The 71,659-nt window shown below is 44.0% G+C and overlaps 2 protein-coding genes across 4 annotated transcripts in view; both read right to left on the reverse strand.

Moving 5' to 3' along the window:
* Positions 1–20,167: 20,167 nt before the first annotated feature.
* Positions 20,168–56,863, reverse strand: LOC132572265 (zinc finger protein RFP-like). Of its 2 annotated transcripts, XM_060239146.1 has the most exons (9): positions 40,617–40,777; positions 38,007–38,062; positions 36,882–37,311; positions 35,838–35,933; positions 33,510–33,740; positions 25,176–25,198; positions 24,784–24,896; positions 23,795–23,833; positions 20,168–21,265 (listed from the first exon to the last, which is right to left on the reverse strand). In XM_060239146.1, exons 3-9 carry the CDS (start codon positions 37,293–37,295, stop codon positions 20,694–20,696), a joined length of 1,488 nt encoding a protein of 495 aa, XP_060095129.1. In that variant the 5' UTR covers positions 37,296–37,311; positions 38,007–38,062; positions 40,617–40,777; the 3' UTR covers positions 20,168–20,693. The 2 variants fall into 2 exon arrangements, with proteins under 2 accessions (XP_060095129.1, XP_060095130.1); XM_060239147.1 differs by lacking the exons at positions 35,838–35,933; positions 36,882–37,311; positions 38,007–38,062; positions 40,617–40,777 and adding exons at positions 55,461–55,556; positions 56,438–56,863.
* Positions 56,864–64,700: 7,837 nt separating this feature from the next.
* The window catches only part of LOC132572264 (zinc finger protein RFP-like), a 14,897-nt gene continuing 7,938 nt past the window's right edge, over positions 64,701–71,659 (reverse strand). Inside the window, exons 4-8 of one of the 2 annotated variants that reach the window (XM_060239144.1) lie at positions 71,077–71,307; positions 70,892–70,914; positions 67,926–68,041; positions 67,210–67,236; positions 64,701–66,157 (exon numbers count right to left, since the gene is read on the reverse strand). In XM_060239144.1, coding sequence (XP_060095127.1) covers positions 65,631–66,157; positions 67,210–67,236; positions 67,926–68,041; positions 70,892–70,914; positions 71,077–71,307 — 924 coding nt within the window. In that variant the 3' untranslated portion in view covers positions 64,701–65,630. Of the gene's footprint in view, positions 66,176–67,209; positions 67,237–67,925; positions 68,042–70,891; positions 70,915–71,076; positions 71,308–71,659 lie in introns of both variants that reach the window. The other variant, XM_060239145.1, reaches the window with a different exon arrangement.

Below are 71,659 nucleotides of genomic sequence, written 5' to 3' on the forward strand. Positions count from 1 at the left end.
AAAAAAGATTTAGGAAAAGTAGAGTGACTAAAGGATTTATGTGTTGCCCATCCTTATTTTCCCTTTGTGCAATTATTGTTAGTAGAAAACAGAAGTGGGGACCCACAACATAATGTTGCACATGGGGGTCTTATTTGGTTGCCAGGGGATGGCTTCAGAAAACAAAAGGCATCCCTCCTTCATAAGCAACTACATTTCCCCTCCTTTTCACCCCTTATTGAGCCTCAGACTGCATGCCAGCTAGGGCTGTCCTGGCAGGAGCCATCCCCAGTCCTGAGTATTGCTGAAAAGTGGAAGCATGCTCTACCCCTTTCCAGATCCTCTTTGAGCTTCCTCAGCAGGAATGCACTGCTCTTCAATGTTGGAAGAAAAAGAAGGATGCAAGAAGACTCATGGGGAGGGGAAATTTCATTGCCCACTTTGTCTTTCTTCTGCTCATGGGACCCAGCAGCCCTGGCAGGAAAGGATCTATGCAGTACTGCTAGGGTGACCAAATCCGACTCAAGAAATATGTGGGGACTTTGGGGGTGGAGCCAAGAGCAAGATGTAGCAAGCACAATTGAACTCCGAAGGGAGTTCTGGCCATCACGTTTAAAGGGACCACGCTCCTTTTAAATGCCTTCCCTCCATTTGGAATAATGGATATTCTTTTGGGGCCCATAGAAATGGACCCGCTGGTCCAATCTTTTTTACACTTGGAGGGGGGGGTGTATTTTGAAGAGAGTCACCAGATGCTATGCTGAAAATTTGGTGCCTCTACCTCAAAAAACAGCCCCCCAGAGCCCCAGATACCCACAGATCAATATTCCATCATACCCTATGGGAATTGGTCTTCATAGGCAATAATCGAGTGCCCAGCAGACATTTCCTCCCCCCACCCTGCTTTCTGACGACCCTGAAGTGGGAGGAGGGCCTCCAAACCGGGGAATCCCCTGCCCCCACCTGCGGATTGGAAGCCCTACACTGCAGGCAGGCTCCAGCAGCCCCCCCCCCAACCTCTTTCCAGTATTCCCATTGCCACCACAATGTCCTCCCCTCATGGTGATTCCTTGACACCACATCCTTCTTCTCCCATCTGTTTCTGCACCTCTCCTCGTACTGCTGTTACAGCTTCCTCCCTTTCAAAGCTCCTTACCTTTCTTGTGCCTGCCTACACACACACTGCTTCTCCTGGCGAACAAAATTTGAGTCCAGAGTGGCACCTTTAAGACCAACAGAGTTTTATCTAAAGTATGAGCTTTCATGTGCAAACACATTTCCTGAGGTTTCATGTGTGTGCACATGAAACCTCAGGAAATGTGTTTGCACACGGAAGCTCATACCTTGGATAAACCTCTGTTAGTCTTAAAGGTGCTGTGAGACTCAAACCTTTATTCTACTGCTTCAAACCCACACAGCTGCCCACCTGGATCCGCTTCTCCAGGGTTTTGGCTTCCCCATCCCTGCCCCACTGAATCATGATGCAGGCACTGGTCTTCCATGATCAGTCACCTTCCTGACAGAGGTGGCCCTCCCATAGGGTTGCCAATCCCCAGGTGGGGAAAGGGGATCCCCCGGTCTGGAGGCCCTCCCCCTGCTTCAGGATCATCAGAAAGCAGGGCAGGGGTGGGAAATGTCTGCTGGGGACTCCATAATACCCTATGGGGACCTGTTCCCATAGAGAATAATGAACTGATCTGGGTCTCTGGAGAGGCTGTTTTTTGAGCTAGAGGCACCAAATTTTCAGTATAGCATCTGGTGCCTCTCCTCAAAACACCTCCCAAGTTTCAAAAAGATTCGACCAGAGGGTCCAATTCTATGAGCCCCCAAAGAAGGTGCCCCTAGCCTTCATTATTTCCAATGGAGGGAAGGCATGTAAAAGGTGTACAGTCTCTTTAAATGTGATGGCCAGAACTCCCTTTGGAGTTCAATTATGCTTGCTACAACCTTGCTCCACCCCCAATGACCCCAGATATTTCTTGAATTGGACTTGGCAACCCTGCACTCCCAGCTGCCTCTCTACACTGCTTGCTGACTCTTGCCTTCCTTGTGGCAGCCACAGTGCCTCTCTTTGGCTTCTCCAGCACTGCCCCCACTCACTCACAGCACAGCCCCCCCTCGCCTACCCTGTCCCGCTCGCATACACTGCCAGTTGCCTCTCATGTTGCTAGGTTTCAGCTCCCCCCCTCCCCCACAAATAATTTTGAGTTATGGAGGCTTTAGGGAAGTGCCCATTTCTTTTCTTTTCATGTTCAGATTTTCCTGCGATATATATTCGATTACTATTGCATTTACTCACCCACACCACAAAGGAGCAGAAGAGCCAAACCATGAAGAATAACCGTGTTCATCTTCACCTTCAGAGGACTGATTACTGAAAAGTAATCACTGGTCCCTCTTTCTCACAGGTACATCTAGACATGCGTGTCATTCCTATTTATCTTAAATAAACAGGTATGGGCTGTCGTGCAACACAGTGTTCTAGAAGTGTCATAACTAGAGTAATTATAGAATAATCTTCCGGGAAGAGATGACTTGCTTATAACAAAAATTCATTTCTGAAAAATCAGGCAGTCCTTTGCCAAATAACAATACCCTGAAATCTTTCCCAGCACAAGCCTTCTCTTATAGAGCTTTATCATAAAATGACGTGTGTTGAATTTCACCAGCATAAAACATGAATCTTAGGCAATGCCCACCATGTCCACAGGGCTAGAGTAAATGGCCCCAAATTTGCAGGGTACCCTCTCGCCTAAAGATTCTCCAAAATAGAAGAGGATGGGTCAAAGTTTGCAGACCCTGAACATGGTATACCCCCATCCACTCTTTTGCCCATTGTTCCTAGGGGGGAAAGTACCATACCTCCACCAGAACACAGAAGCCAACAACAGCCAAGCAGAAAGAATCCCAAATATGGATTAGTATCAAACCAGAGAATACACTGAGAATTGAGGTCCAGCCGCAGTATCAACACAGAAACCAAGACAGCTCATTCTGATAAATCACTGACACAGACACACATATGTAAACATTACTACCCCAAAGCAGAAAATAAGAGCAAGGGGCTTTTTGAGCAGCCACCCTCTCTGTGTAGCCTGCATTCATACTGTTAGCACCTCGGACAAAGTCCAGTGCAGGGGTGGCTAAACTGTGGCTTGGGAGCCTGATGTGGCTCCTTTACACATATTTGTGTGGCTCTTGAAGACCCCACCACCCCATTGGCTAGCTTGAAAAAGTCATTTGTCTCTTTAAATCACTTCTCCAAGCCAAGCCAGCCAGAGGCTTGGAGAATGCATTTAAAGTTGCTTTCTTTCAACTTCCCCCTCCCCATCTTCCTTCCTTCCTTTGATGTTCATGTCTTGTGGCTCTCAAACATCTGACGTTCATGTCTTGCGGCTCTCAAGCATCTTACATTTATTCTATGTGGCTCTTACGTTAAGCAAGTTTGGCCACCCCTGGTCCTGTGTGAAGTGCATGGTTATCCTCAAGCTTGAGACAACTGTGCCCTCACATGCTCCCTGGCCACCTTGTTAAAAAGTCAGTCAGTGTGGTGCAGGAAAGGATTGTGTGGAGGTTGGGTATGTATCCTGGAGCAACTGGCAAAAACCGGTTCCTATACAATTCAAAGGGCCTATTGTCAAGAGTGATCATCTCACCCTGGGCTTTTTTTGAGCAGGAACACACAGGAACGCAGTTCCAGCTGGCTTGGCATCAGGGGGTGTGGCCTACTATGTAAATGAGTTCCTAATGGGCTTTTTCTACAAAAAGCCCCGTGGGCAAAAATGGTGATGTCAGGGGGTGTGGCCTAATATGCAAATGAGTTCCTGCTGGGCTTTTTCTTTTTTTTTTTTTTTAAAAAGGCCTAATCTCACCAATAAGGCAAGTGGCAGTCTTCCTAGCCTGTCTCCTCCCACTCCTAGGTAGACTGTGGCCAGCATCAAATATTTTGGGTTTAGGCCCCTGGGTTTTGTCCACTGTGCGACAAAGTGGTGGCACCAGGGGGTGTGGCCTAATATGCAAATGAGTTCCTGCTGTGCTTGTCCCCACAAAAAGCTCTATTTGAATAAATGGTGATGTCAGGAGGTGTGGTCTAATATGCAAATGAGTTCCTGCTGGATTTTTCCTACAAAAAAAGCCCTGGTCACGGCAGATGCTGGAAGGTCCAGTCAGATGCCCTACTGGGAGGCAGCCTCCACAGGTGGCACAACTTCAGCACATTGTCAGCTACAAAGCCTCTTCACCAAAGCTGCTGAGGTGATTTGGGGATCCTAGACAGCTGGTCCCTCCTCCAGCAAACTTGTCATATTCCCTGAAGTGATCCCAAGACTCTTTAAAGTCTTGACTCTGAAGATCTCTTCAAAAGACAGCTCCCCCGGTCCTCAGGCTGCCACTGAGTCACAACAGGTCCCAGCCTCAGGCCCTACCAGTGGGAACCTGCACAAGGGGTGAAACTTCAGCAGTTGCCTCACCAAAGAAGGGAGTACAAGTCCTCTCCGCCATGACACCTAGGGGTGCCAGGTCCTCCAGACTTATTTTGCTGAAGGGGGCCTCCCTGGCAACATAATGGTTTAGCCACCATAATGGTTTAACCACAAGAGTTTTGCCCAGATACCAGAGCATACAACTGGAAATTTGTTGACACCACTTCCACGTGCACAGGGAATGACAGCACACTGGAGTCCTGCTGATGCTTCTCCCCAATCCCAGTTTTCTGTTCCTCCCCCTGCCCCCTCCCCTCCCCAGCCAGCTGAGCCTCAGGTAGGGCTGGCGTTGGGGTCTTTGCTGCCCCTGGCAAGGCCCTGCCCTCCAGTGGGGGAGGGCCCTGAGCACCCACCAAAATGCGGGCCCTGTTTAAGCACATAAGAGAAGCCATGTTAGATCAGGCCAATGGCCCATCCAGTCCAACATTCTATGTCACACAGCGGCCTAATATATATATATATATACACACACACACACACACACACACACACACACACTGTGGCTAATAGCCACTGATGGACCTCTGCTCCATATTTTTATCTAACCCCCTCTTGAAGGTGGCTATGCTTGTGGCCGCCACCACCTCCTGTGGCAGTGAATTCCACATGTTAATCACCCTTTGGGTGAAGAAGTACTTCCCTTTATCCGTTTTAACCCGTCTGCTCAGCAATTTCATCGAATGCCCACGAGTTCTTGTATTGTGAGAAAGGGAGAAAAGTACTTCTTTCTCTACTTTCTCCATCCCATGCGTTATCTTGTAAACCTCTATCATGTCACCCCGCAGTCGACGTTTCTCTCAACATGAACCGTTTCATTGTACCGGATTCCTCATCTGATGAAGTGTGCTTAGAGAGCCCACAAAAGCTTACGTTCTAAATAAAATGAAGTTGGTCTTAAAGGTGCCACTTGACTCCTATTTTGTTCTCACAACAGACACCCTATGAGGTAAGTGGGGCTGAGAGAGCTCTCAGAGAAATGTGACTGGCCCAAGGTCACCCAACAGGCTTCATGTAGAGGAGGAGTGGGGAAGCAAACCTCTGATTCTCCAGTTCAGAGTCCACCACTTTTAATCACTACATCATACTGGATCTAATAAAGAATCCTAATCAGAAAAACCAAAACAAACAGCCAACAACAAAACAATAAATGTAAATACAACCAAATCAAGAAAATGCAAACCTTAGGTAAAACAGATGAAAGAACAGCTAGATTAGAGTGCAGTAGCACCTCAGAAGTCAGAAATATTTTCAATGTATATTCAGAATACCTGATGAATTTTGTCTCTTGAAAGCTCATCCCCCACCCCCCCCAATAATTTTGTGGGTCTCTACTGGACTCAAACATAGCTGTTCTGCAAACCAGCACAGCTACCCTCTTGAAGCAATTTCTCCCTTTCAACAAAAAAGCTAATCTCAATCTAATAAACTAAAGAAGTAAGAAGAATTAATCCTCACACACAACTCCACCTCAACCACCAACATCATAATGCACAAGGGGGGGGGGGAAGCCTAGCTAGCAAAATTAAAACAATAAACCAGTAATAGAATCCGAAACCAATAAGTCATAGCAGCCCTGAAGAGGCTTCGATGAAGAAGAAGAAGAAGAAGAAGAAGAAGAAGAAGAAGAAGAAGAAGAAGAAGAAGAAGAAGAAGAAGAAGAAGAAGAAGAAGAAGAATTGCAGAGTTATACTCCACCCTTCTCTCTGAATCAGGGTTACAATCGCCTATATCTTCTTCCCCCACAACAGACACCCTGTGAGGTGGGTGGGGCTGAGAGGGCTCTCGCAGCAGCTGCCCTTTCAAGGACAACCTCTGCCAGAGCTATAGCTGACCCAAGGCCATTCCAGCAGGTGCAAGTGGAGGAGTGGGGAATCAAACTCGGTTCTCCCAGATAAGAGTCCATGCACTTAACCACTACACCAAATGGTCTCTCAGTCAGCAGCAGATGGCCAGGGATACAAGGCACAGTCATCTCTCTCCACAGAAGCTCCAGGGAGTCTAGAAGTACCAACAAAATGGTTGGCTCTGACCTACCCATGAGGCATTTCAATTCTCTCTGTCTTCTCCAACAAGGCTCCGGTAGTTGGACAAAGACCCCTAGTTCTGATGCCTCCCATAGATCCCATTGGAAGATAGAGCTGTCTCTTCTTCTTGAGGCAGAGGAAAACTTTATGTGGTGACCCAAGATGGCTGGTGGGAGGACTGGCTGGTTAAGCAGCAGCTTATTTTCGCTACCCAGTAGGGTTGTGAGGTCTGACTCAGGAAATATCTGGGAACTTTGGGAATGGAACCAGAAGACCTTGGGATGGAGCCAGGAACAAGGTTGCGACAAGCATGACTGAATTCCAAAGGGAGTTTGGGTCATCATATTTAAAGAGACTGCATTCCTCTTAAATGCCTTCCTTTGGAAATAATGGAGGATGGGGACACCTTCTTTTGGGGCTAATAGAATTGGACCCCTGGTTCAATCTTTTTGAAACTTGGGGGAGAAAGTTGAGGAGAAGCATCAGATGCTATGTTGAAATTTGGTGCCTCTACCTCAAAAAACAGCCCGATACCCAAGGATTGATTCTCCATTATACCCTATGGGAATCAGTTCCCATAGGGTATAATGGAGTGCTCAGTTGATATTCCCCTCCACACTTTCTGATAATCCTCATATGGGGGAGGACCTCCAAACAAGGGGATCCCCTGCCCCCCACTGGGGATTGGCAACTCTATATGATGATGCTGTGCTATGGCATGACAGTTTTCCTTTGTGAAATAAGATGCCCTACAAGCCTCACTGATCTTGGGTGTTTTGAAGGAAATTTTCAGAGGAAGAAAGAACGCTGAGCAGAGCACTGGCCAGCCAAGAGGTGTCCCAAAGCATTATGTACATTTTGTTCCTGGACACCCCTAATGAAGGACCAATCCTGTTCTAAACACACAGGCCTTTTCCATCATATTCTGGTAAATGCCTGAAATACAGAAATGAAAGCAACACTTGCAAAACACAGGGCCAGAGCTTTTCCAGAACACAGTAACAGTCTAAGTCAGGGGTCTTGAACTCATTTTTTATGAGGGACAGATCTGATATAAATGAGACCTTGTCGGCAGTGGCGTAAGGAGGGGGGCGGGGGGGGCGGATCGCCCCAGGTCTGGGGGGTCTGGAGGGCCCCTTGGCAATGCCAAGGGGCCCCTCAGAAGCCGGCTGCACTCGCCACCTTCCCCGCCCGCGCGCGGGGCCCGGCGGCGGTGGCGGAGGCCGGAGAAGCGGCGGAGAGGCCGGCGCTGGTCGCTGGAGGGCCTCCAGCGACCAGTGCCGGCCTCTCCGACGCTTCCCCGGCTCCGCGACCGCCACAGGGCCCCGCGCGCGGGCCTCCAGTGCAGGCGGAATTGGGGCCGGGGGGATGCCAGGGCAGCTGCGAAGGGATTCCCCTTCCTTCCTTCTGACGTCACTCCAAACAGAGCTCTCTCTCTCTCGGCCAGCCCAGGAGACTCCGCCTTCTGGGAAGGTTTGGGAGGCGGGACCCCCCCCTCCACCGGGCCGAAGGCGGGGGCACCGTCGAGGAAGCCCCTCCCCGCCAGTCTCTCTCCCGCTCTCTCCGGACCAGGCAGAGACCAGGCAGAGCCCGGAGGAGGAGGAGGACACGCGGCTGGGACGAGCCCCCTCCAACCTGCCGTCGGTGCCAGCCTCGCTCCCCTGCCTGCCCGCCATGCCAGGGCGCTCCGGACAAGGCCGCCTGCGGCTCCCCTTGTTGCTGCTGCTGCTGCTCTCCGCCTGGGCACACGGGAAAGGCAAGGTAGGCGGCGCGCACACAGCCCTCGCGGCTCTCTTGGCCTAGAGGGGGCGGCCACAGGATCTGGGGGGGGAATGGACACCAAAGACCCCCGCACGAGCTTCTGGCTTCTTTTCGTGGCACTGGAAGGGGCCAATCAGGCCCTTCTTTCGTTTGGAATTGCAGAACTAACCCTCGCGGTGAATCAGGAAATGCTGCTGCCCGCCGAGCCCCCACTGGAAGTGACATCACTTCCTGTTTCCGGTGGCGTGCACACACGTAGGGGGGCCCACATAAATCTTGGGCCCCGGGCCCCAAAAGCCCTAGCTACGCCCCTGCTTGTCGGGCTAGGCCATGTGCGTCATAAAACATAATGCCAGGTAGGAGAGATATAAACTTTATAAAGGACACAGACAAACACACACACTCAGCCTAATCACTCACTGGCTTGTTGAACCTCAATCAACAGAAGGAAGAGGCTTGGCTCAGTAGCTCTGCTGTGCAATAGAGAGAGCCTGGCAAAGCTAGCTCTCCTTCTTTCACTTCCCCAAGGGAGGACCATTGTCTGTAGCTGCTGTGCAAGCCTGGCAAAGCAAGTTGCCACGCAGAAAGAAGCAAGAGACCAAGAAGAAAGCAGATGACAATGAGTTGTTTGAGGGCCTGATAGGAGCCCTCTGGGGGCCTGATTCGGCCCCCAGGCTGCATGTTTGACACCCCTGTGTTTCCCAAAGCACCTGTTACTCTTTAAGGTGCTACTGGAATCTTGCTCTTGTCTACTGCTACAGACTATCATGGCTACCCATCTTGATTATACTCCACCTTTCTCCCCAATGTGGACCCATCGTATCTTCCATTGTTCTCCTCTCCTCCATTTCATCCCCCCAAGAACCCTATGAGGTAGGCTAGGCAGAGAATGTGTGACTGTAGCAAAGTCACCCAGAAAGCTTCCATGGCAAAAGTGGGATTCAAACCTGGGTGTCACACTCTAACCCAGGGGTGTCAAACACATGGCCCGCAGGAAAAAATTCATTTAACATCTTAACACATTGGACAAAATGAAAATTAATTATTTACAAGAAGCATTTAAAGATAAGACTCCCTTTGTACTCCATTTGGTGCAGAGCATTTTGCAGTCACTGACGCACAGCATAGGCAATGCAGCAGCCAAGTCCAGAACATGTAGAATTTGACAGGCCGGCAGATGTCCTTTCACAGCTTTACATCAGTTTTAACGTTGGAAAACTAAGAATCCAAAACCAACAAAGAAACAGTTTCAGCAGTTCAGCTGCTAGGGAACTCAGGACTAATAGAACAATTCATGGGTACATGTCGCCATCTAGTGTCAGAAGACAGTGGGTGTTCTTGGGAATTAGCCTCTACCTGTTCATTAGGAACACAAAGTTTCAGAACTTGCAAGCCAATTCCTGATTCCAGATCCCAAGCCATAAACGTTTGGTCTTGAATTGTAACTTGCAGTTTATTTCCCTCCCTGTAAATTTAAACCATAAGGAAATAAACCTATTTCATTTTAATTGACCACTAGTGGGTGCAAAATATATTCAATTTCTTATATCATTAATAACTATTTTTTTCTCTATCCCATATATTACTTTCTACCTACCCCTCCCCCCATTACTTGACCCCCACGGGTGTACTATAGTCAAAACATTATTATAAAAGGTACCCCTAATTAATAAGAACCAAAATTCATATCCTCCTCCCACTTATACTTAATCATTATCAAAAATTGTCCAATGTTTTTTTATTTTCCATTCTTTTTCTACATATCTTCTGAATTTCTTCCACTGCATCTTAAATACTTCTGAATCATAGTCTCTTAAAGTTCTTGTTAACTTATCCATTTCACTCCATGTCATAACTTTTACAATCAAACCCATTTCTCTGGAATTTTTTCTTGCTTCCACAACTGCACATACAATGTCCTAGCAGCTGAGAGCAAGTACCAGATTAAAGTTCTATCTTCTTTTGGAAATTTTTCTATTTGTAATCCCAACAGAAAAGTCTCTGCAATTTTGTTAAATTCACATCCCAAGATCTTAGAAATCTCTTGCTGACTCATCTGCCAAAACATTTTAGCTCTTTCACAAATCCACCACATATGGTAGAAAGAACCTTCATGCTTTTTACATTTTCAACATCTATCTGGCATCTTATTATTCATCTTTGACAACTTTTTAGGAGTCATGTACCATCTGTACATCATCTTAAAACAATTTTCTTTAATACTCTGACATGTTGAGAGTTTCATAGAATTCTTCCACAAATATTCCCAAGTTTCTATCTGTATTTCTTTATTTACATTGATTGCCCATTTAATCATTTGAGACTTCACTACTTCATCTTCTGTAGATCATTGTAGAAGTAATTTATATACTTTTGAAATTAATTTATCATTGTCTCCAAGCAGAACTTTTTCCATTTGTTTGCTCTTTTCTTATTCCTTCAGTTTTAATGTCATTCTCCACCAAGCTCTTTATTTGTTGCATTTGAAACCAATCATATTTATTATTCAGCTCTTCAGCAGTTTTTAGTTCTATTTTGCCACTTTGTATTTTTAATAGTTGATTATATGACAACCACTTTTCTTCACCTATCTCAGCCATTATTTTTATTACTTCAGCTGGCACTATCCATAACGGTCTTCTCTCATTTCCATACTTCTTATATTTCATCCATGTACTTAACAAATTATTTATGTAATGGTGAGAGAAAAAAAGTCCATCTTTTTCCCATAATACAAATACGCGTGCCAGACAAATTTATTTCCATGACCTTCCAGCACTAAACGTTTTTTGTTTAACAGCGTTATCCATTCTTTTATCCACACTAAACAAACTGCTTCCTGATTTAATTTTAAATTTGGTAATTGAAATCCACCTCTCTCTTTTGCATCTGTCAAAATTTTCATTTTAATCCTTGGTTTCTTTCCAGCCCACACAAATTCTGAGATTTTTCTTCGCCGTTTATCAAATTGTTTGCTATCCTTCACAATAGGAATAGTTTGAAATAAATACATTATTCTTGGTAAGATATTCATTTTAATTGCAGCTATTCTACCCAACAATGACAAATTAAGCTTGTTCCATTTTAGCATGTCTTCATCCATTTTACGCCATAACTTCTCATAATTATGTTTAAACAGATCAATATTCTTCATTGTCATCTCCACCCCCAAATATTTTACCTTGGAGGTGACTTCACAGCCCGTTAGCCTCTGTAATTCTTGTTGCTTGTTTATCTTCATATTTTTACACAGAATTTTTTATTTTTCTCTATTAATACAAAGACCCACCAACTCCCCATATTCTTGTATTTTAGCTAACAGCAAAGGTGTAACTTGTATGGGGTTTTCATTTATAAACATATCATCAGCAAAAGCTCTGTATTTGCAAGTAAATCCTTTTATTCTTAATCCTTCTATTTCTTTTTCTTCTTGGATCTGCATCAATAATATTTCAAGAGTCATTATAAACAACAATGGTGAAAGCGGACAACCTTGTCTAGTACCTTTGCTGATTTTTATATCTTCTGTAAGGTCTGCATTTATACACAACCTTGCACTTTGTTCAGAGTATATTGCTTTTATCATTCTTATAAAGCTTTCTCCCAGCTCCATTTTTTCCATTACTGCAAACATAAAGTCCCAGTTTAAATTGTCTAATGCTTTCTCTGCATCTGCGAAGAATAATGCTACTTCTTTTTCTGGATGTCTTTCATAATATTCTACAATATTTACAACAGTTCTAATATTGTCTCTTATTTGCCTTTTGGGAAGAAACCCTGCTTGATCTTCCTTTATAAAATTTATCAAATGTTGTTTAAACTGTTCTGCCAAGATTCTTGTATATATTTTATAGTCTTTATTTAATAGCGAAATTGGTCTATAATTTTTTACATTCATGACATCTCTATCTTCCTTAGGTATCAATGAAATAACAGCTTCCTTCCACGTGCTTGGTATTTTCCCCTTTATTCTTATCGTATTCATCAACTTCTGCAATTTTGGTATTAACTCATCTTTAAAGGTTGTAAATATTTAGCTGTATATCCATCTGGCCCAGGTGCTTTTCCATTTTCCATTGCCTTAATTGCTGCTTCAATTTCTATTTTTTTCAATTGGATCATTCAAAACTTTTTGCATATTTTCAGTTAAGGGCTCTATTTTTATCTTTTGTAAATACTCATCCATCTTCACTTTCTTTATTTTGACACCTTTAAACAATTTGGCATAATACTTAAAAAATTATCCTTTTATTCCCTCTTGGGTAACCACTTCTCTTCCATCTACCAGAATTTTGTTAATAATTTTATTTTCCCTCTTTTTCTTCAATTGCCAAGCCAAATACTTTCCCGGTTTATTTGCTCCCTCAAAGGATTTCTACTGCAGTCTTTTCAAACTCCATTCCAATTCTTTATTTAACAAATGTCTCATTTGAGTTTGTAATATTGTAATTTCCCTTATAATTTTCTTTTCCCTGGCCTTTTTCTCAACTCCCCTTCTTTTTTCTTTATTTCATTTTGAATGTCCAACAACTATTTTCTTTTACTCTCTTATCCTTATTATTCAAAGTAATCAACATTCCTCTCATTATTGCTTTATAAGCATCCCAGACCGTCTGAAAATCTATATCCTCTTTGTCATTCATTTGGAAGAAAGCTTTAGTTTCATTTTCTAGGTATGTCACTGTTTCTTTATTCCGTAGCAAATCTTCATTCAATCTCTATCTTCTCAACTTCTTAGACAATTTTGTAATCCATATTATTGGGTTATGATCAGCCCCAATTTTAGGTAAAATCTCTATTTTCCTTGTTATAAGACCTAAATCTTTAGTTTCCCACAACATGTCAATTCTAGAAAAAGTTTTGTGTCTTGCTGAAAAAAAAGTATAGTCCCGAACTTCAGGGTTAAATTTCCTCCAATTATCTTCCAAATTTTTTTGTTTGACCAATTCAAAAAAAGACTTTGGCAATTTTCCTTCTTTGCTATTGTTTTTTCCCCTCCAGACCTGTCCAATGAGTTCTTAACAGTTCCATTAAAATCTCCCATTATTAAAAGTTGGTCATGTCAGCTCATCAGACTGTTGTATAATGTCTTTTTAAAAAGCATCCCTTGCACCATTAGGCGCATACAATCCCAATAAGAATGTTTTTTTTTCCATTTAATATTGTTTCTACTGCTACAAATCTTCCATCTTTATCTTTAAACACTAATTATGGCTCCAATTCTTGTTTAATATAAAAAAAATCACTCCCCTTTTCTTCTGTTCAGCCAATGAAAAAATTCTATTCCCAATTGTTTATTCCATAAAAATTTATAATCCTTTTGTTTAATATGCACTTGTAAACAAATTATGTTACAGTTTTGTTTCTTAATCCAATGAAATGTTGCCCTTCTTTTTTGTGGTGAATTTAGTCCATTTACATTCCAAGACAATAATTTGTAATCCATCATGGTGCAAATTCTTTATTTTTTTTCATAAAATCTACGCATTTCCTGTGCATTTGTAATTGTGATTCTTTTCCCCTGAAGTTCAAAGCTCAAACCTTCAGGTATTATCCATCTAAACCTCATTCCATTGTCCCTTAATTTTTCTGTCAATTTTTTATATGTTCTTCTATCATTTATCACTTGCTTTGGCAACTCCTTCATGATACTCTGCTGCCTCCCACTATCAATGTCTTTTCAAAATTTTTATTCATGATCCTTCTCACCATTTCCTTTGTCATATATCTTATAACAACATCTCTTGGTAAGTTATTTTTCTTGGCATAGAGTGAGTTCACTTTATACATATAGTCATACATGTTTTTAGTCTCTTCAGGCTCTTCCTCTAAAAATTCTACAATTATTTTTATTATGTATTCTTTTAAATCACCATCTTCCTTTTCAGGTACTCCTCTCAGACGTATCTGAGTCTCCATCAATTTGCAGTCATGGATTGTCACTTTTTCTTGCATTTTCAACAAGGTGGAATCATATACTTTCATTCTCCCTTCTACCTCCTGCACTTTCTTAGATGTTTCCTCTGTTTCCTTTCTGAGATCTTCCCTATCTTTTTTAATCTCTTCAATAATTTCTTTTTCTGATGCAGTTATCATCTCTCTCATGCCTTTCATCATTCTGGCCTCCATTGCCTCTAATTGGTCCTGCATTTTTTCCAATGAAGTAGCCCTTGTACGGGGTTGCTTGTGTTCTGACATTTAAAAACACCGAAAATGTGGACCTCACCAATTTCAAATTCAACTATCAGATTCAAAAGAATACAACTTGCCTTTTATAACAAGCCTAATTTCGCAGTCCTCAGAGCTCCGAAAGTCAAGATATTATTTTTTAAAGTTTTTAAATCTTTCAAAATGGCGGTCGTGACTTTTTGCTGCTCTTTGCAATTTTTTCCCCCTTTTAAAAACATCTGAAGTCCACACAAATAATATGTCCAATAGTATTTATCTTCTTATCCTCTTCTCAATTAATTCCAACAATTTTTAATGTCCCGAATACTTTAAAAATATTATTTTAATTTTGACCTCCAAACAATGGCCACCGATGTTTCTCAATGGTATTATATTCCTAGAGTAGGTTTTCCATCCGCTACTTCCTGCTTTACTTGCCACCAAGTCTCATTCTCACTAGTAAGGAGATCTCACGATACTTGACGTACTTCCTGAATTGCTTGAATGTGTTGCAGGCCTGTGACGATGGTGCTCTTTTTTCAAAACCGCAAGTAGACCAAATAAATTCCTTTCCACTTTTTAGCACAGTCCTTTATATTTACAAAGTCCAAATTTCACCTCTTCCTCCCTTCTTCTTCCAGACTTTCTAGATTTTCATTTCCCACCTTTTGAATTTATTCCATTAAGCTGTAAATAGTCCCGGAATGAAAGATAGTAATCTGTACCTTCTCTTCCAATTATCCAAGTTCCCACCGGTCTTGCGTAGCTTTAGATGTTTAGCAATGTCCAAGAAGGTTAGGATTCTGTCGAGCTTATGTCAAATAAATGACTCTGAGAACTTCTGCAGATGATGAAAATGCAACTCTTTCCAGAGACCCCTCAAAGGAGCCCCCCCCCCCCCCCGGGACTCCTTTTTAGCCAAGGTAAATCTCCTCAAAGTTTCCTGTGCATATATTTGGACTAATCTCTGACTGAGAAAAGTAGGCAGTAGACATTAATTTGCCTTCCACTACCCTGAACAGAAGTTCCAGCCTGCTCCCGTTATGAGAATCAGCTCAGCTCGACATTTTCCTCCCCCAGAAGTCCCAGAATAATGCAACCTCTTTTTCTGGATGTCTTTCATAATACTCTACAATATCTACCACAGTTCTAATATTATCTCTAATTTGTCTCCTGGGAAGAAATCCTGCTTGCTCTCTTTAATAAAGTTCATCAAATATTGTTTAAGTCGCTCTGCTAATATTCGTGTATATATTTTATGGTCATTATTTAACAATGAAATTGGTCTATAATTTTTTACATTTGTGACATCTCTATCCTCTCTTGGAATCAATGAAATTACTGCTTCCTTCCATGTATTTGGTATTTCAACCTCCATTCTTATTTTTTTCATCAATTTTTGAAGTTTTGGTAATAACTCCTCTTTGAGGACTTTGAAAAACTTTGCTATATATCCATCTGGACTGAGTGCCTTCCCCATTTTCATTGAATTTATTGCCGCTTCAATCTCGATTTTTTTCTATTGATTCATTCAGGACCTTCTCCATATTTTCTGTTAGGGGAGTTACATTAACTTTTTGTAGATACATTTCCATCTTTTCTTTATTATTTTTAAACCTTTAAACAATTTAGCATAATATTTAAAAAATTCTCTTTTAATTCCTTCTTGATCCACAATCTCTTCTCCTCCAACTATTATTTTATTAATAATTTTGCTCTCCCTTTTTTTTCATTTGCCAAGCCAAATACTTTTCAGGTTTATTTGCTCCTTCAAAAGATTTCTGTTGCAATCTTTTCAAGTTTCACTCTTTATTCAACAAATGTATCATTTGTGTTTGCAATATTGTAATCTCCTTCATAATTTTCTTCTTCCCGGGTCTCTTTTTTAACTCAGTTTCCTTTTTCTTTATTTCATTTTGAATGTCCAACATTTGTTTTTCTTTTATTCTTTTATCTTTGTTCTTCAATGTTATCAAAATACCTCTCATCACTACTTTATATGCATCCCATACTGTTTGACATTCAATGTCCTCATTATCATTTATTTGAAAGAAAGCTTTAGTTTCTTTTTCTAGAGATGTCACTATTTCTTTATTCTGTAGTGAGTCCTCATTTAACCTCCACCTCTTCATCCTTTTAACCGGCTTAGTTGTCCACATTAATGGATTATGATCTGCTCCTACCTTAGGAAGAATCTCTATTTTTTTTTGTAATGAGACCCAAATTTAGATTAGAATGAGGGAAAGTCTTAGGCTCTTTCTCTGTAATGTATTTTCTGTTTCTTTTCTGCATTTTGTCCTTACAGTATCTCCGTGACCTAAGTTAGGCTGAGTGGGGAGTGACTTGCCCATGGCACCCAGCATACTTGTATGGAATAAAGGTAGGTAGTCCCCCATGCAAGCACCAGTTGTTTTTGACTCTGGGGTGACATTGCTTTCATAACATTTTCATGGCAGACTTTTGACGGGGTGGTTTGCCATTTCCTTCCCCAATCATCTACACTTTCCCCCCAGCAAGCTGGGTACTCATTTTACCGACCTCGGAAGGATGGAAGGCTGAGTCAACCTGGAGCCGGCTACCCGAACCCAGCTTTATCCGGGATTGAACTCAGGTTGTGAGCAGGGAGCTCAGACTGCAGTACCACAGCTTTACCACTCACTGAATCTCCTTCATCCTTGTCCAACATTCTAACCACTACACCACAATGTCTCTGATAGCTCAGGGAAGTTCTTAACACTCCATGCTGGATAACACAGGGCATTTTCCACCCTACCTGTCTGTAGTTGCCTGTCTTCCTGAGTTCACTTGAATAAAGCATTGCTACCATGTCAGAAGGATGTCCTGAAGTTAATCTGGTCAGGAACCAAAAGGTTGAGCTGTTAGGAAATAAAATGCAAATATTTATTATAGTGCACAGAATCATAGGATTTAAAATGGCACACATAGGCTATCATTAAAATCTCAGATCATAATATACAGCCACAAGGTGAAGTTGCACATCCAATAAATAACAAAGAATGACAATGTCACACATCTAATGATTACACATTGTAACCAATAGTTACAATAATGTAGCCATCACTGTCATACTTTGTTATTGGACGTGCAACTTCTCCTTGATTCTGTATATCATCTGAGTTTTTAACATCTTATGTGTGTTAATCCTATGATTCTTTGCATTGTATATTTGTATTTTATTTTCTAGTAGCTCAACCTTTTGGTTCCTAAGTTATTCTCTTTTTTCTTTCTCTGGAGCTAATCTGGGCCAGCAAGTTCCGATTCCTTTCATTTTTGGCACTGCAAATTTCACCATCATCCTAAAAGCACTGGCCAGTTTTCAAAAGCCAGCCTTTATTTTCTGATGTTTTATGCCTACCACAAAGAACCTTACCTTTCATTGAAAATAGCCTGGGAGTGTGTGTGACAGGGTTTTAGAAAGTTTTGGAACAAATCCTCAGTCAGTCCTTAAGCAATTAGAAAGGATGGTTGTGATTACTAAGAGCCAGCATGCATTTCTCAAGAACAAGTCATGTTAGACTAACCTGATCTGTTTGAGAAAGTTACTACCTTGCTGGATTGGAAATGCTGTAGACATAGTTAATCTCAATTTCAGTAAGGCTTTTGATAAGGTTCAACATAAGTTAGTACAATGTGGTTGGGATCCTATTACTGTGTAACTAGTTGACAGATTGCACCCAAAGATGATGATGATATTGGATTTATATCCCACCCTATACTCTGAATCTCAGAGCAATCACAATCTTCTTTACCTCCCACCACCCCGGACAACAGACACCCTGTGAGGTAGGTGGGGCTGAGAGCTCTCACAGATGCTGCCCTTTCAAGGATAACTCCTGCAAGAGCTATGGCTAGCCCAAGGCCATTCCAGCAGTTGCAAGTGGAAGACTAAGAAATCAAACCCTGTTCTCCCTTAAAAAAAAAAAGTGAAGTGATATTATTTTACTCTGCTCTGGTTAGACCTTACCTAGAGTATTATGTTCAGTTTTGGGCACCACAATTAAGGAAACAGACAAGCTGGAATGTGTTCAGAGGGGGGCAATGAAGGAGCTAGATATAACTATGCCTTTGGTATTTTTAAAACCAAAATCATTCCTGGTAGTTGAAAGAAATGTCAAGCACCTGATTATAGTCTTTTCACTCTCTCAGTAGTTTCTCTAGTGCTCTGTCCTGTATGGCAGGGGTGGCCAACGGTAGCTCTCCAGATGTTTTTTGCCTACAACTCCCATCAGCCCCAGCCAGCATAGCTGATCAGAGTTGTAGGTAAAACATCTGGAGAGCTACTGTTGGCCACCCCTGCTGTATGGCCCAGATCTTGTCAGACTTAAGAAGCTAAGCAGGGAAGGGAAACCACCAAAGAAATCCAATTGCTACATAGAGGCAGGCACTAGCAAACAACCTGTGTACATCTTTTGTGCTGAAAACCCCTCTGAGGTCTCCACGTCAGTTGCAACTTGACACTTCTCACCACCAGTTTTTCTGGTAAAAATGAAGAGGTAATGTCAATAAGAAAGGTAATGTCAATAAGAAAAATGCTGGAGAGGTAATGTCAATAAGAAAAATGCTGCAGGGAAAGTTGCAACATTTTTACAGGAAAAGGAAAGTGACCCTGAATGTGAGACAATCCCCTCTTTACAACAGCAGATGTGGGGGGAAACATTCGATGTTCCTTTTGAGTAAATGCGGCCAGTGGGATCTCATCCTCACCCTTGATTCCTCTGCTTCAATCTGCAGTATCCAGGAGACTGCTTTGGTTTAAACATTTGTAGAAAACTACACACACACGTGTTTTAACCCTAACCAGTCATCACCACATGTTATGTGGAGTAATTTTCTTTTGCCAGCCCTCGGTGCTGGATTCCAATCTGTCCCTTCTCAAACCACTACCATTCCATCACTGGTGTTCTAATATTTTCTATGTTGTTCTCTCATCTTTTTTTAAAATCCAACCTTGGCTGTGATTTCCAGACTTTCAATTCCAGCCCATCATCTGGGGACTAGCAAAATGCTATTGAAGGAGCGAACTGTGAAGCAGTTGTTGATGTGGTTGGAAAAGACCCCAATGAATGTTGTTGCCTCATGGAAGCTCAGTTAAACTATTTGGAATAAAATTATCAGGAATTCAAACATTGCTATTTGGTTCAACAGCAATCAACATTAATGTCTGCATTGCAAGGATCAGGTATGCCTATCACCCTAGAGACAATGGGCCATGGGTGCTTTTATATGAGACACCTATTCCAAGGAACGTGTTTACACTGCAGCTCGCAAGCAAAGCTCTCCATCTGTATGAAAGGGAAGCTTATCTTTTTGAGTCTTTGTTGTCTGTCACTTTTGTAGCTTTCTTGCCAGCTTTAAGAGACCAAACTTCCTGTGCAGAAGCCATTCATTCTTCTTAGCAAGCTTACCTTGTAAATTACACCACCGCTCCTTTTGTTGATTTGTTAACCCTGAAGAGATGCAAGGAAATACACTGCAAAAGGAGCACCCCAGGTCAGGATGCCAACAATCTTAGGTCTTACTAAACATTACTAAATGCAAAGCATATCTCAACAACAGTAGATGATACATTACTTGTGTGTTTGTGATCTCAGTAATCCTAGGATAAAGGCCCATCCTATGATGATCTCTTGATACCAGTTTAACAAGGCTCACCTGATTTTTAAGAAGGCCAAGCATGGGCTTTGGGCGACCATTTGGGATTCACTGTACGAAATCATTTTCCCGAGTCCAAAGTATGTTTGAATCCATGTAACTTTATTTTATAACAAGGGGAGAAAAGTACTGAGGCATTCATAAGCTGATCGGCTTTGTCAACTGTAATTGTATTTAACCATAATCATGCAGTGGAAATTAAAAATAATACAGTGCCACTTTCAGAGGGATTTGCTCAGTTCTGTAACTTTCAAACCACCTCAGGAATATGAACCTTTGAAGATGGATCCTGTCAAAGATTTTGGAAAGGGGTAATTTAACTCCAAGCATCTTATTTTTAGTCACAATACCTCATCAGCCTACTTTAAAAGGGTTGAATTTCTACCTGTCATGAGGAAAATTTAAAGGCAGAAGAGGCAAGCTAGTACAGATTCTATACAAACGGCATCCCTCTTTGCCTGCAGGTTAAAGATGCTATGATCTGTCAACAGGGAGCTCAGTAAGTGTAGATCCTTGCCTGTCTCTTCAGCAGCTAGAGACAAACTGATGTCATGTCATCTCTTTCTGGGGTTGTAGAACCCATCATGGTGGTCACTCTCCTCAGGATTCAGCATTTCAGTGTGTTTGCTGACCCAATGAAGAAATAAGGATGAAGTGCCTCCCCTGAGAAGGTGGCTGAAGGGAAAGTGAAGAGCTTTTGTTTTGTAGCAGCAGAAAAAAACTCCACACGACCTTCTTCATAGTTCAGGAGCACCCGGATCTTTTGGGGAGGAGTGACAGATAAACTGACTGACTGAGGGGAAGTCAAGGCACGCATCTGCCAGGAATAATTTTGATTAAAATTATTTTGATAAAAACTATTTTGATAAAAACTATAATACTGTGCAACTGTCTGCACAACCCAGAATCCTTCATTGGGATTAAGGATGACATTTCCCTTCCTCTTCACAGACTCTTTAGCAACACCCACAGCCCACACTGCCTGTTCATTTCCCAGTTCTACCTCCCACCAGTGTCTTCCTGAGGTGAATTTCTCATGGCCCAGCACACTTTGTAGGGTATCAAATCTCTCGGCGTTGTTGGGTAGAGTCTGTATTGTTCCTTTCCATGTTGCAGTCTTCAGATCCTCAGACAGAACGAGGCTGGGATGTGCCGTTTCTGGATCCAGAGTCACGTTCACTGTGGGGCAGAGAAAGAGGAGGCTTCTTGGAGAATGTGATCAGGGAAAGGTCAGATTTGAGTCCAGGAGCACCTCAGAGACCAACAAGAATTTCAGGGTGTCAGCTTTCAAGAGTCAAAGCTCCTTTCATTGTCTCTAAGGTGCTACTGGACTGAAATCTAACTTCTACTGCAGACCAACATGACTACCCTCTGAAACCAGCAGGGAATGGGGTCACTGTCAGCTACTAAAGACCAAGTCAGAAAGCCTGCTTTCCGGAAAGTCCAAAAGCAGGGAGGAAAAATTCAAGATGCAAGAACTGCATGATGGAGGCACAAGGGGGCCAGCGTATGGGATATTTTACAGCATATATCTCTAAACCAGACAGTAAACACTTATAGACCAGAATGAGGAAACGCATTCTCCAACTTCACACCCAAAGGATGGCCCATGTGCTAGCAGAACCATCAAACATTTATACAGTGCTTTAGAACAGGGGCGTCAAACATACGGTCCGGGGGCCGAATCAGGTCCTCTGAAGGCTCCTATTTGGCCCCCAAGCAACTGGCTGTCACCGCTTCCTTCTCCCTCTCTCTTCCTTCCTTCTGCATAACAGCTTGTTTTGCAAGGCTTGCTCAATTGCACAGGAGCTACAGAGCAAAACTTGTTTTCTTCATTGGGTGAGGCTCCTCCCTTGGAGAGGAGGGGGGGGAGGGAAATCTTGCTTTGCCAGGCTCTCTCAATTGCACAGCAGAGCTACTGAGCCAAGCCTCTCTTCCTTCTATTGGCTGAGGCGCCTCCCCACCCCCTGGGAAAGGAAGGAAAGAGCCACAGCTTCTTTTGCCCAGTACCCTGGATCCCATTGGAGAAATACAAAGAAAGCACCTTTAAGGCCAACGTGCTAATGTTTTAAGTTTTTTTAAAAAAAAGATATTTAATTGTGTTTGTGTCCTTTATAAAGTTTATATCTCTGTTACCTAATCTTAAATAGGTACACACACGGCATGACCCAACATGGCCCGGCCCAACAAGGTGTCATTTATGTTAGATCCCACCTTCATAACAAATGAGTTTGACACCCCTGCTTTAGAGAATTCTGAACACTTCAGATATGTCATGTCAGTAATCCTCCCTTCAGCCCTGCCGAGTAGGCAGTCCTGTATCGTAGAATGGCTTTCCTAGAATCACCCAGTGAGCTGAAGTAGTTGAGCCAGCAAACTCATGCTCTTAGCATCCCAGACTCTCAGAATCATAGTAGAGGCAACACTAGGATCCCAGAAAACCTCTGCTACAGCTACAGCCATGGAGTGCCCCTCTCCCATTCAGACTGGGGCTGCATCACAGGCATACTTAGCTGTTACGACTAGTGAGATGTTCCCAGTGGAAACTCCATTCCCTCCCCCAGCTACTGCTTGCCCCACAAAACAACTACAGAGGGACTGTACATCAGGGGGAGCCGGTGGGTTGGGAAAACAGGATGCTGGGTGGGGGAAGAGTTTACCTTTACCACCACAGCCCCAGTCTTAACCAATCCACCCCTCACAGCTTTAACCTCCTCCCTAAGGAAATCTGTACTTTGACCCTCAGCCACTACTTCAGCTGTCATCTGTTGGAATTCTGAGTATTTATACTGCATGTCTAGGCAATGTCTAAAGTTCAGTCATTATAGGGCTAAATATGTTTACCATATGTGGCCCCCTTTGTATTTTTAGTTGACTCAGGAAGGGATATCTGGCTGACTACCAATGAGATGAGAGTTGATGGAATATTAAGGAAAGGGTTGAAAAACGACGGTTAAAAAAGAGCAACTGGCACTTTGTTTTAGGATCTGTGAAGAGCTGAGTACCAAGCTTGTTAGCGATAGAGTAAGGATGTAGTCTATAGCAGTGGCTCCCAATCTTTTTGGCTCCAGGGACTGGTTTTATGGAAGACAATTTTTCCATGGACATGTGGGGGTAGTGATGCTGAGGGTTTTGCCACCCCAGGCTGCCCCTCTGCTCCTGCCCCATCCCTGCCACCCATGAGGGACTTTAAATGAGGGGTGTTGAAGGCCGCTATCATACCCCCCCCTTCCACTTGGGATCCAGGTGGATGAAAGAGGTGGTGCGCTGCCTCTTTCGTCCACCCGGGTCCCCGGTGGGCGGAAGGGGTGGTGCGGCACCTCTGCCTCGTTCTGTGGCCCGGCTGTTAACAGGCCACAGACCGGCACTGGCCCACTGACTGGGGGTTGGGAACCCCTGGTCTATAGCATTATTTTCATCTTGGTATTCTGATCAATTTAGAGAAAAAATTTATATTTTTCAATACTAAAAGATCTCTCAATTTCTTTTGCGATCCAGCAGTCTATTTCCCAACATCATCTACCCGGCTGCCCTCCATTATCCTGCCATTCCCTTTTCCCTGGATGGTGCAGTTACTGTTCAAGTCTTGGGAGTGCTGTCCCATGAACTGAGGCCACTGTCTAATGTAGCATCTGAAAGAGGAGTATTCAGTTAAATTTAACTCTCTTACAAGGAGCTGCCACTTCCTTAGTTTCAGCAGATGGTTACCTTTTGTCAGTACTTCCGTTAGTGCTTTGTCCAGAGACTCTGTTATGGGGGGGAAAACATACAATAGGCTTAGAGCTGAGGGAAGAAAAATTACTAAGATGATCATTCATGTAGCATCATATCAATTCAGGCATCAGTCCAAAACTGCTCTCACTTGGGTGCCCCCTTTGGGGTAGCCAAGGCAACACAAACACCACCACGGACCCTACCTTTTGGAATTTGCAGAAGGGCTTAGTGCCCTTCACAAAGTACTGAGTGTCCGGTTGGTCTCCTGATGTTTTGGAAATCATATTAACAGCTTCTGCAGTCTCCCCACAACCGTCTATGCCAGGGGTGGCCAACGGTAGCTCTCCAGATGTTTTTTTGCCTACAACTCCCATCAGCCCCAGCCAGCATGGCTGATGGCTGGGGCTGATGAGAGTTATAGGCAAAGAACATCTGGAGAGCTACCATTGGCCACCCCTGATCTATGCCAAGCAGGAGAACCTCTGCATTGTTGCCTGAACAAAGCAGAACTCAAGATCTCATGATATCTGGTGCCAAAATATTCCCTTTATCCCAGACAATGTTCTTTCAGACACATCACTACCTATGACTGCTTTTATTGTCTTCCCCCTCACTTGTGGTATCATAAAATAGGGATGTCCAAACTAAGGCCAGGAGGCCCCGCTGGCCCTGAACCTCCCACATACACCTGGGGCCTTTGGGGCCATCTCAGCATGAGCGACAGCACCCAGATTCCCCCGTGTGAAGCTTCTGTTTCCCCCACAGCTGTGCCAATCCCAGCACATTTCTCAGTGGGGCCAAAGGTTTGAATGCCTTTACTATAGAGTTTACAGCCTACGTTGACAGGAGACACTGGAAAGAATTTACTTCCTGTTAAAGAAGGTAAAATATTTCTTAAAGTGCCTAGCAGGACCAACCAAGAACAGAAAGTTAGTTCCTCTCTAAGCAGCCTAAGAGAAGGTCATTTGGCGATCCCTCAATACCTTTACATTCTTCAAGAGCTTTCTGTAATTCAGGAGTTTGCTCCAAGGAAATCCTGAGGTTCTGCTCCAGTGTTGGAGAAAGTTCCACCAGCGGCCTTTCGGGCTTCTTGTATCTGGAGGGAAAATGAATGAAGCCTGTATGGGCCTTTATTCAAGGACAAATCCACTCACAAAAAAAGATTATTTCAAGGCTGTGAATTTCAATCTTGTGTGGAGGAGGGAACCCTTTTCCGGACTATTTTTCCCTTTAGGGCTGAAAGGGATTTTAATGAAAGGAAAGGCTGAGCTTGCACAGAGTCTGGGACCCGGCAGAAATGGGTCTAAAAAACACATGCCTGAGGCTCTTCCACAGCAGATGAAACAGCAAAGAGGCATGAGAAAGAGTCACATACCTGCCCAATACAGTCTTGGGATTCTGAAAAGAGAAAGGAAGAGAAATTAGTTTCAGCTACAGAGAAAACTCACCAGGCTTTTTGATATTCTATAAGGAATCCATTATTCCTTCCGCCATTTCCATGAGAATCAACTGATGTTCCCAAGATCAGGCTCCCTTATTTCCAACTCTGAAAGTGCAATCCTTGGGGGGGGGGGGGGGGTGAAAGTGCTTTGGAAGCCAACTAACTGCTACGTCGTTGTAAGTGCGAGTTGTGCCATTCTAAGTTCGCCCACGCCGGTGCAGATGAGAATTGTATGCCTGCCTATGGCAGCCGGTGGGGCACCATGCCCAGCCTGCAGTGCAACTGGACCGGAGGCAGCTACGCCGGCATACGAGGGGGCAGCCCTGGGGGTGTGGCCAACGTTAGTCTGCTTCCTCAGACCTTTCAGCCTGGGAATGCCCCCCCCCCCGAGGCGTAAAGTTACAACAAGGAAAATGCTGGTGTATGCCATAGAGGCCAATGTATCCTGAAAATAAAGTTTGCTGCCACTCCTGGCACAGCCTTGAAACCCCTTAGGGAGCTGACTAAATGGCGCACCAATCCCTGCACAGGACGAGCCCCCTCTCCAGCACCCAATCGCAGCCCCCCCCCCCCCAAATCCTTCCACTCCAGCCCTGCATAACCTTTTTTTTTTTCAAACCAATTTTTTTTATTATTTTGCAATACATTGAAATACATTCGTTCAACATTTTTTTTCTTTTTTAAAATAAGTACCAATACATTGCAATTTTCTTCTCCTCCCTCTCCCCTATTTTGACCTCCGCCGGTGACTTATTTCTAAAGAAAAATTTAAAGGTAAACTTATCAAATACAGAATCTTTAACTAAGGATTTATGATTCATACAAAAAGCAAAACCATCTACAAACTATTATCCTCAATCCACTTAAATTTTACCCACTACTAAAAAAAAATCTTTACACAAAAATCTTTTAAGATCATAGTTCATTCTTTCATAAACAGTCAATTATTGTCAAAAATCACTAAATGTCTCTTCACTTTCCATTGCTTTTCAACATATTTTTGCCATTCAGTTTTAAATTTTTCTAAGTCACAGTCTCTCAAGATTCTGGTAAGTTTGTCCATTTCACTCCAGTGCATAACTTTTAAGATCCAGTCCCATTTCTCTGGTATTTTTTCTTGCTTCCACAACTGCGCATATAAAGTCCTTGCAGCTGAAAGCAAATACCACAGGATTGTTCTATCACATTTCGGAAAATTTTGCATTTGTAATCCCAATAAAAAAACATCTGGTGCTCTCTTAATATTGTAGCCTAGAATTTTTGAAATCTCTTGTTGAATCATTTGCCAGTATTGTTTCGCCTTTTCGCAAGTCCACCACATAGGATAGAAAGAACCTTCACGATTTTTACATTTCCAACACCTATCCGATGCTTGATTATTCATTTTTACCAGTTTTTTAGTTGTCATGTACGTCCTATAAAGCATTTTCAAACAGTTCTCTTTAATATTATAACATGTCGAAATTTTCAGAGTTCTTCCATAGGTGCTCCCATGCCTCCATTTGTATTTCTTTGTTTACCTTGACTGCCCATTTTATCATTTGAGATTTCACTACTTCATCTTCTGTAGACCATTTCAATAGCAACTTATAAGTCCCTGAGATCAATTTTTCATTATCGCCAAACAGCATTCTCTCTAATTCAGTTTGTTCTTGTCTTATCCCTTCGTTTCTAATATCTTGTTCCACCAAGCTCTTAATTTGTTGCAATTGATACCAATTATATTTATCTTGTAATTCTTCAGCCACTTTTAATTCCACTTTGCCCCCCTGTACTTTTAGCAGTTGTTTGCATGATAGCCACTTATCTTCCTCTATATCTGAATACAGCTTTATTACTTCTGTTGGCACAATCCATAGTGGTTTCTTCTCACCACCATATTTTTTATATTTTTTCCAAGTAGACAACAAATTTCTTCTTATATAATGGTGGGAGAAGAATCCATCCATCTTCTCTTTTCCATAGTACATAGAAGCATGCCAACCAAAGACATTTCCATGACCTTCTAGTACCAGTAATTTTCTATTCAGTAAGGTCATCCATTCCTTAATCCATACCAAATAAACTGCATCATGGTAAAGTTTGAAGTCAGGCAACTGGAATCCTCCCCTTTCTTTCACATCCATCAAAAACTTCATTTTAATTCTTGGTTTTTTCCCAGCCCACAAAAATTCTGATACCGTCCTTTGCAAATAAATAAATTGCTTAGTATCTTTCACAATTGGAATCGTTTGAAAGAGAAGCATCATTCTTGGTAAAACATTCATTTTGATTGCAGAGATCCTACCCAGCATAGACAGATTCAGTTTATTCCGCTTTAACATATCGCCTTCAATTTTACGCCATAGCTTCTCATAATTATTTTTATACAAATCAATATTTTTCATCGTAATTTCATCGCCTAAGTACTTTAATTTTGAGGTAACTTCACAGTCTGTTAGGCTATATAATTCTTTGTGTTTGTCCAGTGAGAGATTCTTACACAAAATTTTCAATTTTTCTTTATTTACATGGAAACCCGCTAATTCTCCATATTCTTGAATTTTATGCAACAACAATGGTGTCACCTTTATCGGGTTCTCATTTATAAACATTACATCATCTGCAAATGCTCTGTATTTATAAGAAAAACCTTTCAATTTCCTTTATCCTCTTATATTTGCATCAACAAAACCTCTAAGGTCATTATAAATAACAATGGAGATAGAGGGCAGCCTTGTCTCGTACCCTTACTAATTATCATTTGCTCAGTCATTTCTGCATTAATGCAAAGTCTTGCTTGTTGTTCCGTATAGATTGTCTTCACCATTCTTATAAAGTCATCTCCCAATTTCATTTTCTCCATCACCGCAAACATAAAGTCCCAATTCACATTATCAAAAGCCTTCTCTGCATCCGCAAAGAATAATGCTACCTCTTTTTCAGGATGCTTCTCATAGTATTCCACAATATCTATAACTGTTCTGATATTATCTCTGATTTGTCGTCTGGAAAGGAACCCTGCTTGCTCATTTTTAATGAAGTTATTCAGATGCTGTTTGAGTCGCTCAGCTAGAATTCTAGCAAATATTTTATAATCATTGTTAAGCAATGAAATCGGTCTATAATTTTTTACATCTGTAGTGTCTCTGTTTTCTTTTGGTATCAATGAAATAACTGCTTCCTTCCAAGTATTTGGTACTTGCCCATTCGATCTTATAATATTCATCAATTTCTGAAGTTTTGGTACTGTCTCTGCCAGGACTTTGTAAAATTTTGCTGTAAAACCGTCAGGACCCGGCGCTTTCCCCAATTTCATTGAATTAATTGCAGCTTCAATTTCTACTTTTTCGATTGGTTCATTTAGGACCTTCTCCATACTTTCTGTTAAGGGATTTGATTTCATTCTCTGTAAGTACACATCTATTTTTTCCTTATCCACCTTTTGACCCTTAAACAGTTTGGCATAGTATTTATAAAATGCCCTTTGAATCCCTGCTTGATCCACAATTTCTTTGCCTTCCAATATAATGTTATTTATATATCTGTTCTCCCTTTTCTTCTTCATTTGCCACGCCAGATATTTCCCGGGCTTGTTCACACCCTCAACGACTTTTGCTGTAGCCTTTTTAAGTTCCATTCCACTTCCTTTTTTAATAAGTATCTCAACTGAGTCTGTAATAATGTAATCTCCCTCATGATTTTCTTTTTCCCCAGCCTTTTTCTGAGTTCCTTTTTTCCCCCCAATTTCTTTTTGAATGTCCAACATCTGTTTCTCTTTCGCTTTTTTGTCTTTATTGTTCAATGTAATTAAAATTCCTCTCATCACAGCTTTATATGCATCCCACACGGTTTGAAATTGAATGTCCTGATTGTCATTTATTTGAAAGAACGCTTTGGTTTCTTTTTCCAGAGACACAACAATATCCATTTTCTGTAGCAAATCTTCATTTATCCTCCACCTCCTATTTTTTTTGTCCGTACTTTTACACACCACATTAGCTGGTTATGGTCCGCACTTACTTTTGGAAGAATCTCTACTCTGTAATAAGTCCCAAATCTTTAGTAGACCATAACATATCAATTCTTGAGAAGGAGTTATGCCTTGCTGAAAAGAAAGTATAATCACGTACATTCGGATTAAACTTCCTCCATACATCTTCTAAACTTTCTTGTTTCACTAACTCAAAAAATGACTTTGGCAATTTCCCATCATTATTTTTTCTCCCCAGATCTGTCCAGAGTGTTTTTAACAGTTCCATTAAAGTCACCCATTATCATTATTTGCTCATGTGTCACTTGATCTAATTGTTGTTCAATAAAGAAAGAGTCCTTTGCCCCATTTGGAGCATATAGTCCCAGTAACAACGTTGTTGTTTTTTTTCATTAATCATCACCTCCACAGCTACATATCTGCCATCATTGTCCTTAAAGATCAACTTTGGGTCCAATTCTTGCTTTATATAAAATATCACTCCCTTTTTTTCTCTTTAGCCAGTTAATGAAATTCCTCACCCAATGATTTATTCCACAAAAATTTGTAATCCAAACGTTTAAAATGTACTTCCTGTAGACATTTTTGTTCTTTAATCCACTGAAACGTTCTCTTTCGTTTTTGTGGTGAGTTTAGTCCATTTACATTCCAAGAAATTAATTTGTAATCCATTGTGGTTCTTCAATTATTCTGTATCCCCAAACTCTTTATTGTCTTCAAAAAACCTTTCCATACCTTGAGTGTTTATTATTGTAATCCTCAATCCTTTATATTCAAAGCTTAAACCTTCTGGCAGAATCCATCTATATCTTATTCTTTTCTCCCTCAATTTGTCAGTTAATTTTTTGTACAGCCTTCTGTCATTTATAACCTTTCCTGGCAGCTCCTTCATGATTCTTACTCTGCTTTCATCCACCTCCAAAGCTTTTTCATATTGTTGACTCAAGATCCTTCCCACCATATCTCTTGTGGCAAATTTTACTACCACATCTCTTGGTAGCTTGCGGCTTCTGGCATAGTCTGAGTTAACTCTGGATACATAATCATACAGCTGACTAGTCTCCTCAGGGTCATCTCCCAAAAATCCAGCAATGATTGTTGTGATATACTTCTTTAGGTCAGGTTGATCATTTTCAAGCACACCTCTCAAATGGATTACGCTTTCCATTAATTTACAGTCTTGTAGTATTGCTTTCTCCTGCATATTTTTTATAATGGCTTCTTGATCTTTAACTTTATCTTCTACCTCCTGCACCTTTTTTAAATGTTGCTCGAGATTCACTTCTGAGATCCTCAATTTCTTTTTTAATTTCTTTCCTGACCTCCTCCGCACTGGATTTTATTTAACTAATTGCTTCTTATTTTCAGTTATTAAATCCTTTATCATCTTCATCATCCGGGCCTCCATGGCCTCAAGCTGTTCTTGCACCTTAGCCATTTTTCTTGCTTCTGACGGGATGACCACTGAACTAGCCCTCGGACATAGTTTAGGTCCCAACTTATATTCAGACATTACAGTCCTCCCATTGCATAGAATGGGCTTTCAGGTTGACCTCACAGAAATTGATTTAAATGGCAAGGGCATGCCCTTTCCAACAAGCCCAAAATCGCCGTTCTCTGAGCACCCTAGCTCAAGATATTAATTTTTAAAAATTATATTTTGTCCAAAATGGCGTCCACGATTTTCCAAGCCCCTGTTTAAAAAACTTTTTCTTCTTTTCCAAAAGCCCTTGAAATTTAACTTCAATTATATATTCCAACACCTTTTACCTTTTTAAGATGTTTGCTGCCGGCTCTGCAAATTTTTAAAGTCCCGTTCCCTTTTTAAAAAGTTTTTAAACTTTGACCTTCCTTTAATGGCCACCGATGTTTTTCTATGACTTTATAGTCCTAGAGAAGGTCAGGAGGTCTAAAGAGTTCCCTTCTTTCAATGGCTATTTCCTGCTTTTCTTGCCTTGGAGTTCCATTCTCAATGGTTGCGAAATCTTACGATATTTGTAAAGACGTCACTTCCTGTGTTATTTGGAGGATCAGCAGTTCTGACGCGACGGGGGATTTTTTTCAGAAGCCACAGGTATGCTAAACATCAGTTGTTTTTTTCTTTACTGTGCTTCTTAAACTCCAAAAGTCCCAAATTCACCCCCTCTTCTTGACTTTGCAAACATATGATTAAATCCAGATCTTAATCCTTTTTTTAAAAAAGTCTATTTTAATCCCGGAGTGATACATAAGAATCTAAAGAGAGCTGGAATCTTGATGGATTTAAGTCAAATTAATGACTCTGGAGACCCTTTGTATACCCTGGAATGCAGTTTATCACCAGGGGCTCTTCAAAGTCAAAAAAGGACCCCACAGAGATCCCTCGTCAGCCAAAGTAAACCCCCTCAAGAACTTCCAAGCATTTCCCTTTCTGGAAAACATAGGCAGCAGGTGTTAAAGTCGCCTTTTATGCCCAAAACAGAGGTTCCAGTCTGCTCCTCTTGCAAGGAACAGGTCAAACCACCATGTTCCAACCTCGGAAGTTCAGCCCTGCACAACTCTTTAGGCAGAGTAGGAAGCACAGCACGTGACTCTTCCGCGGAGCTCCCTGCCGGGCGAACTGAGAGTGAGGGCTGCGGCACTTGATGATGGAGGCTGCATAGCGAGGGCTCTTAGACAGTACAGAATGATCTCTTTGACTTGCAAGGACTTGACTCTCTCCTCTGTGGCTAACCTCTCCCGTTTCCAAATCCCAACAGGTACCCAGCCTCCAGAGGTTCACTACTTAAGGGTGGTCGCACATGGACAGGTAAGTGCAACTGCACACCCCAAACTTACTTCCCCCCTCCCCTTGCTCAAAGCTGGGCAGAGTGACAGCGTCTCTGGCACTTGACCCGGGCAGCGTACTCAGGCAGGGGGCGGTTGCCATGGCCCCTGCATGCCGCTGGAGGACCCTCCCCCCGCCGGTTTGTCCTCTGCCTCATTCCCACTCCTAACAGGGCACCAGGTGGAGGGAGGTCTGGCAGCTGCTCTGATGCCTTTGGGAAGGCAGGTCAGTGACTATACCTTTAAGAGAGTCCCTCACCAAAACACAGCCTCACACTGCAGCTGCTGAGACTGATGAATTGCAAGCACTCTGGGACCCCCTTCAGGTGCTCTTGGTCTCTAACTCTGTGTTCCAGGTAGGGATTCAACAGAGGTTTCCATGTGTGGCGAATCAACCCCACTCCTCGCTCTACTATGTCAGCTGTTCCTGCCATCCTCTCTGAGTGGAGCCTCGCGCCCTGCAAGATTGTCCACATTCTGCCTGGGATGCTGTTGCGTTTGGTCCAGCACAATGAAGTCTGAGATGTGCCCTACTTCGTCTCTCCTGCTTGGTGTCTGCTGCACGTTCCCTGTGCCCCTCTCCCTCCCCACCCCCTCTGGCACTCTGTCAGTGGGCTCCTTGAGGGAATGTCTGGGAGGGAGGGCTCACTTGTTTCTGGGGGCAGGGGCGGGGGAATTATGAGTCACTTTGCTGCCGCAAGACTGGGGAGGGGAGAACCTATAAGCCACCTTGCTGCCATGAGGTTGGACAGGGGAGGGGCCTTTGCCCCACTCATCCCAGGCGAGGGAGAGTAGCCTTGGCCAAGTGCTTCACCTCAGTCTGGCTGGCCCAACAGCGTGCCCAACCCCACGGGGCTGTTGTGCTCATGGCACAACCTACGGCAAGGGGGGCCGCCAGTGGAGTGGGTGCAGGGTTGGTGCCTCATGCTCTGAGTTCTGTGGCCGCCGGGGAGGAGTTTCATGCACACAGCTGCGGGCGTCAGGGCGACATGGAGGGTCTCTGAGGCTGTGTTGGAGGAGCTCTGGCAGGGGGCAGACTTGTATTCTTAACTGGGAGAATGCCCATGTCCCATGCTGGCATGTAGAGGAAGCAGATGACTCTGACCGAATGCCTGTGATTGGCTCAGACCTGTCAGAGGGTGGGGTGAGACAGGTGATCAGCCTCTCTGGGGCTGCCTCTCCCCACCCCGGGTGTCATGTGCCACGACGCCTGCATCGGGACTGGCCAATTTGGTGGGCCTGGGCTGCTCCGCCCCTCCCACTGCCTCCGCCTTGCCCGTGCGCCGGGAGTCCACACTGCAGCGGAGTTGCCATGGCAACAGTCTCACATGCAACAAGCTACACTTCTTTCTCCACACCCGAGTGGAAATAAGCCCTTAGGAAGTTGACAAGCAGCACCTCAGTTACACCACGGCCAGCCACCATAGAAGTCAGGACTGGGCTGTGAGCTTTTACTGCCTTTCTCCATGGCGAGCATTTTGACTTCTCACCTGCACAAATACAGTTTCAGGCTGCTGAAGCTTCCCCTCCAGCTCTGTGATTAAGTGACTGAGATCTAAGATTTCCTCTGAAAATCTGGTGTGGTTTTCTTTGTCTCTCTTTTCCATCTCTCCCTGCATCTTCTCCAGCTGGGACAGCCTGAGCTGCTCGTGTTGATCAAGATAATTGTGCATCTGTTGAAAGGCTGACTTGGTCTTCTGCTTCTCTGATTCTAACTGCGCCTGTCAGAAGCACAGAAAAACTAAGGGAGGGGCTGATCCATTCAGAAAGGAAAATCAAATCCAGCCTCACCCCTTGCAATAAATTATATAATCACATGCTAGAGAGAGAACATCTCCAACACAATTCTTAACTGCCATCCTTTCAAGAAACACATACGGAATCCAAATGAACCCATTTCAGCCTTCCAGTAACAATCTGTTGTTTAGTCACTAGAAATGAGGGGTCAACTGGACCCCAAAGAGAGTCAAGTTTGTATAGTATTTGCTAGCAGCTACCAAGAAATAAACCCCCCAACAGCCAGCATGGTGTAGTGATTAAGAGCGGCAGACTCTAATCTAGAGAACTGGGTTTGATTCCCCACTCCTCCATATGACGCCTTCTGAGTGACCATGGGCCAGTCACAGTTTTCCAAGAACTCTCTGAGTTCCACCTACCTCACACAGTGCCTACTGAGGGTTGTAGTAGTTACTAATGTTAATGCTTAACTGCCTTGAGTCTTGAGAGAGGACAGTATGAGCTGCTCTCAGGGGAACTTTCTCACTTCTCATGCTTGTTAGCAGGCACTTATTTTCAAAGGCCTGGGTTGTTTCTTCCCACCACTGGAAGCCAACTGCAAGACGATTTGGCTCCTCCAAGTGTTTGGGATAGCTTGATTAATCACCTTCTGACTCACTGCCAAGTCAGAATACAAGATGCCTAGTTGTTGTAATCGTCTCAATGGCTGGCTATGCGTGTGGTTGTCTTGGGACCCAGCTGATTAAAGCTTAGCCCTCAATCTGTTTTGATAACTGTGATGGGTTATTAAAAACATAAGAGAAGCCATGTTGGATCAGGCGAATGGCCTATCCAGTCCAACACTCTGTGTCACACAGGGGCCAAAAAACCCCCCAAGTGCCATCAGGAGGTTCACAAGTGGGGCTAGAAGCCCTTCCACTTTGCCCCGCCCCCAAGCACCAAGAATACAAAGCATCACTGCCCCAGACAGTTCCAATAAAATGCTGTGGCTAACAGCTGCTGATGGACCTCTGCTCCATATTTTTATCCAATCCCCTCTTGAAGCTGGCTATGTTTGTAGGCGCCACCACCTCCTATGGCAGTGAATTCCACGTTAATCAACTTTTGGGTGAAGAAGTACTTCCTTTTATCCATTCTAACCCGACTGCTCAGCAATTTCATTGAATGCCCACGAGTTCTTGTATTGTGAGAAAGAGAGAAAAGTACTTCTTTCTCTACTTTCTCCATCCCGTGCATAATCTTGTAAACCTCCATCGTGTCACCCCGCAGCCAACGTTTCTCCAAGCTAAAGCTCTCCTTGTAAGTAAACCTGAATCTCTTGTCAGTTCTTTGGGAACTTCTGCAAATCTATGGAGCCCCTGGCCAGGCTCCATAAAAAGGGAACAGAAAGGGGATGTGAGCGTAAGCTGCTTTGAGACTCTTAAGGTAGCGAAAAGCAGGGTATAAAAAGCAACTCTTTTTCTACGCTGACAGCTGGACTGATTCAGCAAAAACCTTTTACTTGCCAACAACATTAAGCATGAAGAACTATAAGTCTAGCTGGGGGACTTCAGACTGGTGATTTCACTTAAAATGACTGGAAGATTTGTTCCAGACTTAGCAATAGAAATGAAGCACTTCTACTCTGATGAAGTTTGTGACTTTTGAAGAAGACCACATATGAAACAGGTGTGAACCAGGCTGCTCGTTAAGTCAAGTTAAAGCTACATAGGGTGGGTTATAAACCAAATAAATAAATAAATAATATATTGCATTCCTATCTATCTCACTTCAGTGAAGCCCTACCTAACCTAGCCTAACTCTACCTAAAGATATTTAACACAAACTTCCTTTCTTAGCCTTCCTTCAGTATAAATCTCTCTCCACATCACATCCAATCAGACAATTTCACTCCCAGTTCTCTCTCTCATTGGTTCTTTGTCTCCTGCCACTGAAAGGCAGTCCTCTTCATGCATTCTTTCCCCTCTCCCAGCCAATATTCTGTACCTTTTAAACTACCTGTCAAGAATTACATACACAATCTTTACAACCCCGTTGACCCATCTTATGTGCATTACATTACACCCTGCCTTGGCACCTACCAGAAGTATCTGGCTTCTCTGATCCTTCGCTATTTTCTCTTTCTTAAGCTCTTCTCTCTCTTGCTCCAAACATTGAAGCTGGAGCTGGATCTCTTTCTGTACAAACAGAAAACACTGTTGTTCAGGAGGAAGGCAGTCCCTCTGACACACATCATGAGTGCCTGCATAAAGCAGATATCTGATCTCAAGATGAAGGATCAAGAGGGATTTGCCTTTTCAAGCTTCATGCAATTCAGGTGTGGAGCCATAAGATAAGTTTAGAAAGCTATCATCTATATCTTGATTCTAAATTTAGGTCAATCTACTTGTCAATAACAAAAAAAATAAAAATTGAACAACAGAAGACAGGAGAGGGGTCCTAGACATGCCATGGCAGAAAAAGAGGGAGAGGGGCTCTAAACGCACAGACCAATAGATGCCCAGTCATTACTTGTCAAGAGCTGATATGTGGAAGGATGGATGGATTGGGCTTTGCACATTCAGTGAATTTCTGACCCCAAGACCAAATCCTGCAGCTTTGAGCATGAGATGCCTGTCAGTCCCTTTCCCTCTTTTCTGCTGATGCTTAGCTTTGGAATGCGTATGGATGAAGGAATGTAGTGGGAAGTGGAGCAGAGGGAAGAGAAGATGAGTGGGAGAGGAACCCCTTGCTCTTGTGAGTGGGGGAAGGCAAAGGGAGTTTTCTCTCCTTCTGCCCCATCTCCTACATCAATCTCCTATACACATTCCCATGTGAAACATGGGTTGTTAACACATGTGTAACAAGGTAATGATGTATGCACCTACATTTATGAGCATGTGCGCGCCCAACTGTTTATGTCTTTCTCACATAATGGAGGGCATGGAAGGAGCAACAGATACGTGCAGAGCATTTCTGCGTACTCTGAGTTCAATGCTCTCCAGATGGGTGGGGACAAAAACAGTAGGGAACTGCCTCTCTTCAGTCTGTTTCAAAGAGAATTAAGTATCAAAGCATTATAAAGCACAGCTGTTCTGAGCTGCTTTTATGGATCTAGACAGTCATCCAACTTAATGCTTTCCTACCTTATACACCAGGAAAGCCTCCTCCATGGGAAGTACACAGTGATTTCTGTGCCCAGTGGATCTGTCACACACCACGCAGATGGGGACTTGGTCATCATGGCAGAACAGCTTCAGGGGCTCCTGGTGCCTTTCACATCCTCCCCACTTCCCCTCGGCTCCTTTTCCCACCTGAAGTCTCTTGACAAGTTCCATAAGGTTTGCCAGCTGCCGGTTGGGCCTGAAGTTCTCTTGCTGGAAATTTTTTCGGCATTGAGGGCAAGAAGAGGCTCTGTCTGTCTCCTCCCAGCATTGGGTGAGGCAGGCTTGGCAGAAATTGTGCCCACAGTCTAGAATCACTGGATCTTTGAAATATTCCAGGCAGATAGGGCAGGTCATTTCCTCACACAACTCCAGGTCGAGACTGCTGGCTGCCATTACTTGTTCTCTCACCCTGAAATGTAGTCACAAGATTTCATTATTGATTTCAACACCCCCTGAGGATTTTGCTTTCTTATAATTGTCTCAAGATGAAGTTTCTTTTAGAGGCAGGGGATGATACTCATTAAGCAGCAACCAGCAAGATAACTAGAATGAGGAGGAACATCCACTGTCTAAAACAAAATTCAAAATGCATGAACATGATATTCCTTGCATATTAAGAACTGCTGGTGAAATAATAATAATGACATACCCTCATCAGGCTTTACCTTCATTCTGAAATTGATCACTGAGCTTTGACCAGCTTCTGAAATTGCATTGTTATTGGCTCCAGCTAAGGAAGAATAACACTATTTGAAACAATTCTGAGTGAATCCGAACACCGAATTCTGGACCCAGACTTTGACACTGGACACTTTAAATTTCATTTTTGACTATGAGATTTTGAAACATTTGGACTTCAATTATATTCTTGGACTGCTACAATATTTTGCCTTGATACCGTCTGAATTTTGTTTTCTGCTCTTGTCATTAGTATATGATTAAGTTACATTTTCACTTGTTTTGTAGTTGCTACTATTGTTACAATAATGACACATAAAATATATATTGTAAATCAATAATGTATATTAGCATAATTATTGTTTTGTGCTTGCTGTCGCAGTTTCTTGTTCTCACCACAACGACTGATTTGGCATAAAGATATACCTGCCAAGCCCTCAGCCAAAATGTTCTCCCGGCGACAGCTGCAAGTTCCCAGGGCTCTGAAAGAAAAAAATCATGGTTCAGCATAGCATCTGCCACAAAGAACATGGATTTCAGCACTCTGTTGGATCCCTCTATTAGTTGTCAACTGGTGTCTGGAAGAAGCTGAATTATTTTCCTGATCTGGACAATGGTGGCTCTGGCTACAATAGAGGCTGCTACTGTAGCCTCATATGTCTTAGTGCAAGCTCTGCCCTTTTACCAAGGCTGTCCTTGATCTTTCTTATAGCAGGAAACACTGAAAGAATTCATAAGACTAGTAATAGGGCTGCTATCAGGCCCCCAAGCAACTGGTTGTCCTTTCCTTCCTTCTCCCTCTCTTTTGCTTCCTTCTGCCTAATGGCTTGCTTTGTAAGGCTTGCTCAATTGCACAGGAGCTACAGAACAAAACTTCTATTTTCTCCATTGGCTGAGGATCCTCAGGGCAAACAGGACAAATCCTATGACAAAAGATAAATGGACACAAATCTGCCACAAAATTAAGAAACCCAAAGGAGAACATCTTAACCTTCCAGAACATTCAATGGCTGACCTCAAAGTTGCTGTTTTGCTGCAAAGGAACTTCAAGAACAGAATGGAGAGGGAAACTGCTGAATTACAATTATGAAAATTGGAACAAACACCTCCCCAGGACTGAACAGGGATATTGGGTTTTTTTGTATTTTTAATCTCATTACATATCCTAAGCCCACTTTCACCAATTATAGCTAAATATCCACAGTATTCCAATGTATTTCTTTTAGACTAGTGTATCAGAATAATGCTTTTTGTATTGACATACTAAAATAAGGGATACTGGCTGTTTATCTCATTACATATACTATCTCATCTTCCACTATATTTTAATGGCGAACTAGAATTATGTTTATTGTGTGTTACATGTTTAAATCAAACCTCTGAGAAACCTATGTCCTCTATTTAACCCAGAGCTAACATTACAACACTCTTATTTATTGCACTTCACACTCAGGATACCTTAATGACATAGGTATCCATCTGCTGTTCCGACTTATATTGCCTTCAGCAGTTGTCTCAGCCGAGTCAACACAAACTAACAATCTCTAGATCCCAACTTGTGCTTCTTTTAATCTGCTAAAAATATTCCCATGACTTTCCATACTAACTCACTGCCCACTTTCTCTATATTTAGGACTGCTTGCCATTCCATACTATTTATTGTCTGATGAAGTGTGCTTCTAGCACACGAAAGCTTATGTTCTGAATAAAACTTTGTTGGTCTTAAAAGTACTACTGGACTCCTGCTTTGTTCTCCTGCTTCAGACCAATAGGACTGCCCACCTGGATCTATCTACATTTATTAGTTGTGAGATTTCTCTCTGTTCTATGTGATATGTAAGAACTATTGTATTTTTAAGAATTATAAAACGCAGTAGCCCCAAATCACAGTGATTGTTATCTATTTATTGGCCCTCCAGGGCTGGCTGGCTCCTCTATGCAACAGAATGCTGGAGGTAGACCAGGGATCTGCAATATCATGCCCATGGGCATTATGGCACCCACCAACTGTGTTTCAGAAAGTGGGTGGGGCTTTTTCCCAGCAAGGCTGTGCAGATTTTTTAAAATGTTGCTTTGGCAGCAATTAGCCACCACAGCAATGACCGCCGGTCAAGTGGGGCAACAACTGTGTAGCTGGTTCCATAACCTGCAGCAGGTATTTTATGACAGCCATTCTGTGCCATTATTTCAAATGTGCCTGCAGGCTTAAAAAAACTGGGGACTCCTGATGTAGACCCCAGGGCACCATCCCCAAATTGCAGAGAGTGTAAATTGCAGAGTGATCCCAAGCACCAGCCCCAAATTGCTGAGCACAAAGGAACTGAAATCATCTCTTGAAAATGCACCACTCCACAGTCCAGTCCACTGTTCAGATTACATATGCGGTTTTTGATGGGCCCAGCTGTTTCCTTTGCGTGTTCCAAGTTAAGCTCCACCCTTGTTTTCGGAAAAAATTCCGTAGGATTCCGTCTATCCAAAGTCAAACCACGCGTAACCCCTCTCTCTCTCGGGATACTTTTCTTTCTTTTTTAAAAGTTTAGAAGAAAATATTGAATTTATATTCCGCCCTCCATGCCGAATCTCAATGGCTCACAATCTCTTTTATCCTCCTCCCTCGCAGACACCCTGTGAGGTAGGTGGGGCTGAGAGAGCTCTTGCAGCAGCTGCCCTGTCAAGGACAACCTCTGCCAGAGCTATGGCTGACCCAAGGCCGTTCCAACAACTGCAAGTGGATGAGTGGGGAATCAAACCCAGTTTTCCCAGATAAGAGTCCACATATTTAACCACTTCCCAACCACCACACCACCTTTCTTCTTCCTCCGCCACCAGCTAGTCGCTACACACCACACACACAGTACGTAGCCTCGATCAGCGTAAAGAAAGGGGGGGGGGGTGTTCTTAAATTCTTAACACATTGAAAATGATCTTCCTAGGCGCCCTTGGGCCTTTCAGCTCCGGCTTTGCATGCTGCCCCCGCCCTCCATCACTCCAGTCCGATCGCACTCTCCTCCTTTACCTATTAAGCGCAATAAGTACCTTCTAAAGTGCTTTGTCGCCGTTTTGGATCACGCCCAGCCCTCCGGAACTCCTTTCTTCCCTAACACCTGACCGCGCCCAAAACAGCGCGGGAAAGAAGAGAATGAGGGCGGCACCCGCTCCCACTGAGTTTCCCAGACGAGCGACGCCTCTATCCAATCGAAACTAAAAAGAGGCGGGACATTGAGCCCTCCCCCACCCTCGGCAGGGTTCTAGAGGAATGAAAAAAAAGAGGCGGCAGAAACGAAACCGAACAGGCTCGTTTTTGATCGGCTGGCGCAAGCGCGTCTACTGCGAACTGACCTTCCCTTGCAAGTATTAGCCCTACACCCTATTATATCTGGCTTTTCAGGGGAGGGGGAATGGTTTTTTGCTTATGCTTTGCATTTTGATCTAGCCTTAACCTCCATTGTTCTCCAACGTTTTAATCTCATACAACAGTCCTGTGAAGTAGACTGGGCTGAGAGAAAATGACTGGCCTAAGGGTTATACCAGGGGTGGCCAAACTACAGCTTGGGAGCCACATGTGGTTCTTTCACATATATTGTGCGGCTCTCAAAGTCCCCACGGCCCCTTCTTCACTGCTTGAAGAAGGCATTTGTCTCTTTATATCACTTCTCCAGGCCAGGCAGCAGCTTGGAGAATGCATTTAAAGTTGCTTTCTTTCCACCTCTTTCTCCCACATCTATTTGCCTTCCTTCCTTCCAAGGCTCTCAAACATCTGATGTCCATGTCTTGCGGCTCTTGGACATCTGACACTCATGTCTTGCAGCTCTCAGACATCTGATGTTTATTCTATATGGCTCTTGCATTAAGCAAGTTTGGCCACACCTGTGTTATACATTATCTTTTATGGGAAAGGGGGAATCCAAGTCTGTCCCTCTGGAACTCAGCGCTTTATCTACTATGCTGTGGTGGTTGGTCCACAGGAACAAAACACACAGACACACCAGAGATCATGCAGTACAATTTTGAAAGGATCCATCAAAAAGAGAAAATATACATCCAGACATGGTCAAGTCTACAAACAATTGTCTTTTGAAAACTTCCTTTTCAACATACTGTATTCCAAACTTGTGAATGCTTGTTCTTCCATTTAGCTTTTCTTTTTAAAAAAGGGACTTTGTTTCCCTCATGTTTTTACCCTTGAACTGTTGTTTGTAGTTTGTTGTCATATGTGGTTTACCCCTTCAGCCATTGTTCAATGGGTACTCACCCAGGAATGAAATGATGGTATCAGTGACACCGCCCCACCCCAGCCTGTGCCCTCATACTAGTAATAAGGGGAAAAGTCGGATCTACATGGCACCTCTCTTGTCCTGCAGGTGAAAGATTCTATGGTCTGCTGACAGGAAGCCAAGTAAGTGTGTAGATCCTTGCCTGTCTCTTCAGCAGCTAGAGATAAACTGATGTCATCTCATCTCTTTCTGGGGTTGTAGAACCCAGTGGCGTAGCTAGGGCTTTGGGGGCCCGGGGCCCAAGATTTATGTGGGCCCCCCTATGTGTGTGCACGCCTCCAGAAACAGGATATGATGTCACTTCTGGTGATGTCACTTCCGCAAGATAGCCACCACTTGCGAGGGAGCCCTGCTGGAAACAGGAAGTGATGTAACTTCCCCAAAATGGCCACCACTTGTGTGGGGGGGAACAGGAAGTGGTGTCACTTTGGGGGCGGCACCCCCCCCCCAAGATGGCACTGCTGGTGCGATCTAGGTCATGTGATTGATAACCTGATTACCCCACCACACCATGTGACAGGGAGAAATGCCACAAGCAGCCTGCTGGCCCAGCTGTTCCCCTTGTGCCCTGAACTTGTGGGACTTCTATATTAAGCAAGCTTACAAGAAAAACAAGGAAAACAAAAACAGGCATACTGATGTGGTTTTCAACAAGCAAAGCTATAAGGAGGTCCCCATGGAACGTCTAATCACTTAGATTTTCTCCCAAGCTAGGATTTCACTTGCCTTTATGCTAGTTGCTACTATCAGATCTTTCCAGGGATCCCTGGATGTCCCATAAGTAAGAATAAGCCAGTCAGCTATTTGTTAAATGCAGTTCTTTATCTATAACTTATAAACATATAGATACACACAATGCAGGTTAAGATGTAACACATTACTGTTTCAGATGTTATGGAATAAGAATCAATTAAGGGGCTATCTGAGGGGTAGCTCAGACAGTGTCAGGTGACCACTAGCCAGAACTCCAAAGTCCCTTAGTAGCTCTGCCCTTTTATACTGTTCTGTCCAATGGGGTCCGGGAAGCCCTCTTGACTGTAGTCTATCAGGTACTCCTTGCATATCTCTGGCTCAGTGAGTATTTTATACTGACAGTGCCAACTCTATGTGTTGCTTAGGAGGCCTAGGGACTTAAAAGGGGCCTTTCCTATCCTTTTAGAAGGACAGGCCTATATGATTTTATATATGGCTGTATAATTTAAATGGCTATATCTGTTATGTAGGTGCATATAGCTTCGATTTACTCAAAGCACTTCAATGTATATGTAAGGCAAGGCTGAGACTCAGTATATCTCTATACCATAGCTGTAATGTAGATAAGCTAACCTAAGAGTATGGTGTTGCCCTTTTAACTTTCAGGCACTTCCTGGCTGGGAGACTACTTCCCTGTATCTGATTTCTCTGTAGGGGAATTCAAAGGCTGTATGTTTTAGTTGTCAGGCAGAGCACCTCTCCCCCACAAAAAAGCTCAGCTTTGCAGGGTTTGGCACTGCTTCCATAGCTGCTGTATCAAGGGTGGCCAAACTGTGGCTCGGGAGCCACATGTGGCTCTTTCATACATATCATATGGCTTGCAAAGCCCCATTGGCCAGCTTGGAGAAGGCATGCCTCTTTAAATTACTTCTCCAAGCCAGCTGGTGGCTTGGAATGAACTTAAAGTTGCTTTCTTTTCACTTCTCTCTTCCTCCTCCATCTATTTGCCTCCTTCCTTCCTTGTGGCTCTCAAACATCTGATATTTATTCTATGTGGCTCTTACATTAGGTAAGTTTGGCCACGCCTGCGGCTGAATAATGCACTTTAGCAATTATTTGCAAGTGGATCTTGCCTTTTCGAACACAGTAAACATGCAAAATAGCATTGATAATGCATTATTCAGTGTATGTGAAAGCACTGCTGATTTGCCGTCGTCTTCTACTGTGCCCGGGGCATTCCTTTCCTGTTTTCCTGCCCTAGTGATTCTCCCTGACTCAGGGGTGGCTGTCTTTGTTTCATTGGTTTTGGCTAGGGGCAGGATGCCAGCAGGGCTCTTGCAGCAGGCACAAGTGACTTGGTGGCAGCAGCTGCCAGAGGCTCCAGTGGCGCAAAAAGCCACAAGGCTGACAGGTCTAATGGTGCCTCTTGCAGCAGCCGAAAGATGCCTTTGGGTTTGGGCACCACACTGCACGCTCCTTCCTCTCCGCCCATGCAGTGTTAACAGCTCCTCATTGGGAAGGACCTGGAGAGAGATTTCTATGGCCATGGCAGGGGTGGCTTAACTGCGGCTCAGGAGCCACGTGTCTCATTCACACATATTGTGTGGCTCTCAAAGCCCCCACTGACCTATTGGCTGGCTTGGAGAAGGCATTTGTCTCTTTAAATCACATCTCCAAGCCACATCTCTTCACTACCCGGCTGTTTGGATGGTGTTTATTGACGCTACCTGGTTCTCCTCTTTCCTCCATGTTATGCTCTGTGATTTGCTGAGCTGAATAGCTCCATGACCTGAAGCCTTCGGGACAGATGGTGAATATCTGGACCAGGTTTTGACAGAAGGAGATTGCATACTGACACGGATCAGGAGGGGATTAACTTTTGGAACTCACTGCCACTGGATGCACTGATGGCCTGCAGCTTAGATGTCTTCAAAATCAGATTAGTCTAATCCATGGAATAGAACTCCATCAGTAACAGTTCACCATGATAGCTAAATGGAACTTCCATGTTCAGAGGCATTGTATCTCTGAAGGTCAGTGAGTGGGGGAGATTTTGGCCTGTGTCCCTACTTGTGGGTTTTGGGGGGTATCAAGTCGGCCAGCGTGAGGAACAAGATGCTGGACTAGGTGGACCCCAGGTCTCTGCAAGCTGTTCTATGTGGCAGTGCTAACATATTGGATAAACATCTGGAGCAGAGGTCCATCAGTGGCTATTAGCCACAGAGTATTGATGGAACTCTCTGTCTGGGGCAGTGATACTCTGTATTCTTGGTGCTTGGAGGGGGCAACAGTGGGAGGGCTTCTAGTGTCCTGGCCCCACTGTTGGACCTCTTGATGGTGCCTGGTTTTTTTGGTCACTGTGTGACACAGAGTGTTGGACTGAATGGGCCACTGGCCTGATCCAACACAGCTTCTCTTATGTTCTTATGTTCAACCTGGTAACTGTTCTTGGCAAAGGGCATAGAGTGGTGTTTGGTAGCTGGACTGCTCTGGGACTGCCCGGCACTTGACTAGGGAGAGGCCAGAAGGGATGCTGTGCTTTTTGCAGTAGAGGACCGCCCCACATAATTGTGCACAGCTGTCTGCGGTCTTTTTTAGCAGGGCTGAGACAAATTTAGACCGGGAAAGAGAAGCAGGGCAAGCGAAGGGGCACCTTCTCTTGAAGGATATGGGGAGCTGGTATGTGGGAAGAGAAGGACTGGGAGGGGCTTCTTAAGAAATAAGCTGTAATGATAGCGTGTGGGACTCAGCATGGTGTGGGGAAAGGGGGCAGAGGGAGGGAGGGAGGGTTGCCAACTGGCCTGGAGAAAGATGCCTTGTCCCTTTAATAGAGGCTTAATGAGATGTTATTTACCAGGTGACTTTATCGACCTGCATGTCATGAAAAGCTGCAAGGGCCCATTTCTACACATACACCTCTATTAAAGGGATGGGGTGTTTTTCTCCAGGCCCACTGGCAACCCTTCAGTCCCCTTTTGTGATACTGGAAGTCAGAGTTCTCCAATGCAACTGATGGGCAGAAAGAAAGAAGCCCCAACGTACTTCGAGGTTTGTCCAGTCTGAAGAAGAAGAAGCAGATTTATACCCCGCCCTTCTCCCTGAATCAGTCTCAGAGCAGCTCACAATCTCCTATATCTTCTCCTCCCGCAACAGACACCCTGTGAGGTGGATGGGACTGAGAGGGCTCTCACATCAGCTGCCCTTTCAAGGACCATTCTGTTGGGGCAGAGTCTGGCTTCCCCTCCTCCCTCCAAGGTTGCCATCGATGGGGAATGTGGGGTAGCATAGGGTTGCCATCTCCAGACTGGGAAATTGCTGGAGATCTGGGGATGGAGCCTGGGGAAGATAGGGACCTCAGTGGGGCACAACCATCAAGTCCACCCACCAAAGCATCCCTTTTCTCTAGGGGGACTGATGTAGTCTGGAGATGAGCTGTAATTCCAGGGGATCCCCAGGTCCCACCTGGAGGCTGGTGTGCCTAGCTTTCAGCCCAGCATGTGGTCTCTTAAAATCCTTGTTATGGCCACTGGACAGACTCAATTATTTTTCACTGCAGCCACGTTTCAATCCGCCTCCTTCTACTATCTTGCAGCCTTCTTCGCTGTAGGTTTTGAAAAGCCAAAAAGCGGGCATGTTTCCTGGCTACTTTAAATAAGCAATTGCTATGACAGATCTCATTTTCAGATACTACTGAAGCTGTGATCGGTGCTACTAACCGGGAATACATTTAACCTTCCATCTCCCAAAAGAGGGCATTTTCATCAGGAGGGACACGCCCACAAAAGAGGACATGTGTCACGTCCCCCCCCACACACACACCAAAAATAAAGCCATCTGGTCACTCACCCCGTTCTTAAAGGGGGGGGCGCCCCTTCGGCGAGAGCCCGGGGAGCGCGCGCCTGTCTGCTGCAGGCCGGCTCTCCTCCTCCCCCCCCCGCCTCCTCCTTCCCTTCGTGGGAGCGCACTCCTGCTTCCGCCCGCGCAAAGCAGTCGCGACGATGTGGCTCTCCTGGCCGGGAAGCCCCGGCCGGAACACGCTGCTGCAACTCTTGGCGGCTCTTGTTGAAGCAGCGGCGCCCCAGCAAGTGAGAGAGAGGGAAAAAAAAGGGGGGGAGGGGGGAAGGGAACGAGGAGCCCCGACGTGCGCGCGCCCGCCACACCCCCTTCCTCCGCCGTGCGCGCGCGCTCCCCCTCGCTGTCGGGCGCCTCCATTCTTTTTCTCCCTCCCTCGCAGCGCAGCAACATACACGGTCATTGTTTGGGGGGGCCCCCTTGCCAATGTGGGGACCCCCAGACCTGGGGCGGCTCGCCCTCCCCGCTCCCCCCCTCCATACGCTACTGGTAGAACCCATCATGGTGGTCACTTTCCTCAGGAGTCAGCATTTCAGTGTGTTTGCTGACCCAATGAAGAAATAGGGACGGAGTGCCTCCCCTGAGAATGAGGCTGAAGGGAAAGTGAAGAGCTTTTGTTTTGCTGCAGCAGCAAAAAACTCCACACAACCCTCTTCGTAGTCCAGGAGCACCCGGATCTTATGGGGAATAGCGACACATAAATTGATTGGATGAGGGGAAGTCAAGGCACACAACTGCAAGGAATGCCTACCATAATAACTATCATACTGTGTAACTGTCTGTATAATCCAGAATCCTTCACTGGGATTAAGGGTGACATTTCCCTTCCTCTTCACAGACTCTCTAGCAACACCCACAGCCCACACTGCCTGTTCATTTCCCAGTTCCACCTCCCACCAGTGTCTTCCTGAGGTGAATTTCTCATGGCCCAGCACACTTTGTAGAATGTCAAATCTCTTGGCGTTGTTGGGCAGGGTCTGCACTGTCCCTCTCCATGTCAGTGTCTTCAGATCCTCAGACAGAACGAGGCTGGGATGTGCTGTTTCTGGATCCAGAGTCACGTTCACTGTGGGGCAGAGAAAGAATGCTATCAGGCAAAGGCTAGATTTGAGTCCAGCGGCATCTCAGAAACCAGCAATAGATTCAGGATAGAAGCTTTTGAGAGTCAAAGCTCCCTTCATTGTCTCTAAGGTGCTAACTGTTCTGTTATTGACCAACACAACTACCCTCTGAAACCATCAGGGAATGGAGTCATCAGCTACTAAAGACCAAGTCAGAAAGCCTCCTTTCTGGAAGGTCCAAGAACCAGGGCAGGGGTGAGTGGGATTCAAGATGTAAAAACTGCCTGATGGAGGCACAAGGGGATCAGTGCATGGGATATTTTGCAGCATACATCTCTAATACTGACTGTAAACACTCACAGACCTGAATGAAGAAAAGAGGCACTTACAGTCCCCCAACGACACACCCAAAGAGTGGCCTATAAGCAGAATGACCAAACATTTATACAGCATTTTACAGCGTTCTGAACATTTCAGATATGTTATGTTAGTAATCCTCCCTTCAGCCCTGCAGAATAGGCAGTCCTGTATCATAGAATGGCTTGTGCAGAACCACCCAGTGAGCTGAAGAACTAGTTGAGCCAGAGAATTCACAACACATCCCATATTCTCAGAACCAAAGTGAATCAATGCTGGGATCCCAGAACACCTCTGCTACCAGCTATTTTTTTTTTTTTTAAAGACAACAGCTCTTCCTCATTCCCATTCAGACTGGGGCTGTTATCACAGGCACACTTAGCTGTTAGTGCCAATGAGATATTCCCAGTGAAAACTCCCCACCTTTGCTACTCTTTGCCCCATGGATCAGGTACAGAGGGACTGTACATCCTGGAGGAGCCAGCTGGGTTGGGAAAACAGGATGCAGGGTGGGGTCAAGTTTACCTCCTTTCCCCCACCACGGCCCCAGTCTAAACCATTCTACCCCTTATAGCTGCTTTTTATCTTCAACCCCCTCCAAGGAAATCTGTATTTTGACCCTCAGCCACCACACCAGCTCTCAACTACCTGCCAGCCCCGCCCCCCCATCCTCCCCATTCCCACCTTCCTGGATGGTGTAGTTACTGTTCTTTGGAGCAACGTCCCTCCCCATAAACTGAGGCCTCAAGTGCAGCATGAGTGAGTATCTGAAAGACGGGTATTAAGTAAAATCTAAATCTTCTGCGAGGAGCTGTCACCACCTTAGTTTCAGCAGATGGTTACCTTTTGTCAGTGCTTCTGCCAATGTTTTGTCCAGAGACTCTGTTGGAAGAAAACATAAAATATGCTGAGAGCTGGGGAGAAAAAACAAAATTACTCAGATCATCATTAACATAGCAACATATAAATACAGGAACCAGTCCAACACTGCTCACTTGGGTGCCTCCTTTTGGGTAGCAACACAAAACACCGCCACAGCCCCTGCCTTTTGGAGCTTCCAGAAGGACTTAGTGCCAGGTTAATTTCCAGATGCTTCGGAAATGGTAGCAATGGCTTCTTGCAATCTCCACACAACCAACTATGCAAAGTGGGAGGACCTCAGCATTGTTGCTTGAACAAAGCAGAACCCAATATCTCATGAAGTTGTCTTATGATATCTGGTGTCAAAATGTTCTTTACCCTAGACAATATGATTGCAGGCGCATCACTACTTATGACTTTTATTGTCTTCTTCTCTTGTGGTACTATAACACAAAGGTGTCCAAACTAAGTACAGGAGTCCCCACTGACTCAAGAGCTCCCCCCACCTGTGGGCAGTAACCTTCACTGTGGCGCCACCTGAGCCTGCGTGACATCACCCAGACTCCCTCTGGGTGAAATCTGTTTCCCCCACTGTTGTGCCAATCACAGCACATTTCTTGATGGGGCCCAAAGGTTTGAACACCTCTACTAGAGAGTTTACTAGAACCCTCCTCTAGACTATTGTCAGAAGACACCAGAAAGAATTTACTTTGTGAAAAATAAAGTAAAATATTTCTTAAAGTAACCCAGATTTTGGCTCAGCCCTAGTATGACCAACCAGAAATAGAAAGTTTGTTCCTCTCTGAAAAGTAGTCTAGGAGATCATTTGGAGATTACCACAGGATGTCCCTCAGTACCTTCACATTCTTTGAGAGCCTTTAGTAATTCAGGAATTTGCCCTGAGCAAATCCTGAGGTCCTGCTCCAGTACTGGAGAAAGTTTCGCCAGACACCTTTCATCCTTCTTCTCATGCCTAGAGGGGGAAAAGAGCAAAGCCTGAATGGGCCTTTATTCAAAGTAAAATCCATTCACAAAAAAGATGACTTATTTAAAGACTGGATCTCTTCCAGTGAATTTTAATCCTTTGGGGAGAGAACGCTCCTCTGGATTATTTTTTCCCTTAGGGCTGAAAGGAACTTTAATGACCTTGCACAGAATCTGAGACCCAGTAGAACTGTGACTAAAAACCACATGCCTAAGGGTCTTCCATGGCAGATGAAACAGCAAGGAGCATGACAGAGTCACATACCTGATCAATATAGTTTTAGGATCCTGAAAGAGAGAGGAAGAGAAATGGGTCTCAACAAAAAACTCAAAAAGGGCTTCTTGATATTCTACAGGGAATCCATTATTTCTTCCCTTCTTTCTAGGAGAACCAACTGATGTTTCTGTTGGAAGTGAAGGTGCTGTCCCCTGTTATCAGCCTCCAGACATTGTGGCAACAGAGTAGATAGCTAGACAGTCACGCTGACCCTTCTTTCCTACACTGCTTCTGTTCCTTTGAAGTGTACATTGTTTTCTCAGGGAACTTCCTTCCATCCACCCCCTCTCACACAATGCTTCTGCCCTTTTCCCTGCACACACCGGGAAAGACCACATGCTACCTGCTCCTGGTCCCATGAGGCAGACGGCTCTCTTGCCATCTGCTTCCATCCTTAGCTAGTAAGTTAATATTCTATCCTGTCTCTACTCTTTCCTATCCAAAGTGTACTTATCTAATAAAGAGAAGTATTTTCTCCTTTAAATGTGCAACGTGGCTGTGTAGCTCTGCAACCTGAGTAACCTGGTTAAGTGATGCTCCTGCATTTGCAGCTTTATTTAAGCACTCTGCTAACTAGTGGGAACCAGCCTAACAATACCAGTTAATCCCAACAGTTCCCAGGATCAGGCTCTCTTTATTTCTGTTCTGAGCTTTTTACTGCCTTCTGCCATGGTGAGAATTTTGTTTTCTCACCTGCACAAATATGGTTTCAGACTGCTGAAACTTCCCCTCCAGCTCTGTGATTAAGTGATTGAGATCTGAGATTTCCTCTGAGAATCTGGTGTGGTTTTCTTTGTCCCTCTTCTCCAACTCTCTCTCCATCTTCTCCATCTGGGACAACCTAAGCTGCTCTCGTTGATCAAGATAATTGTGCATCTGCTGAAAGGCTGACTTGGTCTTCTGCTTCTCTGATTCCAACTGTGCCTGTGAGAAGCACACAAAAACTGAGGGAGGGGCAGATCCATTCATGAAAGAAAATCAAATCTGGGCCCCCACCAACAATAAATCATATAATCAAATATTATAATCAAGTGCAAGAGAGATGGCATCTCTGACACAATTCTCAGATGCCATTCTTTCAAGAAAGGCACATATTGCAGATGATACTAAATTGGGAGGGGTTGCAAACACAGAAGACAGAAACAGGATACAGGATGACTTTGACAGGTTGGAAAAAGGCTAAAATCAAAAAAGTGAATTTTAACAGGGATAAATGTAAAGTTCTGCATTTAGGTAGGAAAAAATCCGATGCATGGTTATAGGACTTGTCTTAGCAGTAGTATGTAGCGAAAAGAATCTAGGGGTCTTAGTGGATAATACGCTGAACATGAGTCAACAGTGTGACATGGTGGCAAAAAAGGCAAATGCAATTTTGGGCTGTATCAATAGAAGTATAGTGTCCAGATCACGTGATGTGATGGTATCACTTTACTCTGATCTCGTAAGACCTCACCTGGAGTATTATGTTCAGTTTTGGGCACCACATTTTAAGAAGGATATAGACAAGCTGGAACGGGTACAGAGGAGGGTGATGAAGATGGTGAGGGGTCTGGAGACTAAGTCCTATAAGGAAAGGCTAAAGGAGCTGGGCATGTTTAGCCTGGAGAGGAGGCGGCTGAGAGAAATATGATCACCATCTTCAAGTACTTGAAGGGCTGTCATAAAGAGGATGCTGTGGAATTGTTTTCTGTGGCCCCAGAAGGCAGGACCAGAACCAACGGGTTGAAATTAAATCAAAAGAGAACATAAGAGAAGCCATGTTGGATCAGGCCAATGGCCCATCCAGTATCACACAGTATCACAATGGCCCATCCAGTATCACTCTGTATCACACAGTGGCCAATACACACACACACACACACACACACACACACACTGTGGCTAATAGCCACTGATGGAACTCTGCTCCATATTTTTATCCAATCCCCTCTTGAAGCTGGCTATGCTTGTAGTTGCCGCCACCTCCTGTGGCAGTGAATTCCACACGTTAATCACCCTTTGGGTGAAGAAGTACTTCCTTTTAGCTGTTTTAACCTGACTGCTCAGAAATTTCATTGAATGCCCACGAGATCTTGTATTGTGAGAAAGGGAGAAAAGGACTTCTTTCTCTACATTCTCCACCCCATGCATAATCTTGTAAACCTCTATCATGTCACCCCGCAGTCGACATTTCTCCAAGCTAAAGAGCCCCAAGCCTTTTAACCTTTCTTCATAGTGAAAGTGTTCCAAACCTTTAATCATTCTGGTTGCCGTTTTCTGCACTTTTTCCAATGCTATAATATCCTTTTTGAGGTGAGGTGACTAGAATTGCACACAGTACTCCAAATGAGAACGCACCATCGATTTATACAGGGGCATTATGATACTGGCTGATTTGTTTTCAATTCCCTTCCTAATAATTCCCAGCATGGCATTGGCCTTTTTATTGTAATCGCACACTGTCTTGACATTTTCAGTGAGTTTCTCTCTCTTGGTCAGTCTCTGCCAGTTCACAACCCATCAACTTGTATTTGTAGCTGGGATTCTTGGCCCCAATGCGCATTACTTTGCACTTGGCCACAGTGAACCTCATCTGCCATGTTGACGCCCACTCATCCAGCCTCAACAGATCCCTTTGGAGTGCCTCACAATCCTCTCTGGTTCTCACCACCCCGAACAATTTAGTGTCATCTGTAGACTTGGCTACTTCACTGCTTACTCCCAACTCCAGATCATTAATGAACAAGTTAAAGAGCATGGGACCCAGTAACGAGCCCTGCGGCACCCCACTGCTTACCGTCCTCCACTGCGAAGACTGCCCATTTATACTCACTCTCTGCTTCCTATTAATTAGCCAGTTTTTGATCCACAAGAGGACCTGTCCTTTTACTCCATGACTCTCGAGCTTACTAAGGAGCCTTTGATAAGGAACTTTATCAAAAGCTTTCTGGAAGTCAAGGTAAACAACATCTATTGGGTCCCTTTGTCCACATGTTTGTTCACCCCCTCAAAGAACTGTAACAGGTTAGTGAGACAAGATCTTGCCTTACCAAACCCATGCTGAGTCTTCCTCAATAACTTGTGCTCATCAATGTGCCTACTCATTCTGTCCTTGATAATGCTTTCTACCAACTTTCCCGGTATTTAAGTCAGACTGACTGGCCTGTAATTTCCCGGATCTCCTCTGGACCCCTTTTTAAAGATGGGGTGACATTTGCTACCTTCCAGTCCTCAGGAACGGCGGCAGATTTCAATGAAAGATTACATATTTTTGTCAGAAGAGCCACAAGTTCAACTTTGAGTTTTTTCAGAACTCTTGGATGTATGCCATCCGGACCTGGTGACTTATTAGTTTTCCATTCGTCAATCAGTTGTAGGACCTCCTCTCTTGTCACCTCAATCTGACTCAGGTCTTTCAACACCCCTTCCAAAATTAGTGGTTTTGGAGCAGACAAACACTTCTCGTCTTCCACAGTGAAGACGGAGGCAAAAAAAGCATTCAGCTTCTCAGCCATTTCCCTATCCTCCAGTAATCCTTTGACCCCTTGGTCATCCAAGGGCCCCACTGCCTCCCTGGCTGGTTTCCTGCTTCTAATATATTTGAAGAAATTTTTATTGTTGGTCTTTTTGTTTTTTTGCAGTATGCCCTTCATAGTCCCTTTTTGCCTGCCTGATTACAATCTTGCATTTGATTTGCCACAGCCTGTGTTCCCTTTTATTAATCTCACTTGGACTAGCTTTCCACCACTTAAAGAAGTCCTTCTTACCTTTTACAGCTTCCATTACTTTGTTTGTTAACCATGCAGGCCTTTTCTTATACCCGTCTGTGCCTTTCCTAACTTGTGGTATATATTTTATCTAGCTTCTAGGATTGTAGTTTTAAATAGCCTCCAAGCTTCCCCAAGGGTTTTGACTGTATTTACCTTTCCTTTCAGTTTCCTCCTCACATGCTTCCTCATCTCAGAGAATATACCCCTTTTAAAGTTAAACGTGGTTGTGCTGGTCTTTTGGGGCAACTCCCTATTTATACAAATGGTGAAATCAATAATGTTATGGTCACTGCTCCCAAGTGGTGCGATCACTTTTACATCTGTCACCAAGTCTTGGGCATTACTTAGGACCAAATCCAGGATCGCCCCAGTGTTCTGTGACCATCTGCTCCAAAGCACAGTCATTGAGAGCATCTAGAAACTCAATCTCTTTCTCTCGACCTGAACACATATTGTCCCAATCAATCTGCGGGTTGTTAAAATCACCTAGAGTTTCCGGCTCAACATTAGGAAGAACTTCCTGACCATTACAGCGATTCCTCAGTGGAACAGGCTTCCTCGTGAGGTGGTGGGCTCTCCTTCCTTGGAGGTTTATAAACAGAGGCTTGATGGCAATAAAGATCCTGTGAATTTAGAGGGATGTGTCTGTGAGTTTCCTGCATTGTGCAGGGGGTTGGACTAGATGACCCTGGAGGTCCCTTCCAACTCTATGATTTCTATATTGAATCCAAATCAACCCATTAGAGCTTTCTAGTAACAATCTATTGTTAGTCACTAGGAATGTGGGTCAAATAGATCCCACAGTAAGTCAAGCTTGCCTGGTGCTTGCCCGCTGTTACCAAGAAGAAGAAAAAAACTCTTGAGAACCAGCACGGTGTAGTACTTAGGAATATAGAAAAGACTCTAATATGGAGAATCAAGGTTGATTCCCCCTCCTCCACCTGAGGCTTGCAGGGTGACCTTGGGCCAGTCGCAGTTCTCTCAGAGCTGTCTCAGCCCCCCCTATCTCACATACCTGTTATAGGCAGAGGAAGGCAAGGCAACTGTAAGGCACTTTGGGACTCTTAAGGTAGAGAAAAATGGGGTATAAAAACTAACTCTTCCTCTATTCTATACACAAACTTGATTATACAAGTGAGAAAAAGACAGGCATGCATGGCTGAAGCCTCGATTGCCTCATGTAAGAAGTCTCCTGGTATATTCACTATGTACTTCCCTCAGTGAAGTATCATGTTTCCCCCTCTCTTAATCCCCACTAACTATGCTGCCATCCAGGATCACTCTAGACCCATGTCCTGTTAAATCCTCATTTGTTAACAGGACCAGAAGTTTATAAAATTAGTAAGAACAAACTTTAAAGAACATTGTATAGTTTAATATTCACAACAAACACAATATACACTACTTTTTCCTATTCTTTTTACTAATATTGTGCATTCCTAATGATCTCACTTTATAGAAGCCCAACTTAACCTGGCCTCACACTACCTAAAAATATCTAGCACAAACTTTCTTTCCTTCCTTCCTTCCCTCCCTCCCTCCACATCACATCCAATCAGAGCACTTCACTCCCACCTCTCTCTTGTTGGTTCTTTCTCTGCTTCTGCTACTGAAAGGCACTCCTCTCCATTCATTCCACCCCCACAGCCAATATTATCTTTTAACCACCTGCCAACCACTGTGTTTATGATTACAAAACTTTACAGCACTATCTGTTCACCTTATGTGCATTACATCATACCCGGTTCCATCACATGAGCTTTGACACCTACCAGAAATGTCTGGCTTCTCTGGTCCTCCACCATTTTCTCTTCCTTAAACTCTTCTCTCTCGCGCTCCAAAAGTTGAAGCTGGGCTTGGATCTTTTTCTGCAGAAACAATAAATTGCTCTCAGGGAGGGTAGTCCCTCTGACATCCGTCTTGAGTGCCTGCATAAAGCTGTACCTGATCTGAACACGGAGGGACGGGGAGAGGTTTGGCTTTTGGGACTTCATGTGGAGTCATTTGGGTGTGGAGCCACAAGGCAAATTTAGAAAGCTGTATCTTGCTTGTAAACTTAGGTCAATCTACTTGTCGATAACCAAAAACAGAAACTGGACAACAGAGGACAGTAGAGGGTTTCTAGATATGCCATGGCAGAAAAAAGAGGGAAGGGGTTCTAAACGCACAGATCAATGGATGCCCAGGCATTACTTCTCAAGAGCTGATATTCAGAAGGATGGATGAATTGGGCTTTGCACACTTAGTAGATCTCTGGCCCCAAAACCAAATCCTGCAGCTTTGCTAAGCATGGGATGCTTTTCAGTCCCTTCCCTTCTTTTCTGCTGATGCTTAGCCATGGAATGGGTAAGGATAAAGAAATGCAGTGAGAAGCAGAGCAGGAGGAGAAGAAGACAGGTGGAACAGAATCCCTTGCATTTGTGAGTGGGGGAGTTTTCTCTCCTGCCCCACTTCCTTACATATGCACATGCATTTATGAACATGCATGTGCCCAGCTCACTCTCATTATGGCATTCTCACATAATGGAGGGCATGGAGCGAGTAGCAGACACATGCAGAACATTTCTGCGCACTCCGCACTGAATATATTGCATCCTCTTCAGGAGGATGGGGACAAAAATGGGTACAGAACTTACTCTCTTCAGTCTATTTCAAAATGAATTAAGTTATCGACACATTCTAAAGCACGGCAGAAAGTTCTATGCTATCTTTATGGATCTAATACGCATCCAGCTTAATGCTTTCTTACCTTATACTCCAGGAAAGCCTCCTCCAAGGGAAGTACACAGTGATTTCTGTGCCCAATGGACCTGTCACACACCACACAGATGGGGACTTGATCATTGTGACAGAACAGCTTCAGGGGCTCCTGGTGCTCCTCACACTCTCCCCACTTCCCCTCGGCTCCTTTTCCCACCTGAAGTTTCTTGACAAGTTCCACAAGGCTTGCCAGCTGCCGGTTTGGCCTGAAGTTCTCTTGCTGGAAAATTTCTCGGCATTGAGGGCAGGAAGAGGCTTTGTCTGTGTCCTCCCAGCACTGGGTGAGGCAGGTTTGACAGAAATTGTGCCCGCAGTCTAGAATCACTGGATCTTTGAAATATTCCAGGCAGATAGGGCAGGTCATTTCCTCACGCAACTCCTTGACGAGACTTCTGGCTGTTGTTACTTGTTCTCTCTCCCTGAAATGTAAAAAACCCTTGATTTTGTTTTGGAAACCTGGGAAATTTACTTCCTATAATCGCCTCAAGATGAAGACCAATTTCCCACTAGGCTTCTTCTGGTGGAGAGCCCTTTTGCTCCCGGCACTTCAGTTTTCACACACGCTGCCGCGGAGCTGCAAGTTGGAGCGCCACTTTCCCGCTGCAACCCAGATCCTCTTACAAGCGGTTTCTACTTGCCGTGGAAGAGCAGCAGCACACCAACTCCTAGCTCCACAGCAGCTTGTGCAAAAAAAGAAGCACCAGAGGCAAAAGGGCTCTCCACCCGGGACAAGCTCTACTGTGAAATTGGTGGAAGTTTATTTTGGGGGCAGGGGACGATACTTGTTAAGCAGGAAGCAGTAACCAGCAAGATAACAAGAATGAGGAGAAACATCTATTGACTAAAACAAAATTAAAAATGCATGGATGTTATGAGATAGGGAGGGAGTCCCATAGGGGCCAGTCATTGGCACTATATCTCCCTCAGCTCAAATGGAAGCAAATGATATCGTGCTGAAAGAGATGTGGTAGGTGGAAGCCACCCCTTTCCATTCCAGAATATACACACAAGAGAAGCCCCTGAGGGAAGGAAGGTTAATGCCAGAATAGCACTGAAGAGAGTGCTGAGACAGAACTTGCCTTGGGGGAGATTCTTTCAGATGCTGTGGGTGCCGCCGCCTGGCCCCTGGGTGCCCCTTCTTCCTCTTCATTGCAAATAAAGACATATCAGCCTGCAACAGCTGATTTTGGAATCACCTGTAAAGACAAGAGATCAAGGTCCAGGAACCAGAAGCAGATCTATTGAGAGTAACCTCACAAGACACAGAAAGAAGGCATGGTGTGCCCTCCCCTCCCCAAAGGGGCTCACATGTGCAACTGATTTCCATTTGGGAGAACAAGGTTTATATGTTAACTGAACACCAGCAAGACTGGCTCAAGGTACTGTGTCACCCAAAATTAGGTGAAATTTTGCTTCCCTCCAAGCTTCTATTGGGGCATGAAAAAAATCTAGAGTTTTTAGGGAAACTACTGTATTTGGTCAACAGGAAAACAAACACCAAAGATTTTTCCGGCATTAAAACTTACACACAATCCAATGTTATACATGTTTACAATGAAGCAAGACCTTCTGAGTTCAAATGTGGTTCACTGAGGTGAGCATGCAAAGCGTTATAGTTTCTGCCTGCTTCACCTGACCCAAACCTTGACCCAATTATTTGTTTTCAATAGCAGTGTACATGAAATTCTGAGCATATTCAGCTGCTTCTCTGATCTCAGAGTAACTAAGAGTTGAAATCCCATGTGCTTCTGACTGAGGAAGCAGGGCCTCCGCTGTTGGTTAAGCTCAGCAACAGGGGAACCATATGCTCATGCAGGCCCTGGGTTCAATTCCAGGCAGCTGCAGGCAATGGCAGGCAGGCAAACTAGGAAACCACCTTGCTAGGTAGCTGGTGCCAAAGAGATTAAATAATGTGAAGTTATTTGCTCTAATGGTCTGCAAAGAAATGTCAAAGATGTAAAATTTAGCTGGAGGGAGGGGGATTAGTAACTTTGGCACATTAAAAACAGTCCTTTTCCCAGCTCAGCATTTACCAATCTTCAGATACCTTTAAATGAAATAAATATTTTATTGAGTGTTACATAAAAAGAAGGGGGAAAATTCTCATAAATTAGGGGGTTTTTTAACAGATGACTTTCTGGAATAGGAGTCTTGGGCAGGGGTGGCCGACGGTAGCTCTCCAGATGTTTTTTGCCTACAACTCCCATCAGCCCCAGCCATCAGCCATGCTGGCTGGGGCTGATGGGACTTGTAGGCAAAAAGCATCTGAAGAGCTACCGTCGGCCACCCCTGGTCTAAGGCAAGTGTGGCTAAACTTGCTTATTGCAAGAGCCATATAGAATAAACATCAGATGTCTGAGAGCCACAAGACACGGCTGCTGGCTGGCCTGGAGAAGTGATATAAAAAGATAAATACCTTCTCCAAGCTGACTGCTGGGGAAGTGGGGACTTTGAGAGCAACACAATATATGTGAAAGAGCCATAGTTTGGCTACCCTAAGTCTAGGGCCATCAGTCACCACTAGCCATGGTAAGTAAAGGGAACATTATAATCAGAGGCAACAAACCTCTGAATATCAGTGTGAGAAGGCAACATCAGGGGAAGGTCTTGGCCTCTAATGCCTTCCAGGGCTGGTTGGTTGCTGCATGAGACAGGATGCTGGATGACAGACCAGGAATCTCAACATGGTGGTGCCTGTGGGCACTACGTCATTTGCCAAGTGGCTTTTAGAAAGTGGGTGGGGGCAGGTGGGGTTTTTACTCAGCAAGGTGTCTGACTGGCCATGTAGATTTTTTAAAATGTTGCTTTGGCAGCAACTGCAACCACAGCACAAGGATCTTCACAGAGTGACAGAAGGTCAGCCGGGGCAATTACTTTGTAGCTGGTTTCACAGCCTGTGGCAGCTATTTTATGGTAGCCATTTTGTGCCAGAATATCAAAGGTGCCTGCAACCGCAAAAAGTTTGTGGACTCCTGATGTTGACTACAGGTTGATCCAGTATGGGTCTTGTTATGTTCTTAAGAGATCAGTCCACCTGGAAAAAAATGTCAATTTCAGAGTTTATTTTATTTACTTCATTTTTATGTCACCTTTCTCCCAATGAGGAGCTCACATTGTTCTCCTCTCTTGGATTTTGTCTTCACCATAATATAGTTTAGGCATGAGACTGTTTTACAGGCCCAAGGTCACTTAGCAAGTTTCAATGGAAGACTGCTGATCCAAATCTGGGCCTTCTGCCTTCTTGTTTGACACGCTAACCAATGTTCTCTCTAAGCTGCAGAGTCTTGTGAGCAAAAATTCTACTTTGTGAGCTACTGCATAAATTATTGTGCTCTGGGGTCATCCTTCCTGAGCTAAGACTAAAATGTGTGAGCTGGAAGCTAAAAATCTGTGAGGTAGCTCATGCTAACTCAGTTTAGAGGGAACACTGACTCTAACCCAACCATTTTGAAAATGGGCACCTTCAGAATTCTGACATAGCAAAGTGGGCACAGACACAACATGGCTGCTCTAGGAAGTGGAGGCAGCTTCTGCTAAAGCAGCATTTTAAAAAATCTGAGCAGCCCATCAAATCTCCAAAGGTCCATCAGAAGACCTGGCTGACCCCACCCACATTCTAAGAACACTTGGCAGACATCACAAAAGGTGTTGGTGAACACCCCACTGGGGACCTCCCCAGTTCCCTCCCCAAACTTCTCCGTCCCCAGGCACACTTACATAAATTTATTTCCTAAACTGGAGTTGGGAAATTTCCTAAGGACCGTTAAGCTGATGGTCTAGGGCAAGTGTGGCTAAACTTGCTTAATGCAAGAGCCATATAGAATAAACATCAGATGTCTGAGAGCCACAAGACATGGCTGCTGGCTGGCCTGGAGAAGTGATATAAAGAGATAAGTACCTTCTCCAAGCTGACCGCTGGGGCAGTGAGGACTTTGAGAGCAACAGTGCTGTGTTCAGATTAAGGGGTGTGGTTTACGGTGGCCGCAGAAGTTTCGGTTTCTGCTGAGATGCATCAGCGACCACACTTGGCAATATATTATTAAAGACCTTCATATGTTCCCGTTAAGCTCTGCCCTTCTCTTCGCATTGAAAAAAAAGAAAAAAAGAGAAAGCAAGACCTCTGCAGATTTCTGCTTATCCAAAGTCCAACCACGCGCCAGCAGTCTGGGTGGGCGACCCTTCTCCTTTGCAGGCCCAATTCGGGGAAGATTTTTAAAGTTTAAGAGACCAACGGCCGCCTTTCCTCTTCCTCCACCACCACCACTGCTTGCTCAGCTATACACAGTAGCTGCCCTCTCCGACCAACTAAAGGGGTGGGGGGACGTTATTGCAATCTCAACTTGTTTTCTGTGCATGCTGCCCTTCCTCCTCCCCCTCCTTCCCGTCTGCTCGTAGTCACTACAGTTCCCCCTCCCATCACACCCTCCTCATTTACCTATTAAAAGAAATAACATACTTTATAAAGCGCTGTGCAAAATTTTTGCCTAACGGCCTCCTGTTTCTTCGCTGACGCCTGAACGCACACAAACCCACTCGAGAAAGGAAAAGTGTGCGGACGACAAACGCTGCTCTTGGGTCACTCAAGCAGGAACACGCCGGCGGCGAGATGAGCGATTCCCCCATCCAATCAAAACGTGGAGGGCGGGGAATATTGAGCGCCCCGCCTCCGCGGGGTTTACAAAGCGTGAAGAGGCAGGAGAAACGAAACCGAACTGGCTGGTTTTTGATCTGCTGCGAATTGAGCGCCTCTGCAGAGTCATTAGCCCTACGCGCTCAGTATTGTATCTTTGGTTATTTGCTTATTTTGTGCATTTTGATCCAGCCTTAATTTCTGTGGTTCTCCAACGTTTTTTAATAATACAACCCTGCGATCACCCCCCCAATTATGACTGAGTAGGGGCCTGCTGTGGAACCAACTCGGGGACAGACAGGATTATCTAGAGATGATCCTTCAGAGGTGGTGGGCTCAGATTGGGGCTTCATCGATCGAAACCAGCATGCTGAATTATGCCTAGACACAAACTGGGTAGATTGGGAGCTTGTATAGCTGCTTTAACTGGGGACCAAACAACAGAACATATTTTTAAAATAGCATGGTTCCGGTTCTCTACGCTCAACTTGTTTTTTGCAGCCACACAGCCCCGCAGCTGCAGGGAACATTTTAAAATGTGTGGAAGGCTTTCACAGCCAGAGCTCATTAGTTGTAGATTTTCCGGCCTGTAGGGCTGTGGGCTTGGCCTTGTGATCTGGACATTTTAAAAGGCTGCAAGGGCTTGATTTGTTCTGGGACTGTAATGTGGGGAAAGGAGCTTCTACCTCCCCCCCCCCCATACTGTTTTCTTGAGCTGAAGTGGCTCCAAAAGAGTTATTTGCCTCGTTTCCTATATTGTGTATGCAAAGAACACTGCACCCCTCCCCCAAGTGTAGCTTGGTCCAGGATTCATATGATCACTGCAGAATCTCTTTCCATAAGAACATAAGAGAAGCCATGTTGGATCAGGCCAATGGCCCATCAAGTCCAATACTCTGTGTCACACAGTGGCAAAAAATTTTATATACACACATACACTGTGGCTAATAGCCACTGATGGACCTGTGCTCCATATTTTTATCTAAACCCCTCTTGAAGGTGGCTATACTTGTGGCCACCACCACCTCCTGTGGCAGTGAATTCCACATGTTAATCACCCTTTGGGTGAAGAAGTACTTCCTTTTATCCGTTTTAACCTGTCTGCTCAGCAATTTCATCGAATGCCGACGAGTTCTTGTATTGTGAGAAAGGGAGAAAAGTACTTCTTTCTCTACTTTCTCCATCCCATGCATTATCTTGTAAACCTCTTATCATGTCACCCCGCAGTCGACGTTTCTCCAAGCTAAAGAGTCCCAAGCGTTTCAACCTTTCTTCATAGGGAAAGTGCTCCAGCCCTTTAATCATTCTAGTTGCCCTTCTCTGGACTTTCTCCAATGCTATAATATTCTTTTTGAGGTGCGGTGACCAGAACTGCACACAGTACTCCAAATGAGACTGCACCATCGATTTATACAGGGGCATTATGATACTGGCTGATTTGTTTTCAATTCCCTTCCTAATAATTCCCAGCATGGCGTTGGCCTTTTTTATTGCAAACGCACATTGTCTTGACATTTTCAGTGAGTTATCTACCACGACCCCAAGATCTCTCTCTTGGTCAGTCTCTGCCAGTTCACACCCCATCAACTTGTATTTGTAGCTGGGATTCTTGGCCCCAATGTGCATTACTTTGCACTTGGCCACATTGAACCGCATCTGCTACGTTGACGCCCACTCACCCAGCCTCAACAGATCCCTTTGGAGTTCCTCACAATCCTCTCTGGTTCTCACCACCCTGAACAATTTAGTGTCATCCGCAAACTTGGCCACTTCACTGCTCACTCCCAACTCTAAATCATTTATGAACAAGTTAAAGAGAATGGGACCCAGTACCGAGCCCTGCGGCACCCCACTGCTTACCGTCCTCCACTGCGAAGACTGCCCATTTATACTCACTCTCTGCTTCCTATTACTCAGCCAGTTTTTGATCCACAAGAGGACCTGTCCTTTTACTCCATGACTCTCAAGCTTTCTAAGGAGCCTTTGATGAGGAACTTTATCAAAAGCTTTCTGGAAGTCAAGGTAAACAACATCTATCGGGTCTCCTTTGTCCACATGCTTGTTTACCCCCTCAAAGAAATGTAACAGGTTAGTGAGGCAAGATCTTCCCTTGCAGAACCCATGCTGAGTCTTCCTCAATAACCCGTGTTCATCAATGTGCCTACTCATTCTGTCCTTGATAATGGTTTCTACCAACTTTCCCGGTATTGAAGTCAGACTGACTGGCCTGTAATTTCCCGGATCTCCTCTGGAACCTTTTTTAAAGATGGGGGTGACATTTGCTACCTTCCAGTCCTCAGGAACGGCAGCAGATTTCAATGAAAGATTACAGATTTTTGTTAGAAGATCTACAAGTTCAATTTTGAGTTCTTTCAGAACTCTCGGATGTATGCCATCCGGACCCGGTGACTTATTAGTTTTTAATTTGTCTATCAGTTGTAGGACCTCCTCTTTTGTCACCTCAATCTGACTCAGGTCTTTCAACACCCCTTCCAAAATTAGTGGTTCTGGGGCGGGCAAAAAGTTCTCATCTTCCACAGTGAAGACGGAGGCAAAAAATACATTTAGCTTCTCAGCCATTTCCCTATCCTCCTTCAGTAATCCTTTTACCCCATGGTCATCCAAGGGCCCCACTGCCTCCCTGGCTGGTTTCCTACTTCTAATATATTTGAAGAAAGTTTTGTTGTTGGTCTTTGTTTTTTGCAATATGCTCCTCATAGTCCCTTTTTGCCTGCCTGATCAGTCTTGCATTTGATTTGCCACAGCCTGTGTTCTTTTACTAATCTCAGCTACGAGCTAAGCTAAGCTACGAGATGTCACACCTCCCCCCCACCCCCATGCCAGAAGTGTATTTTTGGTGTGCAAGGAAACTGGTTCGTCATTTGAGGAAGGGGTTTCATTTAAAACATAATTCCACTATGATTTAGACCAGTTACTGTTCTGAGAGGTCTTCAAAGGCAGCTATGTACAAGGCACTACTCCAATCTAACTTGGATGTTAACAGGATTTGGATAATTATAGCTTTAGTTCAAATGTGAGATCTCTCTTTCTTTCCCTGGAACCATCTACCAAAGTCAGATCACAATTTGGGCCAAGATGTTCTGATTCTCTTCTCTTTTTTGCCATTTCGGCTCTCATGATCATCCCCAAACTGGTCGCCAGTTTGGGAACACCTTTTATTTTCTGGTGAGTTGTGTGCCACAAACAATCTTAGCTTCCATTGCAAAGTGCTGGCAGTGTTTCTGGGGACAACCTGGACCAGGAGGTTTCACTTCCCTTTATTTTTGACACTACAACTCCTATAATCATCCTTAAAGCCAATTTTGAGGCTCCCCTATTTACTGATGGCCTTATGTTCCCTGGATAGACAGATGAACCACTTGCTACGAGATGTCACACCTCCCCCCCACCCCCATGCCAGAAGTGTATTTTTGGTGTGCAAGGAAACTGGTTCGTCATTTGAGGATGGGGTTTCATTTAAAACATAATTTCCACTTTCCTCAAACTGATAACCCCTTAAGGCCCTGTCTCTGTCACACAGACTAGCCCTGCCATTAGGCATTTGCCTAGGGCACTGGGCAACGTGAAAAGCCCACCCACCCCCTAATAAATCACTCAATGCTCTAACTGAAAACTTTATTTGAAAGAAGTCCAACCAAACATGTGAAAATATGGCTTAGCAGAATCAGATACATAAATCACATTGCAATATGTAACTACTAGCACCGTAAGAAATCGAAAATACAAGATGTTCCTGTTCTAGCTAACCTGAATCTAAGAATTGATTCCAAATTCTAACCCTATGCAGGAGAGGCACTCTCAATGAAACCAGATCTGAGGAGTCTGTATGTCACATGGTGCTGAGATTTTATAGAGAGTGAGTCTATGAAAAGGCATGTTTCTATTTCTTCAATAACTTAGGCTAACTTGTACTAAATAATATAATACCTACAAGCATACATTCTACATACCACACAGATTCTATGTCATGTGCTTTAAGCCTATAACTTCTTAAAGTGTGTGAATACAGATTTCAAAATAGTGAAATGAAAAGTGGCCTTTAGCTGCTCTTCCAATAAGGTATTATATTTTTTAATCAGTGATTTTATTTATTCTCAGCTTTGTTACTCCGGTGGACAGAAGAATTCTGTGATTAGGAGACAGATACGCTGCTGCTAGAACCCATTACAACTTAAGATCCCTGTGTGGTTCTTATGGAGACAAGAGAAATTATGGGAGTCACTGGCCTGGTTCCAAAGACATTAAGAAAACTTAAGTGCCTTTAAGTTTTCCAAAGGTGGTGGTAGTGGTTTTTGCTAATTCCTTACTCCCATTGCAAGTCCCCACAATGTTGTTCCTAAAAGTCTGCTAATCCTCCTAGAACTTTTTTTTTTGGGGGGGGGAGGGGGGAACTAAGTGAACTGAAATGGGAGGGAGGAAGCAAATTTGCCACCTCATCTTAAAGAAACTCTAGGGCAGTTTAAGTTTTCTTAACTGCATGGTTGGATCTACCCCACCATCTTTCAAAGGGACAGGAATGATCAAGGAGATTCTACTTAAGATTCAGGGTGATCCCCTGATACATCAAGAAGAAGGGCCGGATCGCCTGTCCAGAGAATGAGGCCGAAGGGAAGTTGAAGATCAACTGATTTGTGTCAGCATGAAAAAACTGCACACGTCCCTCTTCATAGTCCAGGGACACCCTGATCTTTGAAGGAGCATAGTTGTACAAAACAGTGGGCTGAGGGGCAGTCAAAGCTGAAAATGTGATAGCGGTTCCATTTGTTGTCCTCTGCACAAGCCAGATCCCCTCATTAGGATTCAGGGTAACATTTCCCTTCCTCCTGACCAACTCTGTAGCAATCCCCACAGCCCACATTGTCCCTCCACCCTCTGCCTCCACCTCCCACCAATGTCTGCCTGAGGTGAATTTCTCACAACCCAGCACACACTGCATGGTGTCAAATCTCCCAGGGTTGTCAGGCAGCCCCTGATTTGTTCCCATAGAGCTCACAGTCCTCTGATCTTCTGACAGGATGAGGAAAGAATTTGCTGTGTTTTGATCCAGAGTCACATTAACTGCAAGACAAAGAAACACTATTATGAATTAATCTACTTAATTTATATCCTGCCTTTCTCTACAGCAGCAACCCAAAACAGCTGACATATTTCTCCTCTCCTCCAGTTTATTGTCACAATCCTGTAAGGTAGGTCTGGCCTAGAGTGTAAGACTGGTCTAAGGTCAGCCAGCAGGCTTCCATGGCAGAGGCAAGATCTGAACCTTGGTCTTGCAGATCCCACTCACCACCACACCACACCGGCTGATAGGTCAGGGAAGTTGATAAACTCGCTTTGTTTTATCACAGAGGGGATATAATATCCACCACCTCCATCCCATCTGCACAGCCCAAACATTCCTCACTTCTTATAAGCAACCTATTGCCTCCATTGCAAACAGCAGAGGAATGCTGCGGAGCTGATATGTGCCAGGATGTTCCAATTCCCTTCTTTATGGGCTCTGCAAGTCCCATCATTCTGACAGCCAGTTTCCTAGCTTTTATTTTCTAATGAGTTCTGCCTGCCACAGAGAACCTTAGTTTCCACTGCAAATTTCAATGGTAAACAGAAGCCACAAGCAACTGGGTTGGCAAACTGGTTCTGTGTGTGGAGGTGTTAATTATTTTCCCATGCAAAACTGCCCCTTGGAGATACTATTTTATTTGTAAGGGAAGTAGGCAACATGAAACTGGGAGGGGATAGATGAAGTTACAAACACAACATAGGGGAAATAGAAGAGTTAAGCCCCCCGCCCCCACAGCCCAGCTCTGAACTGTCCTCCACTGTTGCTCTTTATTTCTAAAATCCCACAGATCTGCTGATGGATCTACTTTGACCCTTAGTAACTATACTGCACCAGTTCTCATTCACCTGCTTGCCTCCTTTACTTGTAGATTATCCATCCCATTGTCCTGTCCCTGGATAACCCAGTCACACCTTTGAGTTCTGCGGCAGGGAAAATTAATGGACTTCCTACCACAGCAGCATGGCTAAGAAGAAAGGGCTGCTGCAGTGTCTCTATCACCATCCTGAAAGTTTTCCATTTCCTTTTTTGTTCCCTGAAAATAATTTACCTTTAGTCCAGGCTTCATCCAGAAATTCTGTTATGGGGGAGAAAACAACAGAATTACTCAATCATGTGCATGTCCTTTGCTTTCTATGTACCAAGCCAAAACCAATCCCTTACAAAACTAAGGCCAGCATTGTGATTAAAAACCTGTTCCATCAACATTCCTGAAGATGCAGACATTATCTTCCCCACATTCTGCTTTCCCATTTCTGTTCTAGATGTTGCCAGAGTAGGGTAGCCTGTGACAGTGTGTAAGCTTCTGCCAACACCTCACCCTTTCTGTAATGACCTGTGCCTTCCTCTCCACCAATTTCACCCAATGAAGGACAAGCTGCAGAGATTAAGGGGGGAAGAAGTCCCATCAATTGTGATGTGCTGCAGTCTGGTACACAGGCAGAGTGCTAGCCTTTTCTTCTGTCCAAAGCCCATCTTTAAAAATTAAACTAAACCATCATATGTGACCCTTTGCTTCTATGAGACACACATGCCCCTTAAATCTTTGCACAATTGCTACTGAAGCAGAGTGAGCATCACTGAAGTTCACCAAAGCAAACTTTTAAAAAAACCACCAATGGTCTAAAATATTCATGAAAATAATCCCTGACTTTGGCTTCAGCCAAACCAGATCATTAAAAATAAGGAACTGATCTTTCTTGCAACCAGCCCAGATGCTGATCACTGATCTATAGTAAGTCCCTTCCCTCTCCTGTCTCCCAATACCTTCACATTTTCTCAGGGCCTTTTCTAAGGCAGGTGTTTTCAGAACGCAAGTTCTGACCATCTCCAGCATCCCTGGATACAGTTCAACGGGTTGCCTCTCTTGGTTCTTCTCATACCTGAAAGAAAGGATTATATTCAGGGCTTTTGTTGTAGAAAAAGCCCAGCAGGAACTCATTTGCATATTAGGCCACACCTGGCATCACCATTGTTTTACACAGGGCTTTTTTAAAAGAAAAAGCCCAGCAGGAACTTATTTGCATATTAGACCACACCCCCTTATGCCAAGTCAGCTGGAACTGCATTCCTGTGCGTTCCTGCTTTTAAAAAGTCCCAATTATATTGAAAGAGAAAAATAATCTTGTTTCCTTGCAAGGTTGCAGCACAAACATGTATTTATTCAAACACTGCCCTAGTTATAGAGGAAAAGTGCTACAGTTAATTATTTCAAGATCAAATCAGTCAACTTCACTCCCACTAGGGTTTTTTTGGGAGCAGGGGTTCCTCTTTGAAAGTCCCCTTCCTTTGGAAGGCAATGGACATTCATAAGAACATAAGAGAAGCCATGTTGGATCAGGCCAATGGCCCATCCAGTCCAACACTCTGTGTCACACAGTGGCCAATAGCCACCAATGGACCTCTGCTTCATATTTTTATCCAATCCCCTTGAAGCTGGCTATGCTTGTTGCCGCCACCACCTCCTGTGGCAGTGAATTCCACATGTTAATCACCCTTTGAGTGAAGAAGTACTTCCTTTTATCCGTTTTAACCTGACTGCTCAGCAATTTCATTGAATGCCCATGAGATCTCATATTGTGAGAAAGGGAGAAAAGGACTTCTTATTCGACTTTCTCCATCCCATGCATAATCTTGTAAACCTCTACCATGTCACCCAGCAGTCAACATTTCTCCAAGCTAAAGAGCCCCAAACGTTTTAACCTTTCTTCATAAGGAAAATGTTCCAAACCTTTAATCATTCTAGTTGCCCTTTTCTGAACTTTTTCCAATGCTATAATATCCTTTCTGAGATGCGGTGTCCAGAATCGTACACAGTATTCCAAATGAGACTGCACCATCAATTTATACAGGGGCATTATGATACTGGCTGATTTGTTTTCAATTCCCTTCCTAATAATTCCCAGCATTGCGTTGGCCTTTTTTATTGCAATTGTACAATGACTTGACATTTTCAGTGAGTTTCTCTCTCTTGGTCAGTCTCTGCCAGTTCACAACCCATCAACTTGTATTTGTAGCTGGGATTCTTGGCCCCAATGTGCATTGCTTTGCACTTGGCCACATTGAACCTCATCTGCCACGCTGACGCCCACTCACCCAGCCTCAACAGATCCCTTTGGAGTTCCTCACAATCCTCTCTGGTTCTCACCACCCTGAGCAATTTAGTGTCATCTGCAAACTTGGCCACTTCACTGCTCACTCCCAACTCCAAATCATTTATGAACAAATTAAAGAGTATGGGACCCAGTACTGAGCCCTGTGGCACCCCACTGCTTACCGTCCTCCACAGCAAAGACTGCCCATTTATACTCACTCTCTGCTTCCTATTAATTAGCCAGTTTTTGATCCACAAGAGGACCTGTCCTTTTACTCCATGACTCTCGAGCTTACTAAGGAGCCTTTGATGAGGAACTTTATCAAAAGCTTTCTGAAAGTCAAGGTAAACAACATCTATTGGGTCCCCTTTGTTCACATGTTTATTCACCCCCTCAAAGAACTGTAACAGGTTAGTGAGGCAAGATCTTCCCTTACATGGGTTCTCTTACAGAACCCATGCTGAGTCTTTCTCAATAACTTGAGGAAGACTCAGCATGGGTTCCCTTCTTTCCTGTTATGCAGCAATGTGACACATTCCCACCCATTTTCAACTGTCTGAAGAATAAAAGAGACTGCTGCATATAGCAGTCCCAAGGAGTCACAGTCACCAAATGTTAATTGGTGATTAATTTAACAAAATTTAACAAAGCTTAATTATCCAGACTACTCCTGTTTACACTTCAGCAGCTGCAAGTTCCTGATAGAATATATATTTTGACATTTAAAAAATTACAAGAAAGACATGCCTTGCAGATAGAGATTTTAATGTGTGTGAATGCACAATAAAACATACAAAGGCAGCCAACAATTCTCTCATTTCCCCTCCTATACTCCATGCTTTCTCCCTCCTGCCAGCTCAGACCATCATCTACCCAGGAAGCTTTTCTCAGTTCTTTTTAGGACTTCATAAGAACCAGTCATTGCTGGCTTTAGCTATCACCTGAGAACTCACAGTTCAAACAAGACATTTTGGTGTCATGGGGAAACAAAAACAAAACAACTGATGCCACCAAGCTTTTCACAAGGCAAGAACTATCAAATGATGATAATCACCAAGACAGTCGTACAAGGGGCAAAAAGGGGGGGGGGGGAGAGAAATGTATGAGTGAGATCAGGGTCAATGAAGGGGTCACAGGTCTGGGTCATACACAATTTGTATACTCCTGAGATTTCAACTGGGAATTCATAGCCCCCCTCCCCACAAAAAAAACCTTCCTGTTAACAGGGAAGAACTGAAGTCACTGTCAGATTCAAATCCAGTAGCACCTTAGAGACTAACAGGATTTTCAGGGTATAAACTTTCGAGACTTAAAAGTTTCCTTTGAGTCTCAAAGGCTTATATACTGAAAACTGTGTTAGTCTCTTTCAGAAGTGGCTGAACTGGACTGCAAGAGCCAGAACAGTAGAAATCATATGAGCAGGACACAGTAAAGACCATGGAGGGGTAGGGGAATAGTTTTGGGGCAGAGTCCCATGTGATCCATAGAAAGAACTTCACATTATTTCAGGATTCTTTATTTTGTCTACTGAAGCAGGACTGATTTTAAAAGCTGGTTGTTTTCCGAAGAAATATTTTTTAAAAAGCAGTAGGATTGAAGTTTTCCACAGTAGGTAAAAAACCAAAAGGGGCCACATACCTGCTCAAGGCAATACTGATGTCCTGAAAGGGGAAAAAAAGGAGACATGGCTGTAACAATCAAATACAAAATGGGTTGCTTCTTTTAATGCAGATTCATCCCCCCCTTTCTCCTGCACCTCCTCTTGGAATCAATGGAGACCTTGTTTCCAATTCTAAGTATGTCCTCCCTCTGAGAAACCTCACCTGCAGGAATTCAGTTGTTGGCTGCTGGCACTTCTCCTCCATCTCCATGATCAGAAGGCCAAGACGTGAAATCTCCTCTGAGAGTATGCTGACATTTTCTTCTCGTCTCTTCTGAATCTCTTTTTCTAGATAATTTAACTTGCCCAGCCAGAAATCCTTTTTCTCCTCCAGGAAGTTCTGCATTTGCTGAAAGGCAGCAATGCGCTTCAGCTTCTCTGCTTCTAACTCTCCCTATGAAAATTAACAGAAATTAGGGAAGGAGTGGAGTCACGGAAGATTAGTTGAGGAAAACAAGGCACAGTCTACAACAATTAGAGTGGTATATAAAAACAAACACCCTTTCTGTGACAGAAGAAAGAGGGGGGTCGTCATACCAGATTTTTTAGCTACCCCTGCTCAAGAGGACAATACATGTGCTGAATAAGTTATGATAACCCCATCATCTTTTTCAATTGAGTTTAATAGTTTAAAACAGTTTAAAAATGCAATTTATCATCTCTGTGCTAACTTGCAGGAGTGAAGCAACTACCGTATTTTTCGGACTATTAGACGCACCGGACGATAAGACGCATCTAGTTTTTAG

Source organism: Heteronotia binoei, chromosome 5 (genome assembly GCF_032191835.1).
Source record: "Heteronotia binoei isolate CCM8104 ecotype False Entrance Well chromosome 5, APGP_CSIRO_Hbin_v1, whole genome shotgun sequence".
Lineage (NCBI taxonomy): Eukaryota > Metazoa > Chordata > Lepidosauria > Squamata > Gekkonidae > Heteronotia > Heteronotia binoei.

What these genes read in the sequence shown, in the direction of transcription:
- LOC132572265 (XM_060239146.1), bottom strand. Translation starts at nt 37,295, where the DNA reads ATGGCAGCCAGCAGTCTCGACCTGGAGTTGTGTGAGGAAATGACCTGC. An exon ending in CCCAAGACTGTATTGGGCAG is followed by an intron (nt 24,897 to 25,175) that starts GTATGTGACTCT and finishes TTTTCCCTCCAG; the next exon opens with ATACAAGAAGCCCGAAAGGC. An exon ending in AGCTCTTGAAGAATGTAAAG is followed by an intron (nt 23,834 to 24,783) that starts GTATTGAGGGAT and finishes CCCCCATAACAG; the next exon opens with AGTCTCTGGACAAAGCACTA.